This window comes from Ischnura elegans, chromosome 5 (genome assembly GCF_921293095.1).
Source record: "Ischnura elegans chromosome 5, ioIscEleg1.1, whole genome shotgun sequence".
NCBI lineage: Eukaryota > Metazoa > Arthropoda > Insecta > Odonata > Coenagrionidae > Ischnura > Ischnura elegans.
This window is the reverse complement of record NC_060250.1, coordinates 103,801,918-103,868,161: the sequence shown is the minus strand read 5'-3', so window position 1 is coordinate 103,868,161 and position 66,244 is coordinate 103,801,918. Positions and strand designations below refer to the sequence as shown.

The window sequence follows — 66,244 nt, the reverse complement described above, 5'->3', positions numbered from 1 at the left end:
AAAACGTCAGCTTTTATGACAGAATCAACCTGGTTGAGAACCCGAGAAGAATTTGTCAAACATTCTGACATTAGAAATAATACCAATAGAGTGAAACTACATTTCTACCAATTGATGTGAATTGAAAAAGGGGTGCAAACACAAGGCCCCTCATAAACAATGTGCTAGTTAACTTACTCAGTAATATACCGTCATGATGGTGCAAGAGAGGAGGGAGCGGATGTTAACGGAGGGTATTCACCACAGCAAAGGATAGAAAATCATGTCTAACAGTCATTTCAAGAAAGAACAGTGTCTAGAGGACTATCTTCCCACACCCATCCTACCTAGAACCACCGAGAATGTGTAAATTGTTGCACCATAAAGGCAATTTGGTCATTCAGCCATGATCTTGGTTCTGTTCATAAGGATAGGGAATATTGACCTTTTTAAATATTGACAAGGGTTATCCGAAATATCACCTATCTCTTACTCACTTTTCCCTGACAAAAATCTTCATATCCCATGATTTTTCTCTCTCTCTCCTTCCGATCAATAAATGACATTAAAAAAAAAGAATAAATCCGAATGAGAAACAAAATTCTTTTAAAAATACATTTGAATAATAAAAAAATGTATTTTTCTTTACTACGTGCACTTATAATCAGTGACTTAAAAACTTAACTTCAGCCAAAAAAAGTTGAAATTGGTAGCTCTAGCGGGTTTCTCGGGGATAGTGTTAACATTTTCTTCAAGAGAAACATGTCAAACCTGGGTGCTGAGTTGAGGAATTTGGTGCTTGAATTGTTGGAGGTAGGAGAACCTAAATTTCTGAAAACAACTAGCAGAAAGGTTTCATATCAAATTAATGCATCTCTAAAGGTAAATATTCCATGTTTTTCTGTGCAGGAGACTAAACTTAAGGCATCCCATTGCAAGGTGGTTCTTATGTTTGCTGTGTCATGACATAATTTTCCCAAATACCATGATCTGAATTCCTTGACCTTTCCCTTATTTCCCTGACGTAATGCAAATCTCCTGACCTGTGAAATTACCATGGGATACCAGAATGAGATTGAAATAATCAAAGTATTTCCACTAGGAAGGTCAGTCTTGAAGGTAATCGATACAAGGTGGGGAGGGTAAATTTCTATAGCTCCCAAAATTACAATCAATGAATTGACCCTGTGATAATTCTCTCTATACAGGAAGTAATACAAAGCTATTTGAAAATACCAAAATTGAATCTCAGATGATTAAGAATTTTTTTTAGCACAATCTGTAAATTCTGTATTTTCTACCTTCCCCTGGGATTAAACACCTCCAAGCTGTGTCTGGTTTCATCCCTACTCCTCAATTGTGAGTTAACAGTCATTTCATACTTCATTCAACATACTCAGTGGCGCTGACTCCATGGGGTCTGAGGAGGCCCGAGCCCCCTGAAAAATTCGTTATGGGTGTGAGGAAAAAATGTGTCAGGGGCCATTTCATCTCAAATCAGGCAGATAGTGCAAAATCATGTCAGGTGACCATCACCGATTTCTCTGAAATTTATATATGTGAAAGCTGTATCCTTATGATGAATAATGATGCCTTTATCTCAGCTCAGAACTGAACCGTCATAAAGTTACCGTCCTTTGAACATTGCAGTGTCAGGCCTCAGAGTAAAAAATGAAAAATCACATAAATGCTGATTACTAAGGAACCATGGCCTGTAATGCAGTGGTTATTGTTTCATTTTGAAGAGAATTCATTTATGCACATTATGGCATAACTTGAAAGTCATTTGAAGCAATAATAAACAAATAGGACTTGTTTAAACAATAAAAATTAGTCATTTATTTATTTATTTAGTCCAAAAACAGCACGAGGCCAATTACAGAGGACTACAATAACAGGGGAAATAATTACATAACATTAAGCAACGTAACCAACAAAAACAAAAAATATTCAACAGTATTTACAAATAATAACAAAGAATAGTCATCGGGTGGTGCGAGGAATAGGGGGAAATTACGATAGTGATGGTGCAAGTTGGGTGTGGGATGAAAAAAAGGATCAAAATTTGGAACACATTTGGCGTATGAGTTAATGGAAGAAGGAAGTCTGAATAGAAAAGAACGTTTAGAAAAAGAAAGGCGGGGGGTGAAACAATGAAATAGGTCACTCAACCTCGTCGTGCGCGAAGGAACACGAAGCGGAAAAAAAGAAAGAAGGTCTGATGATCTGTATTTGCCATTAATGATATTTAAAATGAGTCTCCGGTCATTGAGGATACGGCGATCAGCTGAAGTAGAAATGCAAAGAGAGGATTTAATCTAATTGAGGGAGAAGTTACGAAAAGGCAAGTGGCGGTAGCGGACAACAGAAAGGAAAAAATTCAATGGACGTCCCAGGAGCTTTAATGAAGAAGGTGGGGCCAAAGACCAGATTTGGCTGCAGTATTCTAGGACCGGAGAGACACAGGAAAGGAAGAAGGTGCGTAGAGCAATTAAATCCAACACCTCACTATGGCGATACATCATACCCACCAAAGACATAGCGCGGGTGGAAATGGATTTAATATGCTCACGAAAGAGCAGCTTAGAGTCAAAAATAACCCCTAAATCCTTCTGAGAGGTGACCGAAGAAGGAATATGATGTCCAGATAATTGGTAATTTATACTCAGGATAGACTTGCGTAGGGTGAATGGTAGAATGGTAGACTTGGCTGGATTACCGTATAAGCTTGTGTAAGAGGCGCACACGTGTAAGAGGCGCACCCCTATTTTGAGGATCGAAGCTATAAAGAAAAAACATTTTGCGACATTTTTTTAATCCTATCGTGCGGTGTTGCAGACGTATGTCTGGAATTTCGACAGTTATCGAAATGTCCTCTTTCAGTACTATTTGAAAGAGGAAATTTTGATAACTGCGGCGGCATAAGAGGGAGTAGAAAGAGTTCCGATCCTCTCTTTGCATACGCCATCACTCTACGTTGCTTGTCCTACTCACGAACAATTTTGTTTAAAAGCTCTCGCAGGAGTATTGCAATAGAATTGCAGCCGTGGAAAATTTTAAGGCAAAACACGATAGGCAAATGGCATGAGCTTTCCCAAGAGATTGAACAACAATCGGGGCAATCTCAGCGTCGTAGGATAATAACCACGTCGTAGATTTAAGGCCCCTTGCACACGCACCGATTTTGGACGGCCGGTAAAATATCGGCCGTCCACATTCCAATAGTGAACAATGGGAGAGCATTGGAGCTTGCACACGTACCGACCACACGCCGGCACCGGCAAAATGCCGGTTAGCTGCCGGCTATTGTCACTGTGGATCGCCGACGCCGGCTCAAAAACTTAGCAACGTATCGTTTGACCGGTAAAAATCAAGCGTGTGTGCAAGCATCGCTTCGCCGGTAAAATATCGGCCAATATTTTACCGGCCGTCCAAAATCGGTGTGTGTGCAAGGGGCCTAACGGAACTACACTCGGCTCTCCATCAGCTAATGCCTCTGCCGTTTTTTTCCTTTCCGAGACTCCAAAGGAAAATATCAAGTTACAGGGGAACAATGGAAACATGTTTCATCCCTACCCCATTCCACCAACTGACCTTTTTCGGTCTACCAGGTTCAATTCCCCGAGTTTCTGGAGGTCAAATGCTACGTGAGTCACCTTCTGAGCTCGAAGATATCTCGATATCTTTCAGCAATTGTATGACACGCACGAGGTTCTAAAAAGAATTAGACCTATCGCGACGTATATCTTACAGCATTTAAGTTTTTTGAGCTCTAATTGATTGACACAAAGATTTATAGCTAAAATAAGGCTACTAATATTCAACATAGTCCAAACAGCACAATTTCGGAAGAAACAAGCGTAGCATAAGCGCATTCAAACAAGACGAGACGGACTGGAAACTCAGGCAACGCAACCTGCGTATATCACATTGCTGCGCCTTCGCCCCTTCGCTTTAAAGGCAACGACGTCACATGCAAGATCGGACGTGTTCTTCCCTTGCTCCTTCGCTCGTAGCTTTAAATACGGAGGTGAGGGAGCCCTCTTCCCCTCGACCTCTCCTTCAGCGCTCTTCACTTATAAGCATTTCCGATTTCTTCTATCCACCATTAAGTCCAACAATGAGCACACTCGTTCGAATTTTTTCAACCGCAGGTTTTGACACCAATATTACTATATGCAGTATAAATGCCGCGGGATGCCCACTCGTGGCAATAAATTTAGCGCGCGCTCCGGAGCGAATCACCCCGCGCGATCTTTTCAATGTTCACCTCTGGGGTACCGACGTGACGGCGCGATGCTTGCAAGAAATTCAAACAGGAGCATTTTAAAAATACGTCACTAAGGGAGAAACTCCCCTGCCTGCCGCTTGATTTTGACCCAGGGTTTCAGATGACTGACTCACGCTGAAAACCAAGGCCACTCAGTTCCCCTTGAACTTGCAACCGGTGAAGGGGAGGGGGGGAAGATAAGAAGTTGGTGTAAGAGGCGCACCCCCATTTTCGGTTGCAATATCTGGGGAAAAAGGTGCGCCTCTTACACGCGCTTATACGGTAATTTTCAGACTCCAAATCTCAGACCATTGGTCTATGGCATCAAGAGCCTTCTGCAGAGCAAGGCAGTCATTCGGGGAATCAATCTGTTTAAAAATTTTGCAGTCATCTGCGTATAATAATATTTTGCAATTGGTGGAGGAGATAATGTCAACTAGATCATCTATGTATAATGCAAACAGTAAAGGCCCGAGGACACTCCCTTGTGGAACTCCAGATGTAACCGGTGCCATCAAAGAACGCAACCCATTTACTATTGTGTGTTGTTGCCGGTTCTGAAGGAAAGATGATAAGATAGAAAGAAAATTACCATGGACATTATACCGATTCTCTAATTTGAAGAGCAGTAATTGATGGTTAATTTTGTCAAAAGCTTTGGCAAAATCAATGTAGCATACATCCAGCTGTGATGAAGTCTCGAAAGCGTCAATGCAATATTTGCGCAAAATGGACATATTTGTTACTGTAGATGATCCGGGAAGGAAACCATGCTGTTCGTCAGATATTAAGGGAAGAGTGAAAGACAACAGACGTTGATGAATGATGCGCTCAAAAATAGTCGATATAATTGGCAAAATTGAGATGGGACGGTATGATTCTACAGAAGATTTCTTTCCGGATTTGAAGAGTGGGAAAATGCTGCCAATTTTCCACACTGACGGAAAATATCCCGTTGAAAAACATCTATTAAAAATGATGGATAGGGGTAAAGCCAAGGAAGGGGCTGCATTTTTTAGGAACATCGTGGCCAGCTGATCTGAACCAGTTGCACGGTTAGTTTTAAGGGATGACAACAATTTTAGACATTCATCGGGAGAAGTGGAAAGTGAGGAGAGAGAGTGGGAACTAACACATTTAATATCAAGAACAGAGGTATCCAAAAGTTGATTAGAGGTGAAGGTGGATGAAAAGAACTTGGAAAAAAGGTCAGCACGCCCAGGACCAACAGCAGTTACATCTCCAAAAGACATTTCCATAGGCGTGGAAGCAGAGTTACGCCTGGAGTTGATCATAGACCAGAACCGTTTTGGGTTGGAAACACATTCGGAGGAAATTGAGGCTATATAGTTGGTAAAGTCTAACTTAGTCAGATAATTGGCATGACGCCGAAGGTTCTTGAAAGTTTTTAATGTGTAGGGGTTAGGAAAAAGTTTGTACAGGCGCCAAGCACTTAGCTTATTTTTTAAAACAAAAACTGTCTCACTGGTCATCCAAAGTGGGAACTTTCTAGAACGGGGTTTCCGTTGCGGAATGCAGTCCTTCAGGACACCTGCCAACCAGTCATAAAACATATCAAGGGCTTCGTCCACAGAGCCTTCTTCCAAGAGGCACCATGGGAGGCAGTTGAGGGTGTCATTAACATGAGCCCAATCCGTTCTTTTCCAGATGGGGGTGGGAGGATTTAACAATTGGAAAAACTATAGAACTATAGGGAAAACTATAGCTCTCTCTGTAATCCACACAATCAAAGAGGCTGTGACACTAACAAAATCAAATATAAAGACATGCAGTACTCAAAATCTCACCATGAATGACTTCATCGTGTGCTTCCGAAAAACCTGGTGAATTTCTAAAAACAATGCAGTGTGTTTAGAAGAGAATGACATTAGTGTCTCGTTTATACATCCGCAAGGTCCATCGAATTGTTCCACATGGCCCGTAGTAGAAGACTTATGTAAAGTGCCATTGAAAAATACTCTGTGCAAATTGCGACTCATTCACCGTTTCCAGCCAGTAGCAGTGGGTGTTTGCACACATTGGATGCCATGGAAGTAAACAAGATTGAACTTGCTTTCACTCAATAGATGTAACCAATCATTCAGATATGAACTTTTCACTGTTATGAATGCTAAGTAGAATGAAACTTCATTTTTTATCCCCTTGAAGGTATGCAATCTTGGTGTAAAAGAGTCGAAAACATGCCTAACTTTGACATGCCTTAAAACAAAAAGTATAAAAGTACTACCTTTTTTATTTTTTTTATTGAAAGCAGAACATTTAAACTACCCCCTGACAAATTTTAAAGAAAATAAAAGGTGGCCTTTTTTAGCAATTAATTGTTAAATAATGACTAATTTTTATTGTTTAAACAAGTCCTATTTGTTTATTATTGCTTCAAATGACTTTCAAGTTATGCCATAATGTGCATAAATGAATTCTCTTCAAAATGAAATAATAACCACTGCATTACAGGCCATGGTTCCTTAGTAATCAGCAATTATGTGATTTTTCATTTTTTACTCTGAGGCCTGACACTGCAATGTTCAAAGGACGGTAACTTTATGACGGTTCAGTTCTGAGCTGAGATAAAGGCATCATTATTCATCATAAGGATACAGCTTTCACATATATAAATTTCAGAGAAATCGGTGATGGTCACCTGACACCCCTCTGCCTGATTTGAGATGAAATCCCCCTCAGGCCTGTCAATTTTCCCTGGAGTATCCAGATATCGAGTTATCAGGGTTCTAATGTGTATTATATGACCCTTCTAAAATGCTTAAAAAACTTAAATCTCACTACTTATAAAATTTCCTGGGGCAAAATTCCCGGTTTAGGCCCCGCCAATATTTTTTGTAAGTCGGCATCCCTGATCATACTCTAATCTTAAAAGAATGCATGAAAACTCACAGCCCCCTAACATAGCTATGGGTGTAAACCCAGTCCTTGTTAGGTTCATAAAGCATCAATATTATCATTCAACATCTAACAACACCATATGCAAGTTAAACAAGATGCACAAATGCTACCAGCTAATTAATTTATAGACCAAATAGTTTTCAGGACAGCAACATTCACAATCCATGAAGTCTTCTACTCAAAGGTTCTATTTTGGCACAATATATAGTAATATCCAACTTAAAAAAATATTTAAAAGTGGGTCAACATATTAAAAGATATCAATCAACAAGGTAAATAGTTTTATTCCATAAATATATATCATTTAAATGTTTAGAATGTTAAACTAAAGCTTCAACAGAGGCATAGATATAAACATTTCTTTAGTTTGAGCCATCTTCGGATTCAATGCCAAGGAGACAATTATAGTCTTCAGGGACACGAAAATAATGTTCCAAAAGAATCACTTTTTTGGACTGAATAGAAAACTGATTCTCTTTCCAAGGTAAGAAGCCAAAGGGATTCAACTTTTTAATCTCCCGTTTATGAAATGGTAACTTAGTAGGATATCCAAAACCATTGGAGAGTACCGCAATATACTGATCATTGGCGGGGTTGTGATACATCCTTAAGGGTAATTTAGACAGAGCTGAATTCAAAGAGAGTGCCAAAAATGCCATCGATAAGAAAAATGTAAAAAAGGCAGAGTCTGAACTGAAACTTACAATGCTATCATTCAGTTGAATATTTTCTTGGACGATATCGGGAACCGAAGACGATGGAAACCATAAGTAGTATGCCTTCGCGATTCCGGCACCGAGCAAAAGTAAATTGCAAGGGATCGCAAATCTTCTACCGAATGTAATATAGTGGTCTATTGCGGCTTTATATACAAGACAAAATTCTTCTGGAACTTCATCAATTCGTTTGAAATACTGTTCTCTTTTAGATGCCTTTGGGTAGGAAGAAGAAGAAAACTTGGCCGTTGAAAACTTCACGAAGCAGTTCTCCACATTTAGCACTGGCGAAGAGATAGCTCTGCTCCCCAAAAAATGCCAACAATCTTCATTTAGCGCTGCAGCAGAAAATCCATACTGCCTCAGTGATAGTATCTTTTTCTTGTAATAAGCACTTGAATACCGCCCAAAGTTATGCTTCAAAACGTTTTTTAAAAGCATGATTTACCTGTAATTCAATATGGAAAGTTTGAAATAGAGCGAAGAAGCACAGATTCTTATCCTCATAATTTAAGTTTCACGAAGGTTAGCAATACGGTAAAAACAAGCTGTAATACAGAGGCTAAGCTTAATTAAAAGTTCATTGCCGTGAACGTATTAAACATTAAGTGAAATCAGTACGGGCGTCACATATTCATTCAACCAAGGGGTATCCATAGAAGGCATAAAAATTATGCGAGTACCGCAACTCTTGACAGAAATTGTAACGTACCTATGTGCCGTTTTTCTGATTATCCTGGTTTTCGCGTCCGACTGCTTGTTTTTCGCGTTCTTCGTGCTTTTCGAATTTTAGGTAATCGAAATATGACTCTCGTTTGTTTTCGAGCATGGAGCAAGGCATGGTAGAAAAAGTGGTAGTTATAATTACTGGTCGCTAGGTGCCGATACCTTATATCAGGCTGAGTTTAGGATTCCAGAGTGGTCATGGAAGGGCTTGCGAATCGCAACATTCAGAATGTTTCTCTGTTTAGTGCCATATTTTTTTATCGGAATGGAGGTTCAGTTTGAGAGGGATTGAGTTTCAGGCGGAGGAATCGAGGAGCAATAATCCAAAGTATGAAACCAACAATTTATGGAAAACTCTTGATTAGCCCACAAGTACCCTTGCGACGCTGACCATGGCCAGCACCAAGGTGCGTATTTATGGTCCTTATGCTGATAAGGACCATAGTCTAAACATACTGACTGCATTCACTCGCGTTTGTCTCTTTGTTTTTTTCTATTGATATATTTGTGGTTCACCCGAATCATAATGATACATCGAATCACGTATGAGGACCATATGGTTCGCATATTCAAGGATAGACACCATGACCTAACTTGGTCCTGCACCAGTTTGCCGGGTACCCAAAACACGAAGATACGGAAGAACATAGCCGAGAAGGGGTAAGCCAATTCCTTCTTAACATGAGCGTACCCAGGGGGACAACTGCAACTGCCCCCCTGGGTATGCCCATGAAATTATTTTGGTATAAGACGTGGAACTAAAATGAAAATCATTATTTTTTCAAGCAAGTAATAAAAAAAACTCATAAATTGCTGTCATAATTTCCTTAAAAATTTGGTTTCATAGACCTTTTCTGTTCAAAAAAGTTACAACTTGAACGACCACGTACAGCTAGTTTCCCCCCCAGTTTTGATTCTGCGAACGCCCATGGTTGCGAAAGCGAATGCACAATGCCAAAGCACATTGTCAGGTTATAAAGTAATGGATGAATGCTATCTCCTCTTATGCATACATTTTCATATGATATCATTGTTCCTTATCAGCTACTTTATATACGTCAAAGCGATGCATCTTTTCTACGTTTACAATAGTTCTAGAAATTTTCATTTCTTTCATATGTGATTATTCTCCTTTAATGAAAGGAGAAAATAATAAGCGTAGGAAAATGAAAAATGTTTCCCATCAGTGTTGAAAATCTTCCGAAATTCATGAAATATATCGTATAAGATAATCATTAAACTGAATTTATTATTAAAAAGTAATAATGACATTAATCCAAAGAATTAATGAATATTTTATGAAAATGCTATGTTGTACTTCATTTTGAACCGTCACGTAAGTAACTGCTAGGGCTCTCTGTTGACCAAAACATGAACGGCAAGTTTTTCAGTCCACTACCCTCGCCGTGCCGCTACCTGTCCCACCTTGTATCCCGCCTTGTCATGGCGCATGGGCGCATGCGGGCATGCGGCGCATGGCAGTGGAGTTGTAGAGTCCTGGGAGGATAAGTGTTGCAAATTTTTTGTTTAACTGGATATTTAGTTAAAAATTCGATATATTTTGAGGCCCAAGTGTCTGTCCTTACTATCTACAATGAGTTGATATTCGCTGTGATTGCGATTCCTTTATATCATTCGTACTTTTTTTGTAATAATACTTGGTAAGAACTGAAGTATTGTCTAGTCCCGAATCAGCAATGCAAGGATTCCGTAAAGCTGTTCTTGGAGTTATAAATGTATTTCATCGAAGTTACTCAGTAGGTAAGACGTCTTCCAACTGTTTTTGGTGAATTTTTGTCATCGGCCGCATATTGTGTCATTTATTTGAAACTTTTTCCGCACCGTACACCTTTCCAGTCAGGCACTGTTCTAAAGTTGCCAGCCTTCAGGAACCTACTTGGGATTTATTCGGTGCCATTGTTGTTGAGCGGAAGCCGGTAATAACGAAGGAATTGGAGGACGTGGAGAAAAGATTTTCTTCCCTTTTGCAGCAATTGGAATTTGAAAAGAGTTTGAAGTCGGATCATGAAGTCACAGATGAGCGGGAAAAGTAAGTTGTTATTTTATCGAAGAGAATATTTGCTTATTTTAAATCACAGTACACTTAATAACTGATTCAAAATAGTGGACTTAATAATTCAAGTGAGCGGATCTTGACTCGTTCATCGTAAGAATAAAGATTAAATAATGTGGAATATTAATTACGTTATAGAAATGAAGAAGTTAACAAAAGATGAATTATGATAAATGAATTAATTAAAGTTCAGAATAAATAAGACATAAACTATGAAATATAGGCAAAGTAAATAGTTTTAAGTTTACAAAAATATGACTGAATAATGGAATGACATACATGAACAAAAAATTTATCTGGCATTATTATTACATAAATAACAATGAAAGGGTAGTTAAATGCGTAGCAATTAAATTCATGATACAAACAAATGTTAATTATTGCACTGACATCATCTATCCAAGCAATGAGTTTAGGTGGACATCAGTCACAGGCGTCTGAAGAGTTGTCGGAATATAGGTACTCCAAGAGAGGTCGATGAGGATGAGCATGAAGCTTCAGACATTGTAACACTCTGTGGCATTATCATAAGCAACGCCTCGTGGCTTAAGCATTGCAATATCTTTTTTGGCAATGGCCTTTGGCTACTTATTAACGGATCTTTAAAAACCAACAGCCTGGAAAAAACATCTTGCATATTTTTTCGGCGTGAACATTTCCGTGCAAAATCTTCATGAAACGTCTTAAAATATTTATTGCACTTATCTTGGGCTTCTTCTGACATCTGCCCAAGGGGAAATAAGGATTTTCTAATTAATTCCTCTCCATGTACAAGTAGTTAATGCACCTTTGTTGGCATGTTGAACCAGGGATATAAGCGCATGAATAAACAGGCAGTTTCAATTGAATTCTCCTCAAATATGTCTACATCTATTTGATGGCCGCAGGATATGACTTGCAAAATGGTATGCATACGATTAATCAAATTTAAGTCCAAGCCAGTAATGGACGCAGAAACGCTGCTTTTTTCAAAGAAACGACGAACTGTGTTTCCGTCATTGCTACTCCCAAAACTTGGCTTTGGACTGTCAACAATGAGGCCTAGGTGAGACCTGAATCCCTCCTGAATAGATTTCTTCCTAATCTCCATTGTTGCTTTTAAACCAGGCTCTCGGACTTGCCAACTTTTTATGTTCAGTCTGTTGGACAGATGTATAAAGCATTCAAAGCATCGAATCCTACTATACGTACTAGTAATATGGCATGTGCATTAGGGTGTTGCTTATTTTTTATTTTTTCCCGGATTTTTGATTTCTACCTCTTAAAATATGCTATGGGGTGCAGAATGGATATCCTAAAAATTTCAGCTCAATTTTTTAACATTTTGAGGTCGCTCAAAGAGCATAAATGCAATAACATTAAATTTTTCCAATTTTTTAAAGTAACACCATTTTCAGGGGTAACGCACGATTTTAAGGTCCTTTAAGACCAAAATTCACTCCGTTTTTACGTCCGCTTAATAGTTTTCCAGTAATACAATACTTTAATGCGAGCTACAGCCGCGCGTTACATCCCTGACGGCAAGCTGGTCGCTCGCGGGCCGCATTCACGGTTCACATTGTGCATATATCCCCCGATCCGCCTCACGGTTGACAGCATTAAATACAATAGAAAGATACAATATGTCATTTGTACAGTGAAGGAAGAAACATTGTAAATCACGGACATGAGCCCACAAACAAGTTGGGAGAAGGGTGCATGCATGGTGCACCCTCCCCGTCCCAGCATACCATCAACCGACTCCTTCCCCGTAAACCAAACAGCCGATTCACCGCGCTGAAAACCAATTAGACTCTTCCCCCAATCGTCTCCAAACCAAGCCCACATTCCTCCTAAAAAATATGAAACTACAAATTGTACTTTTCATCGGAAGATTATCGGAATCGTCGAAATATATAGATCGAGAGTATTGAAATCACAAGTGAAATTTATAACGTCTTTCGATGCCTCTTTGAAAATTTTAATAGTTAATAAAAAAACGTATAAACAATTTTTGAAACTTGAAAATAAATGCTCTTAGTTGAATTTCATAACTAAACACATTCGCATAAAAATATTCATGTTTTTAACGGAAGCATAATGAGCGTGTAGAGTACCGACTCTGGAACCCGGTGCGTGGCCATGTGATTATATTAATTAAATGGCTTAAACTTCGCGAGGGGCAGTTTGGGGCAGCAAATTTTTGTTACATAACAAATATGAAATGTATAAGATTGATGATATGTTTGTTAGTACGCAGAATACGACAGAATACTAAACTTATGACTTAATTTTTAAATAATTTTTCGAATAATATTGTATTAATTTTAGTCAAAAAAAAACTTTAATATTGCCAATTTATTAACCTATAGCAATTTTTTAAAAATGTATTTAGATTGCACTTATATTGCTTGTCTAAATCCATTTTACAGAACGAAAATCGCCCAATTACACCAGCACTAGCGTTATTATGAAGTACAAGTACTTATTCTTGCGCTGCTCAGTGGCCGTTCTTACTCACGTGGAGATCACTTTCACAGTGGTTTATCAACGCGTAAACACATTTACCAGCCTTTAAAATTGTATTTTCGGCACTTCCATTCTTCCTTTAGCCAATACAAAGTTTGAACAACTTTATATACTAAGTTCATATTTTCCTATTTTGGCCACCTTTTTGGGTATTTCGCTCACTGTGCGGCGAGGTGAAAGCCTTGCATGCTAGTGTGTAGGTCACGGGTTGAAGTCCTGCCTGGGGTAGGTCACCTAGGGCGCATGCAGTAGTGATAATTCATCATAAGTGTTGTGAACCGTGATGAGAAGGCCGGTAAGTGCTGTTGTCGAGGAATATAGAAATCAGTTAATCATTATGGACCCTCGGCCATGGTGTGGCTTTGAGCTTGCTTGAAGCACGGTTGGTCTCTCTAAGTATCTAAATTTGTTGTAATTTTATTTTTAATAAACATTGTTCGTACGAAGTAATTGCTATTTGAACGTAAAACAAGTTTTTAAAAGGTTAATGCCAAAAGAGAATCTTTCCGCTTCAGAGCTACTGCACTTTCCCCCTCCTCCCCACTCTATTGCTTTAACCTTCTTTGATGACTTTGGTACCCTACTATATAGGTTAATTTGTCCTGTATTGGAAATTCCAAGTTTAACTACCCTGCCCTGCCTCGAACACGGCCTCTCCTAACACTGACTGTGTATCTCCAATAAAAAACTATCTTGTCGGTCACCGTCCTGGGGCCGTATTCTGTATTTCGTCGGTACCGCACCGGTCGGTTTCCCTTCCCAGCCCACCGACAGCACATCATTCCGTACCGACGACGGTTTCCATACCGACGACGGCTAATTCAGCGATTCAGTATGGTCGTCGGTATCAAACCAGTCGGTACGGTTCCCCCTCCTTCTCAAACAGGGAAAATCCGAATATATCCGAAGTTAGAAGTCATCTAACGTGTCTCCACCAATGAAAGAAGGGTAAAAACAAGTGAAGACTCATTGGCACAGTTTGTTGTTGTCATTCTCAATCTTTTTATTTGCGGATATTACGACTTATTGCTAGATTAAGATAAACGATATTGGATAAGTTGTTAACAATGCTTATATAATGTGTGGTAGTAATGCTGTACATACAGAATCGAAGGAAACAATATTACAACATCACAATAAAGTTTGTATGTGATGGAGATTGTTGTTGCTGGAATGAATTATTGAAACTATCCTTGAGATCGTAGTTTCTTTTTTTAAATATTGGTTCCGTATATTGCTATTTATTCATGATTTGGTAATATAGTTGTCATTAAGTAAGTTCCGTCTAAATGTTATCAACGGAAGGTTATGCCATTGGCACCGTAGCAGACGAAAATAACATACCATGGAACGTGAACGTAGGATTCAAAAGCAAATGTAAATGTCATATTAGAGGAACAAGTTAGGAAATTGTTATAAAAATATGGAACTGGGTGTAATTAAAAGAAGTGTAATGACGAGGAAGTAAAGAAATTGTGATTGGGTGAAATACATATGTTTAAGTTACGCATTCCAAGTGAGAGAAAATGATAATATTGCGGTAAACCTCATACTTATTAACAAATATCTTCTTTCATCGTCAAGGGAATCAATGGCTGACGATAAAATGAAATATAGTTGCCTGTTACAGATGAAAGAAACTGATACCGTTGTGGCAAACTTCATACTTAAATAAAAAGATCTTATTTCTATGCCGAGAGAAACGCCAAATGATGATTGAGTGAAATAATAGTTGCCTATTCAGAGTGAGATAAAGTGATAACATTGCGGCAAAACTCATATTTAATCAAAAATATCTTTTTTATGTCAAAGGAGCAAATAAATGATGATAGAGTGAAAGAAATCCTATTACAAGCGAGTGAAAGTGGTAACATAAATGAGAGAAAGTCATTATATAGTGGCAAACCTAATGTTTATTAACCAATATCTTATATTTATGTCAAGGTAATCAATATAGATGTTGACACAGTGAATTATAGAGGCCTATTCGAAGGGGCAGAAAAAGATAACATTGCAGCAAACCTCATTATTTACTCGGTGATGAGATAAAAACAAAATAAAACGTACAATGCGCACCGGGGAGTTGATGAAACCCACTAGTCGGTGGCCGTACCGACACCTTTTTGCTGTCGGCAAGGCTACCGACGATCTCTCGCCCTCACGTCGGTGCCGCACCGATCGGGTTCGTACAGAATCGCACGACTTCTTACCGGGAGTCGGTGTGACGTCGCACCCGACGAATCGGTGCCGCACCGATCGGTTTGGAGTTACAGAATACGGCCCCTGATCCTCCTCGTCTGAATAGGTCTTTTGTGAAAACTTATGGAATACCAGCATTGTGGGTGTTGCCCCTTCCACAATTCCTTGCAGCAAATATTTATCTAGTTAAATTTTATATCCCTGTTGTTTTGTTTGAGTTCACAATTTTCAATTTGTCCACAAAAAGTGTAAAAGAGGTTACAGATGCTTTAAGTCTCACCCTGAGCACCCACTTGTCCTCCAAGGATCAGATTGTTTTAGCAGATTTTTCTTTTGGCTTGGCTCTACCACTATAGCAATACATAATTGCAACTACATTATTTTATTCTCATATTTTGCTTTAGTTGTGTGGACCATATGGCCACTTCCATGTGTGTACTATGGTAAGATTGTTTCCTATTTCCCTTTTTATTTCATGGTATTGATTATAACTTCACTTATTATGCAGGAGGGAAGCTGATCTCATTAAGAAAGGAAAGATTAAAGACATAGATTTGGATGCTGTTACTAAACAGACTGCTCAAGACTTCAAGGACTTGTGCAAAGAAGAACTTGCTAGGTTCAAATTTGCACCACGACTCACAGGTAGGTGTTACAAGTATGTACTTTTAATGGGGAACTGCATGGCATTTTATGGAAACACCTTTTTTTTTTGAGGTGTTTCCATAGACCATGGACACCAATATACATACTAAAATCGTATTTTCTGCAGTTTTTATTTTAATGAACTAATGTTTAATAATAAATTGATAAAATTCCTCACATTATTTAATGCCTCTTGAAACTGTAAATTAAAGTAAAAAAAAACAAGAATTCTGTTGCGTGTACCAATTTAAACTTCCTGTCGGTGTTTAAGTTGACATTCCACTTACCATGTCTATTATAAATAAAAAGACTTATAAAGAAGCATAACAAAATGCAATTGTTGAACCCTCACTCTTGATACCTTTTAATTTTTACTCCTAGTTTTCCTCGGCGGATGACATCGATTGTCACAGTGTATCTCGTGATTGCGTGTATTTTGCAAGTTATTCAAGATAGACAAAAGACATACAGAATTTGGATATTTTGTGGAATATTGTTGCTGAAGGTTTAAATGTCATACATGAATTAAACAGAAATCAAACAGAAAAACTATTGGAAAGAAGCACTTTTATTTATTAAATTCATTGAAAGCTGTGTAATGGCATCTAGTCAACTTTTTTGAAAAATCTCTCCAATGAAGGCTGAACTACAGCTTTCTTCTTATCTTGATAAAGGAGCCTATAGCAAGCTGTGTCTATCTCAAAAAATCACCTTGATTAAAGTCAGCACTGCGATCATATTGTCTGCATGTGCTGCTATATGAAGCAGTTGAATGTTGGGATGTGCAGTAAACATCGCGGGAATTAAAAAAAATTACAGACAAACATTCGAATTCATATCCACTGCAACTCATATTGGACGTGTGGCGAAAGTTCGACTTTAGCGTATGAAAGTAAAGTAAAAGGTGTCAATTTGGAATGTATAAATGTATGAATTGCACGAAAGTGGAGAATCGCCTATACCCTCTGTCAAATTTATCTTCAATCTCCCATACTATATATTAAAGTACTTATACTTGCTCTGCGGAATAGCTGCAGAGTATGACATGCACAATTAAATTATGTAGAAATACAGTAAATCTTTGGCATAACAACCAGATGCGTTCCGAGATCTTGTTTGCAAGTTGATAAACCTGTGCAAGGGATTGAACGTGAACATTCAAATTTGAAGTTAAATATTCCTTTTATTACACATGCAGATGAGATATTCGTGAAAGAATACACCAAAACTTTGTTGATAGCAGCGAAAGACGAGGAATGGCATTGACATAAGAAATACAGATTGGAAAGCAGATAATTGAGCAATTCTTTCGTGATTGTTCCTCCACAGACGATGCTGAAAAATCAAATATTAGTTAGACTAACGAAGAAAGACATAGTTCAAAGAATAAATAATGGTTTTATGATACTTGATTTTCAAAATTTTACACCTAAGCAATTTAAAGAAAACAAAATCTTATTCCGTAGTGAAATATGTAGCTCTAATATTAAAGAAACACATTGAGTAGAGAAGGGTTTGGAAATAAGGGGCTTAATCCATCACCAATGGATGCAGCCAGTGTCTGATATAGCAAGCAATGTTCAGGGTATTATGAGCAATTGTTAAACTCAGGTTATACTGCAGTTATTTCAGATAAAGTCCGGTGATGGACCCATGTTTCTTCTTACCTTGAATCTTCAAATTTCAGGCCTCTCCCAATTCCTTATTTATTTGAAGCATTGCTGTAGTTCGCTAATGAGTGAGAAATTTTTAAATTCTTTATCATTTTCTTTGGTCAATTAGAGCAAAGAATGATGGTTATTTTGCTGGTTATTAGCCATGTATTCTCTCTTCTTTCTTTGCGCTGTGTCAACCCTTCAATCATGATGCTCCTGTTGAAATTGGTTAATATTTTTTTAATTCCAGAAGAAGATAAAAAAAAGGACCTGAAATCCCTCAACAGGCTGTTAGATGGCCACCTATTACTCTTCATTGAGCACCAACTTGGAAACAATTTCAATTGGATTGTTCCACAGGCAAAACATGTGGAGGGGGAAGCATTGCATGAGGTAGGGTGTCGGATTTGTATTTCCTATGCTTATTGTTTGTATCTTCTTTTAATATACTTTTCATATTGTCTTTCAATTAAGAGACGGATTTAAGATTTTATGAGGGGAAAGAAGAGAAAGTCACTTAAGCATGTTACCAGACAAGCTGGGAAAAGTCTGAGAAATGAAATACAGTGGAATTGGATGGGGAAAAGATGAGGAAATGTCTGGAATCTAGGAATTTTTTCATAATTTGGAAATTAATAATTAGTTAGCACCATATACTGTGCATCACAGTGTGCTATTAAAGCTCTCCTATGTTCTTATGTTCCCCTTTCTCACTACTGAAAAGAAGTGATGTATGTCGGTACATCAACCCCATGTGCTATTCTTTCTGATTGAATGACTGGATGAAATTGATGCCATAAGAACCATATCCCAAGTGGAGCACTTATGCACCCAACTGCCATGATTCTTGTAAAGCAGGCACACTCAAAGAATTTTGATTTTTGCTGTTAAACGTTCCTCTGACACTTCCTCATCACCCAGATCGTAGTTGATGTCATATCATAGCTGAAATACTATAGAATCATCTTAAAAGTGGACGTTTCACCCAGTCAGACCATGCTGGTAACTAATTCAAAAGGTTTGTATCTCTGGTGGATGAAGTACAGCTCACAGGTTTTAATTGGGATACAGATAGACTGGACTCATTCTTTGTGAGCCAGCTTAATTTTCAAGAGTATTTTCAGGAGGTATGGGCAGCTGTTTAAATTGTCCTGCTATACTCACACTGTAACACCTTTGCCGACACTGGGGGCTATGTAAACAGAGACATGTTAGTTAAGAATCTATGAAGACTCATTGCTCTGACAAGAGTTAGAGATGGGATTTTTCATGTGCGAGGCAAGGCATTTGTAGCAGTTCATCAGAAGATAATAATAAATGTAACAATGTGAGGGAAATTTTGGCTTAAATAAATTTCAATGGCATAAAAATATTTGTTTTAATGTTTTCAGCTAATGTAAATTTTGACTCTTACTAAATTTTACTGCACTTGAAGGTATTTTTATTATGTCCTGAAAACTTGCATGTATAATCTCGTGATAGATCAGATTTATATTTTTGGATATTAACCCATTAGCTTACCTTTTCCCTGGCACGGTACTCCGTCAGAAATACTATTTATTTTTAGAAAACGTTCTAATGATGAAGAGCTTATAAATTTTTTAGTTTATTATTGATCGAATTGAAAGTTTTCACATGGTTAGGTTAACCTTTTTTTTTAAATGCTTTTAGTTGCAATTGGTCCATAACATTTTTTTTGAACATTTTTTTTAAAACATTTATAAAAAAATGTGAAAATTATAAGCAAATATTTTTATGCACAATTTTAATAATAATGAAACTTTTTTATTGTATTGTCATTAAGGACGGTGTCTTATGCAATTATTGAAATTCTTGTAGAAATCCACCCATTTTTTCTGGAGATATCCATTGTTGTATGTGGCACAAATCTGAAAAAAGTTGCTTTTTTATCTCCTTGCCATTCATGCCAAACGAAGATTTTCTTTCGCTTTTTTCATTTTTCTTATATTTCACTTGACGTCTATTATTATTATTATTATTATTATTATTCTAAAATATATGACAATATATTATAGTTGCAAATAATTTATGAAAAAATAGTAAAATTTAACTTTACGCTGATTTCGTATGATGGAGTTTGAAACAGTCCGGTAGGTGAAGGGCGACACGGCATTCTTCACACTCCCACCTGGTTTCGCTTTTTATTCCTTTTGATTTGCACCATACACATTTACGTGATGGATTTTTCTTTACTGCATTTGGCGGGATATGAATCGGGAAATGACCCCAGTTTGCTGCCTGGAATCGCATGGGTGAGGGGCCTGATGCTGGTCGCCCGCGTCTTTTATAGTCCGGCATACTCACCGCTTCTAGGATTTTCTCGGCTACGTTCTCTCTAAAGTCATCGAATAAAACCTTCTTGCCTGTTTGTTTCTTATACAATACATACGCATTGAATAAAGCCATATCCATGACATAAAAAAATATTTTTTGTAGCCTTTCGCATAACGGCGCATTACTGGAAACGAAGCTAATTGCTGATCTTGCCTGTCAACACCATTCATTTGTAAATTGTAATCAAGAATTACTTTTGGTTTTCTCACGGCTTCTTTAGTTTTTACTGATTTCTTTCCTGTATCAGTCATTTCCAAGTCCTTATGGTATGTTGTCAGTGCATGCACGTCTTTTTTGTCCTTCCATTTCACTGCAGCAATTCCATTGCTATACACCATCTTTGCCTCCCCTTTCCTCAACTTTACATTTTTGAACTCTGCTGGCATATTTCTTCGATTTACCCTAACTGTGCCTAAGGCATTAGTTTTCTCATCAATCAATTTCAGAAAAAGATCAGGTGATGTGTACCAATTATCTAATGCTACAGTGTAACCCTTGCGAAAGTAGGGATGCAAAAGTTCTAACACTATCGCTGCACTAGAAGGTATTCCTTGTGCGCCTGGCGGTTTTATTCCAGTTTAAATTGAATACTGTAGGCAGTATCCCGACGAGCTTTCACATATCTTGTAAAATTTTATTCCAAATCGAGCACGTTTACTTGGATTATATTGCACATAGGAGAACCTGCCACGAAATTTCATGAGACTTTCATCCACGGCAATATTCCTCTCAGGGATGTACAATTCACTAAATTTTTTATTTATGTAGTTGATCACTGGAGATATCTTTTTTAGCCGATCATTTTCATTCGCAATGGAGTTGTCAACGAAATGTAAGAATTTCGACAGCAACAAAAAACGTTTATAAAACTTCTAAAAAAAGGTGTTTCCGTAACTTGTCGCGGACTCCAGTATTTCTGAAGCTTATTTTTTTTCACTTGTGCCATTAGCACACACAATGAAAAGTAGGCCTGAATCTCATCGACAGTTGTATCAAACCACCCTTTCGTAATCTCACTTTTTCTTTTATCAGATTTCAAAAAGGCATCTGCGTATTTGTTAGTTTCTGTTACTATGACTTCCCAAAAATCGTTTTCAAGAAACTGATAGAAGAAGTCTCTTTCACTAGGATTGTTTCCTAAACTCAAGAGAACACTTTAATTTATTCCAGGATTACCTGAGAATCTAAATTCTGTCACACTGTTGTTTTTTGAGCACCAATCCCACCTGTTTTCCACCTTCGCCTTTTTTGGAACTGACGGACGGCTTTCATCCTCACTAGAAAATTCTTCACTATCTTCACTGCTCCCACTTCCTGAGTATTCAGTATTATCGATGTCACTCTCTTCACTTATATCACAATCACTCACGTCACTATCAAATAGATACTTTTGCAAATCATCGTCCGTCAAAATCTTGCCCTTTTTGCCGGCCATTGCTACGGGGGGAGCGCGTGTATACAAGGTCTTGAGCGCGAGCGTCTCTGTCTGCGACGGAAGGACAGCTGTGAACTAATGCGTACTATCGAAAGGCTAGGGCTTCAACCTGCAATTCATCGACTTTGTTGATATTGCAGTACATATCAAAAGGAGGATAAAGAGTAGTTTTTGATGGGCTGTGAAAAACATTGTAGTATGTTTTTCATAGTAGCAATTTCAACCAAGACGAAGATAAGGAGTATGCTACGTTCGGCGGATGGCAAATATCATGTATACAAAGTAAGACATTTATTTACTCATCTAACAATGACTATAAATTGGTGACCCATCAATACTTTATCAAATAGGATGTTGGGAGAAAAGTGAAATAAGGCGTGCCGTTGCTGAATGTGTATTAGATTCACGACAAACGAAGACGGCGCGATGAAAATACCTACTAAACCACTGAGTATATACAAGGATAAAATTAAGAAAACAATATCATAAGAGCATAGACGTATGCATTAGAAGAACATAAAAGCAATAGGGAATATAAATAATGAATATAATTGACAATTATGGACTAAACAAAGGTGGGAAAAATAGTATTATTCGAGGCCGGCGAATCGCCGTCTTTGTAACCAAGGGCCTATTTCGAGCGGACGGCGAATCGCCGTCTTTGTAAGCGAATGGGTTAATTGAAGGGAACTACGTAATAAATTTTCAGACAGCACTGAATGTGTGTTACCTTCTCTCTTGCGAGTCTACATGAAAATAAGCCAATTTATGCTTTATTCATCCTTTTTGATGCTGAAAGATGATCTTATACTACATAATTCAATTCAAAACTTTTACTGTACATGATATGTGGTGTGAAAAGTACCTTTGTGTGAGGCAATTGGAGTAAAAGTGTACCAAAAACAATTGAGACGGATTTAAGATGTGGTTGATTAGTGTGCACCAGCATTCAATTCAAGAGGTTGTACAAAATAAGAACAATTTTTGAGTTTTGAGCAGGTGGAAGGTTAATGTCCCAACATTTCAAATTGTGGTCTGTTGATGCTGGAACTTGTATTTCTGTCTAATGGCACTTGGTATAAAATAGAGAAGGAAGATTGTTTTTGATCAGTGTCTGCCAGTCAGCATATGAAAATTTATCAATTATGTGTATTTCAGACAGCATTAAGGGCTCTGGAGGAGAACTGTGGTCAGCAGTTGAAGGTGAGGATGCTGGGACGAGCTCCATGGGGATTCTACAAATACAAATATCCTAAAGAAATTAGGGCTCGAGGATCTACAGGGGCTAAGGTAAATTGCCCCATTGGTATTTGCAATTGTGTTCTGTTTGTATGCACTCACTCAGTCATTCAGCCCCAAAGTTGGTTTGGATTAGTTTGGCCAGAGCTTGCTCAAGATTAAGCCACAGGTGCTTGATATCCAATATCAATTATGCCAATCACTGTTAAATTGTATATTGATTCCTGACTGTCTTTCTGTCCTCTGACTCAACATTGCATCTTCTAGGTAAATTTTCCACTACTTACACATTCTCTAGTGTTGCAATTAATGAAGTAAGTTAAAGCCATTCTTCTTCTTTACCCCAATATCTGTTTTAATTGCACCGAATTTAATAAAAACAGTGATGTTATTATAAACAACAATCATTGCCTTCGGTTGAAATGAAACACTCATCTGTTAGTGCATTATTGATCTGTGGGATCTGCTTAAAAATTACCACATTAATACATTTAAGCATGAGAGGTCGTAATATATATGATGAATTCAACATGAGACTTGTCTGGTGGTTGAATTACTCTCATCATGCCTACGATGAACCATACTTTGCTATGGTGAAAACATCTTTCATTTGGGAACTATTTCCATGATTTTATATTTTTTGTATGAAGGGAGCTGAATTATCTACTTTGGTGAATTTTGAAGTCTTACTCACTTCATTGATTTTTTTCTAAATGTGGGATAATGGGGTATAGTTTTTCTATTATTTATGTGCAAATACCAATGAATTGTGATTTTTTCTTTCATTTAGGTGTTTTTCTTCAAGGCCACGTATTTATCTGGCAATGTACAGCTTGTTCCTGAACGCAATAAGGATTTTAAATGGATGGACAGCAATAGTGTATTTGATATCAAGCCATTGGAATATAGTGACAGCATTTCGCAGTTCTTGTTGAATCATAGAAATTAATTATTTATGTTGAGTGTAGTTATTAAAGTTTTTTGCTTATTTTCCAATGTATGGTCTTTCATGTGATCCCTACCATGATTTTTTTCTCACCCACTCTCCTGCACGATAAATTTTTGCCTAGGAATTGCTCATAATGGTATTTGGTGTTATGTATTCATTTATGATCCTTGAGAATGATTGGCCAACTCCGATGTTTATTTTTTGTGAAGGTCAAATATGCCATAATGCATCATTTCAGAATGCTCATAATATGGCTTATAGATGATTATTCATCATTAATCATGGTAATTATCAAAGCCTTAACTTTTATTCTAAAAGTCAAGCATAATTCTGCTAAAAATTGATATTGATTGCCCTTTGAGGGGAGGTTCTGTTTGCAAATTCTGGTGAAAAATTGAATGTGCGTATCAACTTCACATGAATTTTAGGCTTCCATTGTCTATGTTATGAGTGTTTGCTTGTGCAATTTTTGACTAAGGTTTTGAGAATTTGATTTTCACGTGAAACTCAGTCAGTGTAAATGCTTCATCATTTGATTTGGTATGACTGCCAATCCTGGTGAGCGGGCCTGATTGGTGGTTAGCCACTGTTAGAGAGGGTGGAGACTTCCTGACTCATTGATCTGCCTTGGCTGATGGCAAGCCTCATTCTGGAAATAATGGAACTATATTCCTGATAATTATTTGATGCAAGCATTGGAAAAGCAGCTTGCTCTCAACTCTTGGAGAAAGTCCTACTAAGAGTGTTTTGCTGTTAGGGTGTGGTTAATAAAATTATTTTCATTGGAATCTCCTCAAATACTTCGAAGAGGTGGAGCATTTGAGAGACCACTTTGGTAACTGGGAATGCTTGATTTTAAAAAAGCCCCTGCAGGATGGGGATAGAATATTCCTGCAGTATCCCTGCTTGTCGTAAGAGGCGACTAAAAGGGTCTATCATTAAAGAAAAAATAGAACCTTCTGCTACTAGATGCCCAGAAAAGATTTTGCTTGCTTACAATATTGAGGAAATGTTGCAACATGGCTGTTTGATACCCAGCAAGCATCTATGAGATTAATGAATTCAGAAATACCATGGAAGGAGGTCCGTACAGGGGGAAGAGTGTGATGGCTTCCTTTGGGGAGCAGCACCCCAGCGGACCCGAGCCCACCGAGCAGACAACCTCGTTAAAAAACCCCATGATACGACTAGGGTAGTGTCCGGACAGTCTTGTGGGCCTGAATGTCTGTGAGAGGCGATACCATCTTGCATTAGCCCACCTGCGTGTTTGCCATGCGTGGCGACCCATGTCACAGGGTATGGGGATCATGGTGGTTGAGGGGACCTCTGTGGGAGGAGAGAATTCCCAACATTCCACTTTGTCCCCTGACTCTCCTGGATGGGTGGCCGGGAAAAACATAACAGGCAAAAAAGCTAAGGACAATTGTAAAAAGCACAAAACTGCTCAATAGCCACCTGAGCTATGAGATAGCAAATCTCCTTCACTACCTCATGATGCTTAGCACACGTCAAAAAATAAAAACTGGCAGCCTCGGCTACAATGGGGATGCACAATTCATATTATTGCTGCATTATATATATGAGCCAACGTCTTCAATTGCCCTCCAACACCGTTCACTCCCTCATCGATGGCATGGAGAAGACTGGGGGAAAAATCCGCACTAGTATCAACAGCAAAGCTGGAAAAGAAGATGTTGGCATAGGATTGAGGGTATGTAGAGAAGTCTGACAGGCAGTGACTACACTTATGTTTTGCCAGGATATGAGCGCAATATGTGGAATGTTCCGCAAACGACTTTTTTATCTTCAAGTCATAGAACTGGGTGGTGGAATGATCCTCTGGGGTACTGCCTTCATAGACAAAATTTGACAGGTCAGTCATCATACTACACCCATCAGGAGCTGTATTGCTGTTGCTCTTGCTGGAGAGGAGACCATTGGTCACATCTGTTTTCAAAGCGGAAGCAAACTGCCCTGCATTGGGGCAGTGGTTGCTTCCACAGTTCTGCCTCACCACATTAAATAAATTTTCTAATGGGTCCTGGTTAAGGTTCTGTGTTGAAAGTTGTACATTTTTCGCCTTCAATCCTTCCCACAGCAACCTAGTGGCCCTAATTGTAGCCATCCACCCCTTTTCTGATGGAGGCTTAATAATTTTTCCCCCTTGAGGAACTTCCATTTCCGTAATTTAGGCAAGACTGATTCACAGTATAAGAGGTGAAGGTTTCCCTCTTTTAATGGCTGCTTCAACACCTTCTTACTCCCCGAGTAGGTGGTGTCACCATTCAGGCTGTCAAAGAGCCTGTCAACTTCAAAAATGAATTCTGAAGTTGCCAGACCTTCAACCCCCAGGGTCTCTGAAATTTTAAGCACATTTACACAGCAATTTAACCATAGATGAAAGTCCTGGGCAACAGCATAAGATGGCAAAAATACATACTTTTGGCAACCATTGTTTCAATGCCGGCTCCCACAGTATGGCTGAATACTTCTGCAGCATAACACACCCTCATCTGCTGGAAGCCATATGGGTTGAGGTGTCTTTGGGTAAGCCTGGATACACTGAAATGAAGATTTTTGTTCTAAGACAAGCAGTAGTTGAGCTGAGTTTTCTTACAATAAAATACTGGAATTGTCATGCTGAAACAGAAAAAAAATTATCAGCCATCATGAAACTGAAAAAGGCTTTCTCAGTTCCGTAATGAGTGATAACTTTTTTGTATTCACAATACTTGGTTTTAATTCCCACAGTTTTTTGCAGAATGCAGAATTAAATTGCAGAATGGTAAAATGCATGGTTAAAGCAAAGGCTTGCATTAAAAAATAATTTAACTGAACATGAAAATTAAGTGCTTTTATAAGAAGATAATGAATCCACAAACTATTATTTTTTAGTTAAATAACAAAGTAAAAAAATTGAATTTTTAAACAAAATACTGTACTCAGCATAAATAAGCAAAGAAATACCTAGCTAAGCAAGCAAAGAAATGCCATGATAGAAACAAGAAACACCATTCAATTAATTAAGGAATGATAAAACCAACACTTAATTCTATCTGAATATTATATTAAATACTTACGGGTCAAAAGGGCTCCTAACAGAAGACACTTTTGCTAAAGCTTGAGCCCATGAGCCCTGCAGTGTTACCACTTCTCCTCTAAAGGAACCATCAACGGCAACGTTGTACTTCAGAAATGAATTTCTGAAGCACTTCAGTAGGTGGGGGACATCAAAAAGGGTGAAAATATGCTCACCGCATACTTCAAAATAAGGCTCCCTGTAGGTAGCCCCTAAATACCTCAGGGCTGCCAAGTTATTCTGCCCCATGTCACACACAGTAGCTGCATTTTTCTCAAGGCTTCCGCAACCTCCTGAATACAAGTTGCCAGGTTAACCCTTCCGCACTCGCGTCAAATTTTGGGACAAATATGCTCGCGTGGCGTCTGCTAGACGCCAATAGTGTACATTATAATATAATAGTTAATATTAAAATTAAATGCAACACACTACTTTTATGTTATTTATTTGCTCCTTTACAAGTTATAACATTGTAAATACAATAGTTTTTAACTTATTTAAGACATTTTAACCATCTTTTAGTAACTAAGCACATTTTTGATACATTGCTCTCAATTAAACCACATCACAGCAACAATTACATATTTTTATCCTTGCAAACAATACAAACGTATTCAGAATGCTCTAAACATATATAATGATCACAGGAAATGCACCTATATTTTGTCATTCGATTTTTTTTTCTGTCGCAAATGTAACATCTCTTTCTAGAATTCTCTTTTTTCTCCTTCGTTTTTTCCTCCGATTTCCTACGAATACTTTTGGAACTGCAAGTACTTGACTCATTATGTTCAGTTTCTTTGTCTTTCTCACTAATGGCTAAAGTTCTTTTTCTCAATTCCCTCGGTAAATTTACCACGTGACTACGTTTTTGCAGGTGCTCTTTAGTTAGTTCTTGCGCAAGGACTTTGATAAAATGCCTTCTTTTCAAAATTGCATGAGAACTCTCTTTGTTGTTTACAAGGTAAATAACCTGAGCATTTATTGCTGCCACATTGAGCATGGTATAAAATATAGTCATCGGCCACCTTTTGGTGTTTCTTGCTACTGAGTAAGTCGCGCATAATTTATCAACTACATCAACGCCAGATTTAGTTGCATTGTAAAATGTCACGATCTCTGGCTTATTCGAATTCCCTGTTGTTTCATCGATTGTGGAATCATGATGCATTGAAGATATTAAAATTACATTTTTTCGTGGCTTTGGTATGTATGATACCAATGTGCAATGCCTATCAAATCCAAAACGAGTTGTAAATGGTTCTCGACCGACAGGGGATGTAAAACTGGGTGGAAGCTGCCGTTTATTCTTCCTTACTGTTCCTACATACGTAAGGTTAGCTTTGAGTAGGTCTAAAACTAGCTCATAACTGGTAAACCAATTATCGGCGGTTATATTGCGACCACTGTGAGCAATCGGTCTAACCAACCTTTTTACAACATCATTGGCACTGTTACTAACGTAAAATGGGCCTTCCGGCTGCTTCCCAACGTATACTTCTAAGTTCCCTGTGTAAAATGTTTTAGAATCTGCTAGAGAAAATATCTTAATTCCATATTTTCCTGGTTTACTCGGGATGTATTGCCTAAATGCACATCTTCCTCTGAATTTTGATAGCATTTCATCAATAGTTACGTATTCTCCCAAAGAATAACTTTCACGGCAATTTTGAACAAATATATCAAAAACCTCTCTAACAGGTGCAAGCTTATCTAATAGCTTCCTATCGCTTCTAGTTGCTTTGTCATCAAACCGAAGGCTTTGTAAAATAAAGTGGAAGCGCTTACGAGACATCACCAATCGAAAAAATTCAACACCAGTTCCATCTGTAGACCACAAATCACTTGTATTTAGCTTACTATTTCTAAGGAAACCTGCCATATACAGTAATCCAAAGAAAGCTTTCAGTTCACTCAAATCGGTAAATTTACAATCTCTTTCCCTATCGTAACGATCTTTTTGGGATTCAATGAATTTATTAGTGTTTTCCAAAATAATAGCAAGCAGACTGTCGGTAAAAAAACATCTCCAACACTCGAGTACAGTCTTAGCGGTTGTAGCACTTTCTTTCACACGTGAATTCAGGTTTACAATATTATGACGACGAGTCCTTACAGTCACCACTGGTATTTGCAAAGCCCACTTCGTAGTTTTGTCTTTCCCAAAAACAAATTCTTTACCTGATTCTTCATCCTCTCGGTCACTTTCTTCCTCACTAGTAATTTCTTGCTCCGTATCCGTGTTTTGCAATTGTTCCTTCAAGGAATCTTCTTCACCTTCGCTCTCATCATCTACTGCAGACAATTCTGAATCTGATGATTCCATCAGAAGACGCTGCAGATAGCTACGATCTTCCTCACGCATTAGGTTTAGCTGTTTTTTTCTCTCCATCTAAGGGACGTAAGTAAATCCAGAAGAGATACATCATAATAGGGAACAACCATCTACAGCGTGATTAATTTCATAAATGTATATGCATAAATATAAAGGAATATAAAACTTACACTTTCGAACAATGAAACACTATGAAGTGTAGCTTGTTCCACTGCACCACTCTGGAATTACTCGCACGTTTTACTGATAAAATTCAGGGGCTCCTTGCAGTCACAAGTTCCTTTCTGACGCACCAATACACCAACGGACAAAGAATGAGTGGTCGATAGCGGGATACTTGGGTATTTATACGGAGGAACTACAAGAGTTGCACATTTGTATATCCAAAAGAAAACAAGTTAGTAAATTAGCGCAATATGTGGGGACCCGACGTGGCATCTCTGCGGCTGCGAGAAATAGATAAGAAAAAGATAACTTGTCATAGATATGTTGGAGAGTTTCTCTAAGGTTGCAGATTGAAAAGAAAACAAAGTCGTCACCGAAATGGTTTTAGAGGCGGCGTCTATCACACTGTGCTGAATAGACATTGATAAGATACGTTAAAATTGAGACTCGACGAAAAGGCAAGCGTTGGACCTACGCAGATAGAAAACAAATTAGCAGGGCATATGCCGAATTCAAAAGAAAGCAAAGTCGTCACCGATATGGTTTCGCGACGCGGCGCCTATCCACAGTGCTGAATAGACTAGGGTAAGATACGTTATAATTGAGACTCGACGAAAAGACAAGCGTTGGACCTACGCGGATAGAAAAAAAAGCAGCTGGGCATATGCCGAAACAGCAGGCCGTGGCGTGCCGCTCCCCAGATTGCAATCAATTGCTGTGCAATTAAGTTGCACACAAAAAACCCACAATGGATGGGTGGCTGAAATACGACCTTCGAATGATTGTCTCCGGTGAAATCGAGAGCAGTAATTCCTTGATATATTCCCGCAGTAAACAAAAACGCGAGCTTAAACCACATAAATAAATAAGAGAAAAAAATTGCATTTTTATTTACAACAAATTAAAGATAATCATAATTAATAATAGCATTAAATAACAATTATAAAATATAAGAAATGAGCATTGATTGAAAATAAAATATTTATTAAATTGTAACGAATCTAGTCGCGTGGCGTCTGACAGACTCAAATACATTTCAAAAACCCTTGCCTGGCACCCTGCTATAAATTTATCTGATATGATTTAACTGAATGGCAGACAATTCGAAAAGAGTAAGGTACCTAGAAGGAGAAACTATTATACGCACACTTTGGCCGAAGAAAAACAAAAACATATTGGTTGGCGTCCAGCAGACGCCACGCGAGTAGCGGAGGGTTAATGGAGTTAGTGGAAGCTTCGCTGAAAAAGTATGCCACTGGTTGCTTCCAGGACCCCCCAATATTTCGTACAAGAGCCTGTCCGGCAACAATGTAGAGGCGACCATGATTTTCTCTATCAACAAAACCACTTACAATGTCATCCTGTACATTGTACTGTAACTGTGGCTTAGTAACCATCTCATCCAGCATGAGGATGCAAATCTTCTCTGTCTTGAACGAGGAAACACTATCTGCCACATGTTATAAAATATAGGTACTCATTTAACCCTGTGTTGAACGGCACAGAGTTCAACAAAGAAATTAGAATGCTTCGAGAAGGCAGGGGATATAGGGAGCGAAGGTGCCGGTAGGCTTTAGGCCCTTTCTTAAGGAGGGACAGAGCAACCAATTTTAATGGCACCGACCATCGTCTACCTTTTGGCTGCTTCTTTGACTTGGGTACCACTGAACAAATCAGAGCAAAAACAGCGGGAGGCATTGCTTTCTGCATGTCTCTAAGCAGATGCTGCTGGGCCAAATCCTTCTCCTGTCTTGTTTTATGTTTCGTTTGTACCACCTTTTTCTTAAATCTGTACAGCTGCTTCTTCTTTTTCAGGAACTTTCTGTATAAACGCTTCTTCCGAGGAGTCAAATCGAAGGGAGTTATCCCAAGGTCCTTCAAAATTCCCTGCGACACAACTTTGGCTGTACTGGCAGCAATGTTTGATGTGGGCATGTTGGTGGCAGTGGGAGAAATAGGGGAACCTTGAATAATTTCTCCAAGAGATGTAGGAGGAGACATCTCACCTGGTGAATCGTCAGCTACACCATGCGAAGTAGAGGCACCAACATTAACCTCAGCAGACACCGATTCTGAAAGAGTGCCAGAGGCATGGGGCAAGAAGAGGGTTGGGATGGCATTCACATTTAAACGATTTAATCCTCTTGCACATTGTCCTCCCCACCCTCGGTCTGCAAGAGGAAATTGTGCCGCACGCAGAAAGTAGCCATTCCTGCAAAGCATCCCCGTGTTTTTCACGTTGAAATGTTTGAGGCGCTAAAGTTTCCCTTTTAAAAGGCCAAAGACACGCTCAACCACGCTCGGAATGGAGCTGATTCTAGTGTTGAACACAACCTGGGCCTGAGACAAATGTCCAGTGTTTCTGAAAGGTGTGATAAGGCACCCCAACAGGGGATAAGCAGCATCCTCAACCAGGTCCAAGAGCTCTCTCAACAACCAGCTTATGATGGAGACGACTATTCTGAAATCCCCGGGCATCGTGCATCCTTCCAGGCATGCCCACAGCAATATCAATGAACCGCATGCGCTCATCACTTACACCTTGCAAGATTATTGAATGGAAACCCTTTCTGTTGTAAAAGTCAATGGGGTTTCTAGAAGGTTGCTGGATGGGAATGTGGCACCCATCGATAGCACCCACCACTCTAGGGATACCCCTCGATCTCAGTTGGAAGACCTAAATAGCAAAGAGAAATAATATAAATAATCGCTAAGTCCTAAACAACATTCAACACTACAATACGCTTAACAACAGTTTACAAACTCTACACTGCTAAGAGCTCTGCCCGAAATTAATTTAAAGCCGACCAAAGGAATTCAGCAAGTATTTATAACAGCTGCGAAACTAATAACAGATTTTTCTGTAGTACTTAGCGATTATATCAACAACTTCAAGCGACTTGCTGGTGAAGGTATAATGCTTTGAATATGGGAAGGGAAGGACAGCATGAGAAACAAAGAATGACAACATTTGTGAACGATAACACTAGGGGTCTAACATTAAAAATTTAACATAACTAGTTACTTTAGTATGCTTTAGTCACTTGGTTCACACAGCTACCTATTCACAAGCCTTCCAAATACAAATATTAACATGAAAGTTTCTGTGACTTACGGGAGTTCTGGATAGGGGACGGAAGCCCGGATGGCTGCGGCTTGGCATCAGACTCGTGTCATTACCGGAGCCACCCAAGGCTTCTCCGCAAATAGGCCATCCATTAACCGAGATAAAGAAACATTTAGATAATCATATAATAATAGAAATAGATAATCATGTGAATGCAAAGTGGCCATGAATAGACAAAGAACTTCTCCAAGACTTACATCAAAATAGGTCCACGTCCGCCTCCCACATCCACTGCGGCCGTTTGCATCTTTTATACTGTTGTAGGTCTCTTTCATTCCGTTCACTTTGCTCTTGCACTGAGCCCCTGACACGTTGATGGCCCGGGCCTGCATCACTGATGCTATCCTGTCCCACATTTTCTTGGCGGAAACCTTCTTGCTCTGACATAATTTTTCCTCTTCGCGGAAAGTCTCCACCAAGAGGAGGATAGCATCATGGCCCCAGCGGAAGCCATCTTAAAAGAAATAAAGTCATTACGGACTATGCCATCCCCCCTCAGACCATGCCATCCCCCCCAGACCATATTCCTGGTTACGCCACTGACTGAACCTGTTTCAGGACACAAAGTATATCCCCAATGTAAATGTATGTACGTACCATCGTCCAGGGGCTCCGGAGCAGCTTCAAAAATACTAATTAAGAAACGGCATGCTTCGAAAGCAAAGTTTACTCACCACCTGCTCTTAAATTAGAAGTCATATTTTATCTCCACATCTCGCAGTCTCAAGCTTAAATAAGTAATATTAAATCATTACAACAACAAATTCAATAAAATACCTTGCACTTGCCGCGCGATTTCTTCATCGAGGAGTCTCGTGGCGAACATCGGATCTGAAACGTAAAACCATGTTTGATTCTTCGACGTAATTTCTCCCGAATAATCCTGTGAAAATAATAACCATACAATTTTTAAATCACTTACCATTCATGGCTTTATTTGCTACATCTTCCGTCACCTCAAGTTGTGTTGCTTTTCATGAACAGCATCGAAAAAGGATATTAAGACCATTGCGTTTGCCAATTTTTTCACTTGAATGCCGAGACATAACCATACTTATAATGTACAATGAAGACGAGTTCATGTACCACCAAACGTCATGTTACTTACTGTGGAATACTCTGCAATTTAACCATCGCCTTAGTTCTGCTTAATGGACTGCTGATGTAGGTGAGATATTGGATGCAAAATTACAATAAATGATATACAAATCTCATTATCATTCTTTATTTAAAAGTTCACCAAGTTTAGTGGATATATCCTTGTTTGCCATCATCAGCTCCTTCATCTGCGACAACCATCTCTCGTCGCTTTTTTTGAAATATTCTAATAGCACCTTAGTGCCTTCCTCCCTGCTCCTCTTCCTCCGATTGGGGTCTCCCCATACCCCAGACCTCCATTGCTGGAGGAGGGAGTTGGAGTGAGGGAGGAGCTGCTGCTGGCTGCTAGCTGGCTGCTGCTGCTGGCTGCTGCTGGCTGCTATCTGGCTGCTGCTGGCTGCTAGCTCCTGGTGAGCCTCATGGCCTGAGTCCAAAATAAGGAGCAGCTTCAAAAATGCTAATTAAGAAACGGCACGCTTCGAAAGCAAACTATACTCACCACCTGCTCTTAAATTAGAAGTCATATTTTATATCCACATCTCGCATTCTCAAGCTTAAATAAGTAACATGAAATCATTACAACAACAAATTCAATAAAATACCTTGCACTTGCCGCGCGATTTCTTCATCGAGGAGTCTCGTGGCGAACATCGGATCTGAAACGTAAAACCATGTTTGATTCTTCGACGTAATTTCTCCCGAATAATCCTGTGAAAATAATAACCATACAATTTTTAAAACACTTACAATTCATGGCTTTATTTGCTACTTCTTCCGCCACCTCTAGTTGTATTGCTTTTCATGCACCACATCGAGTAATGTTATAAGGACCATTGCGTCTGCCAACCTTTTCACTTGAATGTCGCGCTGAATACTGACTCGCTACAGCTCACCCACCTATTTCTCGGACAGAGTTCGAAAAAGTCAGGAATAAGGGAAGGAAAAGTCGCTTGAAGCGATGATTCCACAGATTTCCGGGCTAATGCTGCTCCAAGTTTCAATATTTACATCTTTTTTTCTGTTTTTATCTTTCACCCTTTTTAAACCTTTTTATGGCTTTTATATTACAATGGAATTGTAATGGATTTTATCGGCATAAGGAGGAGCTGGCTGTTTTAATAAATGATTTTAACCCTCCATGTATATGTCTACAAGAAACGCATTTTAAATCGACAGACAAGGGAATTTTAAAGGGATATAGTGTGACTAGGTTGGATGACTTTAGTGGGCGAAGAGCCCAAGGTGGTGTAGCAATAGCGGTCCGGGATACCCTACACACCTCCCGTGTGCGGCTAACCACCCCATTCCAGGCTGTGGCCGTCACCGTCCATGCACCCGTGGAGGTAACGCTGTGCAACGTTTACCTCCCGGAAGATGCTCCGGTAAATGACAATAACCTTCAAGCCCTCATACGTCAATTGCCGCGACCCTATATTTTATTGGGTGACTTTAACGCTCATTATCCTCTGTGGGGCGGCCCTTCTGCCCAACGCAACAGAAGGGGACGGATTTTAAGCAGCTTTTTCCGAGATTTTAACCTCTTTTTATTGAACAATGGCGAGAGGACACGCTTTAACTCCTTTAACGGAGAATATTCCTCCATTGATATGTGCTTATGCACGAGCAGCATTTTTACAAGACTGAAACTGTCTCCATACGGATCTCTGTGGTAGTGACCACTTCCCGATTCTAATCAAATCTGACCAGCCTAACGATACGAATTTTATCCGCGAGGGCAACTGGATTGTCCACAAATCCGACTGGTCTGTTTTTCAAAATTCTTTTAATTTCACGTACGATGCTCTTCGGGGCGGAACAAAGAACGTCGAGGTGCTAACCGCTAGCATAGTGGACGCAGCGAAACTTAGTGTCTCCTTATCTAAGGGCGTAATCCGTCGACCAGCGGTACCATGGTGGAATGAGGAATGCGCCGAAGCTATTAAGAAACGGAAACGTGCCCTCCGTATTTTTAATAAGTTTCCAACTGCCTCATTTCGACGACTCAGAGCAAAAGCTCGACTAATTATAAAGGAGTCGAAGAAGTCCTCCTGGATAAATTATGTATCCTCCATCAACAACAGGATTATTAATCGGGACTGTTGGGGGCACTTTCACTTTCCCCTCCCCCCTCCCCCGCCTCCCCCACCTCCTCCCCAACCCCCTCCCCACGGGACTTTTGGGGGCACTTTAACCTTCCCCTCCCCCCTTCCCCGCTCCCTCCCCTCCCACGGGACTGTTTGGGGCACTTCCCCTTCCCCACCCCCCTGAACGGGACTGTCCAGGGCACTTCCCCTCCCTCAGGACAGTTGAGGACGCTTCCCCTTCCTCAGGGGCTCATTCTCCCCCCTAATTTTGGCACCCCATGCCACTACGTCACTCTCGGGGTGATAATCAGCCCGATGTTGAGGCAGATGTTATCTTGTCAGTAGTAGGGGGCGCTCGACGGAAGGTTCGTATGCCGGGCGTGCAATTATCCTTGCTCACTGCATAATTTCGGGGTAATTTAAAACTATCTCGCGGTAGACGTTGTTTACACAATTATCACACACAACACATTCATCACATGTGGAGGTCGGGAGACCAATGTATGTGCATCTCTCTTTCACGTTTGGATTGAAAATGTTTTTCAAAGTTTCGCACATAATTTTATTGGAGCACTTACTACACAGTTCGCAGGTACAATAGCCGCTGGAAACGGGAATTGATAGCTGCGACGAGATCAGGAGACTTGCTCGACTGTCGGCACTTATATCCACTATCCCGTCGTAGCTATCGCCCGTGTCGACTATTACAGTGTCAGCAGAGATGTCTGCAGACTCGTGTGAGGCAGGGGACCAGAAGCCGTCAGGAAAATCCCTTCCTGAGCTAGTAGGCGTAGAGCAACGCCTATCGTCGGAAGACACACAATCGGAGTCGGAGAAATTTGAGTCCCAATCGTACAGTTGAACGGCGCGTATCTGAAATAAGGCGTCATTAATTACTTATTCCGTAGTTTAAGAGGAATTGTGCATATGAAAAGAACGCATGAAATGAAAGCGTACGTACCTCACGTTCGATTTCATCGTCCGTATAATTCTGCTTGGCCATTTCAGCGGCTGAGGACTAACTCGTGTCGTGTCGTACCTGCCTGCTTGTCGAATAAACTGACGCTGAATGAGAATTTTTGAAATATTCTCTGTCTGTAAGCGTGTGGAGCAGCAGAAACAGAGGTGGTTGGGGGGGGGGGAGTGGCATCGCATAGGGTGAAGGGGACATCGTTAAGGTTCGCAGAGAAATGTAGCCTAAATGGTATCTTAATTACACGACTGATACAATCACAAATGAAAGTATTGAGGAAACACCCTGGTACCTTCGAGGACACGGACGTGGGATATCCTTCCAGGCATGCCCACATCAATATCAATGAACCTCATGCGCTCATCACTTACACCTTGCAAGATTATTGAATGGAAACCCTTTCTGTTGTAAAAGTCAATGGGGTTTCCAGAAGGTTGCTGGATGGGTATGTGGCACCCATCGATAGCACCCACCACTCTAGGGATACCCCTAGATCTCAGTTGGGAGACCTAAAAAGCAAAGAGGAATAATATAAATTATCGCTAAGTCCTAAACAACATTCTACACTACAATTCGCTAAACAACAGTTTACAAATTCTACTCTGCCTAGGGTTCTGCCCGACATGAATTTAAAGGCAACCAAAGGAATTCAGCAAGTATTTATAACAGCTGCACAACTAATTACAGATTTTTCTGTATTTCTTGATTGAAGCTTTCGCGGCTCATGATGATTAAAAGTAAGTCACATACGGGTGTATGCCGCGTGTCGTGATGGAGATAGCCCCGACGTTTCGCGACCGACTGCTGGTCACTTTTTCAAGGGAATAATGTTAGGATTGGGTTTTTGCTGCCTTTTTATATTTCAGGTGGGAGGGGTGGGCGGAGGGTGTGGGGAGTTAGGACTGGAGGGGGAAGATAGCGAAATGTTGCGGATGACTGGGTTCCAAGTATTGCTGATTCTTAATCCGGTATCTCTATTGTAGTTGTTCTTGTTTTTCTTTATTTCTATGGCCTCGCGGATGAGTCTGGTTTTAAAATGTTTAATCCTCGCGATGACTTGATTTTTCGATGTCGATCGAAAAAGTGACCAGCAGTCGGTCGCGAAACGTCGGGGCTGTCTCCATCACGACACGCGGCATACACCCGTATGTGACTTACTTTTAATCAGATTTTTCTGTAGTATTTAGCGAATATATCAACAACTTCATGCGACTTGGTGGTGACGATACAATGCATGTTATATGGGAAGGAAAGGACTATCAGCATGAGAAACAAAGAATGACAACATTTGTGAACGATAACACTAGGGATCTAACATTAAAAATATAACATAACTAGTTACTTTAGTATGCTTTAGTCACTTGGTTCACAAAGCTACCTATTCACAAGCCTTTCAAATACAAATATTAACATGAAAGTTTCTGTGACTTACGGGAGTTCTGGATAGGGGACGGAAGCCCGGATGGCTGCGGCTTGGCATCAGACTCCAGTGTCATTACCGGAGCCACCCAAGGCTTCTCCGCAAATAGGCCATCCATTAACCGAGATAAAGAAACATTTAGATAATCATATAATAATAGAAATAGATAATCATGTGAATGCAAAGTGGCCATGAATAGACATAGAACTTCTCCAAGACTTACATCAAAATGGGTCCACGTCCGCCTCCCACATCCACTGCGGCCGTTTTCATCTTTTATACTGTTGTAGGTCTCTTTCATTCCGTTCACTTTGCTCTTGCACTGAGCCCCTGACACGTTGATGGCCCGGGCCTGCATCACTGATGCTATCCTGTCCCACATTTTCTTGGCGGAAACCTTCTTGCTCTGACATAATTTTTCCTCTTCGCGGAAAGTCTCCACCAAGAGGAGGATAGCATCATGGCCCCAGCGAAAGCCATCTTAAAAGAAATAAAGTCATTACGGACTTGATCCACACAAATCCCCTCGAGCCATAATAGGGAGTTATGAAAAATATTACCTGTGCCCCCCCCCTCCCTGACAGGGGGTCGCCACCCAAGCCTATGCCATCCCCCCCCAGACCATGCCATCCCCCCCCAGACCATGCCATCCCCCCCAGACCATATTCCTGGTTACGCCACTGACTGAACCTGTTTCAGGACACAAAGTATATCCCCAATGTAAATGTATGTACGTACCATCGTCCAGGGGCTCCGGAGCAGCTTCAAAAATACTAATTAAGAAACGGCATGCTTCGAAAGCAAAGTTTACTCACCACCTGCTCTGAAATTAGAAGTCATATTTTATCTCCACATCTCGCATTCTCAAGCTTAAATAAGTAATATTAAATAATTACAGCAACAAATTCAATAAAATACCTTGCACTTGCCGCGCGATTTTTTCATCGAAGAGTCTCGTGGCGAACATCGGATCTGAAACGTAAAACCATGTTTGATTCTTCGACGTAATTTCTCCCGAATAATCCTGTGAAAATAATAACCATACAATTTGTAAAACACCATTCATGGCTTTATTTGCTACATCTTCCGTCACCTCAAGTTGTGTTGCTTTTCATGAACAGCATCGAAAAAGGATATTAGGACCATTGTGTTTGCCAACCTTTTCACTTGAATGCCGAGACATAACCATACTTATAATGTACAATGAAGACGAGTTCATGTACCACCAAACGTCATGTTACTTACTGTGGAATACTCTGCAATTTAACCATCGCCATAGTTCTGCTTAATGGACTGCTGATGTAGGTGAGATATTGGATGCAAAATTACAATAAATGATATACAAATCTCATTATCATTCTTTATTTAAAAGTTCACCAAGTTTAGTGGATATATCCTTGTTTGCCATCATCAGCTCCTTCATCTGCGACAACCATATCTCGTCGTTTTTTTTGAAATATTCTAATAGCACCGCAGTGCCTTCCTCCCTGCTCCTCTTCCTCCGATTGGGGTCTCCCCAAACCCCAGACCTCCATTGCTGGAGGAGGGAGTTGGAGTGAGGGAGGAGCTGCTGCTGGCTGCTAGTTGGCTGCTGCTGCTGGCTGCTGCTGCTGGCTGCTGCTATCTGGCTGCTGCTGGCTGCTATCTGGCTGCTGCTGGCTGCTATCTGGCTGCTGCTGGCTGCTATCTGGCTGCTGCTGGCTGCTATCTGGCTGCTGCTGGCTGCTATCTGGCTGCTGCTGGCTGCTAGCTCCTGGTGAGCCTCATGGCCTGAGTCCAAAATAAGGACCGGGGACACGTTGTGGCGGCTACCCAAGACTTCGTCCATAGGGACGTAAAATTTCCAGGACAGAGGGCCCTTGTCCCTGCTGCTGCTGGCTGCTGCTGCTGCTGGCTGCTGCTGCTGCTGGCTGCTGCTGCTGCTGGCTGCTGCTGCTGCTGGCTGCTGCTGCTGGCTGCTGCTGCTGCTGGCTGCTGCTGCTGCTGGCTGCTGCTGCTGCTGGCTGCTGCTGCTGCTGGCTGCTGCTGCTGCTGGCTGCTGCTGCTGCTGGCTGCTGCTGCTGCTGGCTGCTGCTGCTGCTGGCTGCTGCTGCTGCTGGCTGCTGCTGGCTGCTGCTGCTGCTGGCTGCTGGCTGCTGCTGGCTGCTGCTGGCTGCTGCTGCTGCTGGCTGCTGCTGCTGCTGGCTGCTGCTGCTGCTGGCTGCTACTGCTGCTGGATGCTGCTGCTGCTGGCTGCTAGCTGGCTACTGCTGCTAGCTGCTATCTGGCTGCTGCTGGCTGCTAGCTCCTGGTGAGCCTCGTGGCCTGAGTCCAAAATAAGGACCGGGGACACGTTGTGGCAGCTACCCAAGACTTCGTCCATAGGGACGTAAAATTTCCAGGACAGAGGGCCCTTGTCCCCGCCCTCAGTCCCTAACCCACTGCGTGGGTATTTGCATTTCTGTAATGGAGAGAGTACAGTTGTGAGCACCAAGCAAATTCCACAAACGAATGACAAAACAAAACTGTTACCCACAGTTGACTATATTGAGACACACTCCTAATTATCTTCACGTTTTGGAAATGCTCTTAAATAAATACGATCACAATAAAATGAATGATTTTAGGATGATCACCATACAATGAATGATTGTGATCGTATTGAGTCACGTAATGGAAAATTTTGAATGGGATAATGGATGAATATAAAAGGAAAACTGAAATTGATGCTTTAGCATATGGGATTACATTGCCCAAAAAAAGAACAAGGTAACCTTGTAGCAAAGAATAATGATGAAGTTCATGCTGCTGTGACAGGAAAACTTATTGACAATACTACTTCCTTGAGAAAATTGAGCTGTCCCTCAGATGCAGTCATTACGGAAGGAAGCTATATTTCGCTTTATATGTAGACCTTTCCTGATATTTCCTATTCCTGGTTACGCCACTGACTGAACCTGTTTCAGGACACAAAGTATATCCCCAATGTAATGTATGTACGTACCATCGTCCAGGGGCTCCGGAGCAGCTTCAAAAATACTAATTAAGAAACGGCACGCTTCGAAAGCAAAGTTTACTCACCACCTGCTCTTAAATTAGAAGTCATATTTTATCTCCACATCTCGCATTCTCAAGCTTAAATAAGTAATATTAAATAATTACAGCAACAAATTCAATAAAATACCTTGCACTTGCCGCGCGATTTTTTCATCGAAGAGTCTCGTGGCGAACATCGGATCTGAAACGTAAAACCATGTTTGATTCTTCGACGTAATATCTCCCGAATAATCCTGTGAAAATAATAACCGTACAATTTTTAAAACACTTACCATTCATGGCTTTATTTGCTACATCTTCCGTCACCTCAAGTTGTGTTGCTTTTCATGAACAGTATCGAAAAAGGATATTAGGACCATTGTGTTTGCCAACCTTTTCACTTGAATGCCGAGACATAACCATACTTATAATGTACAATGAAGACGAGTTCATGTACCACCAAACGTCATGTTACTTACTGTGGAATACTCTGCAATTTAACCATCGCCATAGTTCTGCTTAATGGACTGCTGATGTAGGTGAGATATTGGATGCAAAATTACAATAAATGATATACAAATCTCATTATCATTCTTTATTTAAAAGTTCACCAAGTTTAGTGGATATATCCTTGTTTGCCATCATCAGCTCCTTCATCTGCGACAACCATATCTCGTCGTTTTTTTTTGAAATACTCTAATAGCACCGCAGTGCTTTCCTCCCTGCTCCTCTTCCTCCGATTGGGGTCTCCCCAAACCCCAGACCTCCATTGCTGGAGGAGGGAGTTGGAGTGAGGGAGGAGCTGCTGCTGGCTGCTGCTGCTGGCTGCTGCTGGCTGCTGCTGGCTGCTATCTGGCTGCTGCTGGCTGCTATCTGGCTGCTGCTGGCTGCTATCTGGCTGCATCTGGCTGCTATCTGGCTGCTGCTGGCTGCTGCTGGCTGCTATCTGGCTGCTGCTGGCTGCTATCTGGCTGCTGCTGGCTGCTATCTGGCTGCTGCTGGCTGCTAGCTCCTGGTGAGCCTCATGGCCTGAGTCCAAAATAAGGACCGGGGACACGTTGTGGCGGCTACCCAAGACTTCGTTCATAGGGACGTAAAATTTCCAGGACAGAGGACCCTTTTCCCTGCTGCTGCTGGCTGCTGCTGGCTGCTGCTGCTGCTGGCTGCTGCTGCTGCTGGCTGCTGCTGCTGCTGGCTGCTGCTGCTGCTGGCTGCTGCTGCTGCTGGCTGCTGCTGCTGGCTGCTGCTGCTGGCTGCTGCTGCTGCTGGCTGCTAGCTGGCTACTGCTGCTGGCTGCTGCTGCTGGCTGCTAGCTGGCTACTGCTGCTGGCTGCTATCTGGCTGCTGCTGGCTGCTATCTGGCTGCTGCTGGCTGCTAGCTCCTGGTGAGCCTCATGGCCTGAGTCCAAAATAAGGACCGGGGACACGTTGTGGCGGCTACCCAAGACTTCGTCCATAGGGACGTAAAATTTCCAGGACAGAGGGCCCTTGTCCCCGCCCTCAGTCCCTAACCCACTGCGTGGGTACTTGCCTTTCTGTAATGGAGAGAGTACAGTTGTGAGCACCAAGCAAATTCCACAAACGAATGACAAAACAAAACTGTTACCCACAGTTGACTATATTGAGACACACTCCTAATTATCTTCACGTTTTGGAAATGCTCTTAAATAAATACGATCACAATAAAATGATTGATTTTAGGATGATCACAATACAATGAATGATTGTGATCGTATTGAGGCACGTAATGGAAAATTTTGAATGGGATAATGGATGAATATAAAAGGAAAACTGAAATTGATGCTTTAGCATATGGGATTACATTGCCCAAAAAAAGAACAAGGTAACCTTGTAGCAAAGAATAATGATGAAGTTCATGCTGCTGTGAGAGGAAAACTTATTGACAATACTACTTCCTTGAGAAAATTGAGCTGTCCCCCAGATGCAGTCATTACGGAAGGAAGCTATATTTCGCTTTATATGTAGACCTTTCCTGATATGATTTAGTCACTAGGTGGGGGCAAAGCCCCCGCGGACCCTCCTCCACCCCCTAGGTTACAAGTTTAGAACTTTTTTCCTAGGGGCCGCTTTTTCAGCCTTTCATTTACTTTACATGCCGACTGTTCGTCTGCGCTTGGCGCTTGTTATCGTTTGCCCCGGCTTTCGCCGGGCTAGTGTCCCCCTCACCTCCCGCAACTGCGGTAGGATCATTGGGATCGGAATTAGGCTGTTAACTTGTATTGACTGGTGCATCTTGTAGATTTTGACTGGCTTTTATTTTACGAATTTTAATCATTGTTTCTCTTGTTGTATTGAAAATGTCTGGTGGTAGTATTGATTGTCTGTTAAGGTGTAGATTATGCTCCTTCAATTTCTCAGTAAGAGGTCCCCTTGTGGTTGTTAATTCTATACATTCTACTAGCAAGTGCCAGGCCGTTTCTTCTTTCTTCTTGCATAAGGTGCATTTACCTGATTCAGTTAGATTAAAAGATTTTAGTTTGTAATTAAAGTCACCGTGCCCCGTGAAGAATTGGACAGTCGAATGGTTTTAATCTTTTGCTTTTCTGCGTATTCTGCTGCGCACGTCATTAAAGTAAAAGTAAGTTTCTCTCCCTTTTTCTGAGAGTTCCCACTGGGTTTGCCATTTTTTCATGGTCTCCTCCCTATGCATTTTCCTTCTCATTCCGCTATCCGCGTTCGTCTTTTTGTCGTTAAAAATTCTGATTCTTTCTTCTATCAAAAGATCGATGGGGATGCATCCCACTAGCACACACAGACTTTCACTTGACACGGTTCTATACGCTTTGGTGGCAATTAGTAGTGCAAATCTTTGAGCTCTTAACAGTTTTTCTTTACTTTTCCTCCGTAGTTTTATCTCATTTCCCCAGGCTTCACAGGCATACAAAATTATGGGCTCAGCAACACCGGTGTATAGTTTTTTCAGGGATTCGCAGTAGCCTTGATTTTCTTTAGCCAGTCTTCTTAGTGGTATGAATACTTCTTTGATTCTTTTTATTATGTTGTCGCAATGATCGTTAAATTTTAGGCCTTCTGTAATAGTTACCCCAAGATATTTTATTGTATTTTATTGTTACTCCGTTCATTTTTATTATTGGTTTTCTAGCTAGTTTTCCTTTCAAGAGAGTGCACTCAGTCTTGGCCAGGGAGAAAGTTAACTTTTTCGACGTGCCCTATTTGCTTATTGTTATTAGTGAATTGTTCGCTTTTCTTTCAATTTCTTGCCTGCTTTCACCTTTGATTATTATCAACGCATCATCCGCATATGCCAGAATTTCGGAACTTTCTGGTAATTCGATGTTTAAAAAATAATTAAATAAAGTATTCCAATACAAAGGGCCCAGCACAGACCCCTGTGGGCATCCTTTGGTTAGATTTTTGGTTTTGGAGATTCCGTTGATTTCTAGTTTGGTGTGATTATTGAAGTAATCCCTCGTCAGGTTAAAAATGCTCTTCGATATTTTCTGCGTCAATAGTTCGTTTAAAATGTTTGGCCACCACGCGTTATCAAACGCACCAGCAATGCCCAAGAAAATGCCCAAAACATGTTTATGCGGTGATTCTTCGGTTATTGTAATAACTTTTTGGATGGCGTCTATGGTGCCTTTCCCTGGCATAAATCCATATTGGTTCTGATTAAAATAATTTTTCTGATTGAGCTCATAATTTAGTACTTTCGCAATTAATTTCTCATAGATTTTACCAAGCACTGGTAGGAGGGTAATTGGTCGGTACGCCTTTGGTTCTTCTAGGTCTTTGTTCGGTTTTGGGAAAATTTTCAATACTCCTTGTTTCCATTCCGTGGGGAAGATTTCACGTTTTAATAATTGGTGATAGATTTCTAACATTTCGTTCATAATCAGGGGATAGGCGTGCTTTATTATTTCAACTTTTAATCCGTCGTGCCCCGGGGCTATTTTATTTTTCAGGCCATTTATTATTTCTGTTAGGTCACTTAACTTGAAAGGCGTTGCACTATCACCAGTAGTTCGTTTGTCTTTGGTTTTTGCACGTATGAGATTTTGCTCGTTTGTTTCATTTGCTTCACAGTCAGAGGGTAGGAGCGTGTTTAGTAGCAGCGTTATAGTTTTATTCAGTATTAGTTGTGAATTCACCGTTGCCCTTTTTCAATGTATTAATTGTTATTGATTTATTTTTATTTCTAAGAATTTTGTAAGCACTACCCCAAGGATCTTCGTTGCCGGCACTGATAATTTTTTCCCAACTTATTTTTTTAGCCATTTTTATTTCATGGGAGTATTTGTTTCTTACGTATACATATTCATTTCGCCATATTTCTAAGTTATGAGCCTCAATCAGTGGTTTTTGCCTGTATTTCTTTTTCATTTTTCGACACTGTTTCCTTAAATTAGATAATTTAGTATTCCACCACGGTATTCTTCTTTCCTTTGGTTTGATTTTTGGGATTGAACTTACACTGGCTTCGATTAGGATTTTCGTTAGAGTATTCACTTCGAGATTTGATTTTAGTTCACTTTTCCTTGCTTCTATTTCTTCTTTGAACTTTTCCCAATTTGCTTTTGACAGGTTGAATGTATTATTGCAAGCAGGAGGAGGTAGGTCGATTTGTTTTTCATAGTACACTTCAAAGGTTATTGGGCGATGATCACTTAGAGTTTCTACTTAATGCACTTTCCAGTTTCTCACTCTGTCTGTGAGACCTTAAGACAAGGTCACATCAATGTTCGTGGTAAAACCGTTCGGGCTTTCATACGTCGTCAATTGGTTAAAAACATTTTCAATCGTCAGATCATAAAATAAAATAAAACCTTCAAGCTTTACCCCGCGATCGTCAGAGTATTCATTGTACCACATCGTAGATTTGGCATTTGCGTCACAAGATAAAATCATACTCCGGCGTGGGAAAGTCGTTAAGAAATTGCCAATTTCAGTTAGATAAATTTCGATGGAGTCCGAGAACTGGAAGTAGCTGTTTATTAATATGATTTCTGGGGTATTTATTGACACTGTCACGGTATTCTTGTTAGTCTGCTGGGTAATTACCGTGGCGTTCACTTGGGGATTTGTTATTATGGTGCTGGCCCAAACATGCTTCTCATTGGGTTTCATTAACACTTTGCCTGTAGAAAATGGGACTTTGGAGCTCTCTCTCGTTCAGCGGTAATTTTGAATCTTCTAAAACACCCAGTACCACGCATACCAAAGGTCACTTACCACCTTACTTAAAACCATCTAAATAAGAAAATTATTGAAATCAAGGAATTATTGTAGCGTCCGCCCCGTGCTCTTTTGTGCGACGGGGATCGAACTCGGCTTCGCCGTGTGGGTCCTTGCCTTTGGGTGCCATAAGCAATGAATTGATTCAAGCTGTAGTTTTTATAGATAGGAAAAGGCACTTTACCTTTGGGTCTCCCGAGAAGCGTACGGGCTTGAACAGGCGAAGGTCGCGAAGAGGCGGATAGACGTCGGGCGTTCGGCAAGGCTGAGACTCTCGCTTTTCCCTTGGATGTTCGCGGGATGCCGGGAAAGTACTGGTTACCGACAGGGTATCTCAATATGGCACGGAGTAGACGGGCGATGTCTGCTGCACCAAGTGACGACCCCTCGTGATACACACCCCGGTTGTCACTCCCCCAACACCAACTGCCTTCCTTCAGATTTTGAGAGTTTTTATATTCAAAATCTTGGCCCCCTAGGTCATATCCCCCCCCCCCAGTTGACCTATAGGACTATATGGGGCTCTAGGAAGTGGAGTGTTTGTTACGACAACTCCATGGTGTTGCATCTTCCCGTCCTCTCCAAGAGTATTTTTGTGTGCCGTATTTCGCCTTTCACTTTCTTAGCCTCGAGTCATCCTCCCCTTCCGCCTCACTTCGCGCGCATAGTCACCTGCTAGCGAGGGAGTAAACACTTTCGTAACCGAATTTGCCGCAAATATCTTGCGCTCAAATTCCGGTCATCACACCACTCCCCGCTGTCTCTAAATTGAGCCGTCTCTATCACGAGACTGCTCACATTTTAAACCATTTTTTTTTTTTTTTGTATGCTTCTCGTGAGTGTCCCACCCTCCAGTTAACCGCCATTTCCTCTTTATTCTTATAATACAATGCTTGTAAAGTTTTTGTACAAAAATTTCTCTTTTTTTTTTTTTTTTTTACTGTGGAGTTCGTAGCATCTCCATCTCCTCCGGTGCCGATGGTGTAGGCGGGGGTTGAATCGACCGCTTCCGGAACCGGCGGAAGATCGCGACCCCCGTTGCGCATATGGCGGCTCCTGCCGTAAGGATCAGGCCAAGGTAGGAGATGGTGTGCACAGATGGTACCCATGACGGTTCTTCTAGGGCCTCTGCTTCCTGGAGCATCTCGTGGACCTGCTCCACCGGAATACCTCCCTGGCTCCCGAAGATGCGACGAGACTGGTGGACGAGGTTCTCCAGTCTCTGTTGTTTCTCTGCCGATGGGTTGTTGATATAGTGATGTAGTGGGCCTTGCAAGATGTCCTTCATCTCCGGCATGTAGATATCCCTCCGTCGGGTGGTGAGGGCTGAGCTCCGGTGGAAGAAAGGGGTCAGCACCTGTCCCTCGCTGTAGCCGGAACATCCGGGTCGCAGCTCCACCACCCCGGTGCCGCTGAGAAAGTCTTCTGTGACGTTCAAGGCTTCCTCTCTCCCGGGGCATCTCTGTAGGAAGTGGCTCCTCCGCGGGACGCTGTATACCCACCGATTGGTGGACTTGGTTCTGTAAAACAATGCTCTGGGGTGGGGGATTAGTCTTGTGTCACATCGTATGTCTTCGTCAGCTCCCATAAAAATGGCGTATAAGCAGTTAGTATATGGGAACTCCGTCACTTGCCTTCTCGGCGGGCAGATCGTCATCGGCCCGGAGGTGCAACTGTTAATGTCGCGTTCATCTAATAACATATGCCGGAGGTGATTTTCGGAAACTGCCAAGAAAGGGGTTTCGGGAATGATAGTTAGGGATGCGTTTATATTAGGTATTTTAACCGGTAAAGCCACCACTCGATATAATTTGAAAAGCTGATTTCCTGATTGTAGCGGGATCTCAGCAACTACTCTTATCTTTTGATTGAGGACGGCGTACGTGACTCGAGCCGTCGCATAGTACGAATAAATGTCCGCAGGCGTGAGGGGAAAAGGAAAGCGAATGCCTGGGGACAACCTAGTTTGAACTTGTTTTAACGCTTCTAGTAATTGAAAGGGGGGAATGAAGTATGGGCTCAGGCGATTGTGTATTGTCCCTTCCCATGCTTGCGCAAAAGAGTTTATTTCCGTTTTCAATTCCATTAGTACGGTCTCTAATCGCCGTAGTCCTGCGGAAATGGATAGGGTGACGGATATCCTATGGGATAATACACGGAGGCCTTCGCCTAATTCTAAATTCATTAGGGCTAGTTCGGCCGCCAACCGTGAAGTAACGTTGCTAATCCTCGCGATGACTAGTTCGTTCCTTCTAGCCAGAGTATAAGTTGAATTGATAACAGTCGCCTGCAACTTTATCAGGTGTATACTCTTTTGGGTGGCGGTCCTTACTGTTACTAATTCTTTTTCTATTGAGTTCAGGTCCTCTTCCGTGAGGGTCCCAAACAGGAATTTCAATGCTTCACCTCCGACATTGATTAGTCCCCTCTTTTCCCTCTGCAGAGTCTTTTCAAAACCCCACAGACTCATCAGAATGGTGGAGACTTCCATCTCGAGTTGCTTTCCCTTCGTTTCGATGATTTTCTGTATTATTTGCTGAAAATCTTCCGTCAGCGCGGTCCGATTACCACCGCTTGGTCTATCCACTTTTTGTCCCTCGTTTAAGACGTGCTGTACTTCCGTCATCAAGTGGTTCGTCGTCTGTAAATATTGTTCGATGTCCACATCGAACGCAAAGGCCCAGCATTCCCCCGCTAACAGGAAGCTGCCCTCCTCAAGGAACGCTACCCCTCTTCCCACGAATTCCGTCGTGTTCCTATTTTCCCCGTTAGACGTGTGCCAGAGCATTGTCATCAGAAACCACCACAGAGCCATCCTTCTTGTCCTTTGGCGTGTTGAAATTGTCTTTTAAAAGAAACACATAAATTAGCAGGGCATATGTCAATATATGGTGGGACAGAGAAGCGAATGCTTGGGGCCCTAAACCCGCTGAGATTTCTCAATAGAAACTGGGAGGCAGGTTATTGTTATGGGAAAACGGAACTTTTCCACCATTTCTATGCATCGGGCGTCCTCATTTCAATTTAAACGGAATGAGGGCGTACTCCTCTAGGTCATCGGGAGTAGGGGTGAAGCCCTCAGGGATCAAAATTTACACCTATAAATTCAATGAAGTTGGTATCAGGGGATGTGTTCGGTACACTGCTGTGTGGCCGGTTGTGGGAGCAAGATCGTCTGAGTGCCCCGCCGTCAACTTGTCCCCATCCCGAACGCCGTGCGAGCGTGACACTCCTCCGCAAGCTGCCCCGTTCTACAACTTTCCTGTGATGCTGCGGAGCGCCTGGGTTCGGGTGGAAGCGGTGGCCACGGATTTTTCGATCGAAGAATGGCTGTCCCACCTAGAGGTTATTGGGCCATTGGTAGAGGTACACCTGAGCAGGGATCCCAAGACATGGAAGGTGTATGGGTACCTGCGTTTTACCAACATGGAGGATGCTATGATATCCCTCATATATAATACCCTACCGGACGACCCCGACCTGAAGGTCCGACTGCGGCCCTGCAGCCCTTCGGAAGTACAGCGGCTGCCCTTCTACCTCGATCACCCCACCCTGGATGAGCGGCGGGAGCCAGCACCTTTTTAGAAACCAATTAATATTGTCCCAATTTATCTGTCTCTTGTATGCATAATTGGGAGGAGGGAAAAAATGTATATATATATATATATTGTGACGGAACAGGCCTGTTTCCCTGCCAGCCCGTCGACCCGTCTCAGCCCTCACGCCCCCGAGTGTTACCCCCTCCTTCTTTCCTTCCCCGACAGCTCGCCACTCCGAAATCTGGTTTCGGTAGAATGTGATTTTGGGAAAAATATTGCAGAAGAATACGATCTTAGATCGTTTATTAGGGCGCCACCCAAAACCGCGGCCCACGAACTAGCTTTGCCGGTAGAAGCAAGGACGTTCCAAACTCCCAGGATTAAATAATTGTTAATACGGGTGGACAATATGACAATGCGGACACTGGTTGTTTGACTCACGCACGGACAAGGGTTTGAGGATCCGACGAATGAACACTGACCTTTTTCATTATGCACAAAAATCACCATTTATTGTTGAGACTTTGGCGAAAACAACGAAAAACCATCAACGCACTGATGAAAAATCACCCTTGAACAATACTAAGCCTAATCTACAAACTAATGATGGATGAATGAACACAAGCAAAAAGATGAAATACCCTTGATGACACAAAGAAATAAGAATTGAAAAGCCATTACATGTTCCTCGTCTGCCTCCTGGAAAGACGGGAAATTATGATACATTAAATTGCCCTTATTTACGGGCGTAAGACGTGCAATCAATAGTCCTTTTCTGTTCAAATAACTATTTAAAAACTCGGTGCAGTTATTGACTTTTTGCAGTCTCGCATGAACTCTTGCGAAAGTGACTTGATTGGTCTTAACATGAATCATCGGTATTTGGATGAAGTAGACGGACTTTAGAGTGGTAATCTTTACCCTCTTGGTACAGCTTGAAGCACTTGGGAATGTGATAATACGGGAATAATTACTGGAGATTGATACTTATGGGCATGGCAGTCTGTGGTTCCCGACGACTCCGTCGCCAGCGATTCGGGGAGCTTTTTGGCTGCTCCGGATGAAAACGGCCCACAAGCGCAGCGACGGCCTCACTTTCGGCACAGATGTCGCCTTCTCAAACGCCTGGGCCAGCACCTTTATCCGTGCTCCGGAATCAGAAACTGCTCCACTTCCCCCGGTCGCTCTCCGTCACACACCTCTGCAATCACAGCCGTTGCCTTTCTTGGGTCTCCTTCCCTCTCACAGCTGAGCATTGACTGCCAGCTCCCAATTATGTGCTCTCTCTCTGCTGGTACCTCGAGACAGGCTTGTCTCCCTCTCCACCAACAGACCAGTACCGTGTCCGTTCACCAACTGCCTTCATCCCCACTTCTCCTCCTACCACGTAACCTCGCTATTCCCGATTTTTCCGTTACGGAAAGCTGACACACGTCACTCACTTTGAATTTTAGCCAATCACGTCACTGCACAAGTGGCGTGATCGCCTTACATCCTATGGGTACAATTGAATGGGAACTAAAACCATGGTATTTTACCGTCTTATACTACATGAAGGTCAGAGTCACTTCGCCCGATCCACGTAATCTTCCACGGGGAAGATCGTAGCCGCGTGAGGCGCGCTGACATGGGACGAAAAGAAAAAATATCGTGACCACTCGTCACAATATATATATATGTATATATCCAATAAAAAAAAAAGAATGAATTGGAGTTGCCCACGACTTATTATCCACCTGAAAACCGTTTAAATCCCACACTAAGAGATAAGGCAACCGAAAATCTTTCACCATTAGTTCCGCGCGGCCATCCCGCGTTTCGTCACCCCTCTTTGTTTACACTTCCCTCGTCAGCTCGACCGGTCCTCGGCTGCGGAGGGGGGTACCGATGTGGCGGGGGAGAGAGGGTGGGTAGTGAGGGAGGGGGAGGTCTTGAAGGGGGACCCGTGTCCCACTCGACACCTGGGACGACACAATATGGCGGGAGGGGAGGGGAGGGCTCTTGCCTCCTCCGTCGTCGTCCTTTCACTTTTTCTTCGGCTGGTAGGGGAGGGGAGGCGGGGGCACGAGGGGCATCACTTAGTTTGCACTGTTTTAAACGATTCACATGCACTATTTGAGCGCCTTTATGCCCTTGTACACTTTTAATTCTATAGTTCACCGGACTGGTTTGCTCTAAGATTTCATATGGCCCTTCCCAATGTTTATCTAACTTTCTAGTTGTCCCTGGCCGTGTAGCGTCTTTTCGCACGAACACCCAGTCCCCCTGTTGGAACGATACTTCCGTAGCACGTTTATTATACTCTTTTGCCTGGGTCTTTTGTCCGGCTCGTATTCTTTCTGCGACGGCTTGAAAAGAGAGTTTCAACCGCGCTTGGAGTTCGGCTGCGTAATTACTGTCCGTAGCGTAATTAATGGAGGCTGGCGAAGTAATATCGTCGAACGGTAATTCAATATGCCGTCCGTGCATGAGGAAGTAGGGGGTCTCTCGGGTAACGGAGTGGGAAGAGCTCCTATAGGCCAGCATGGCGAACTGTACCCAATCATCCCAGCTTCGTTGATATTTGTCCACAAAGTGTGACAAAATGTTCATCAACGTCCTATGGCTTCGCTCGATCAGCCCGTTTCCGGAGGGATGGTAAGCTGTTGTTTGTAACTTCTTTATCCCTAAGAGCTTACATACTTCTCTCATGAGCTGGGAGGTGAAGTTTGCCCCGCGGTCCGTCAACAATTGTCGCGGGACGCCGTGACGAGTAATGATCGACTCCACAAATACCTTAGCTACCGTTTCCGCTTTCTGATCGGGAATGGCTATCGCTTCCGGGTACTTGGTAAAGGCGTCCTGGAAGGTAAGGATGTATCGGTTCCCTCTATCTGTCCTTGGTAGTGGTCCCACGATGTCCATTGCTGCCCTCTGCAGGGGGCCAGTCACTTCCGGTAAAGACTGTAATGGCGCCCTGTTTTGTTTCTGCGGGTCTTTGCGCAATTGACACGAATGGCAATGCGTGCAATGGGTGATCACATCACTTATCATCTTTGGCCACCAAAATTTGGCCCCAATGGTCCCCAGGGTGCGTTTTATTCCCATATGGCCCGCCCACGGCGAGTCATGAAACGCTCTAAGCACCCTCTCCCGCATGCTCTTGGGAGCAACCAACTGCTCTTCGCCCTTTTTCCCCTTCCGATACAAGATCCCCTCTTGATCGGTATAGAAATCACTTTTTCCCCCGGATTTCTCCATTTGTTCCATCACCTTCCCACACCATTGATCCCTTGCCTGCTCGTCTCGTATTAATTGCCTATCCCACACAGGCTCGAAAGGTGTTTGAATAACCGCCACCGGGTTACGAGACAAAACGTCGGCATTTTGGTGTATTTTCCCGGGCCGATGTTGTATTTCAAAATCATATTCGCTTAGGAGAAGAGACCACCGAGTCAACCGTGACGATGAATCTTTTAGCGAAAATAACCATTTCAAAGGCCTATGATCCGTAAAAACTGTAAAGGCCCTCCCGTACACGTAACACCTCATATACCTTACCGCCCATACTACCCCCAGGCATTCCCTCTCTGTAGCGCTGTAATTACGCTCCGCTTTATTTAATTGCCGGCTAGCGTAAGCGACTACGTACTCCCCACTGGCATCCTTCTGGGCTAAGACGGCCCCCAAGGCTTCCCCGGAAGCATCCGTGTATAGTATGAAAGGTTTCTTGAAATCTGGGTACCGAAGTACCGGCTCATTACATAAAAAGTCTCTCAATGTTGCGAAAGAGGCAACGGCTTTCTGAGTCCATTCAAATTTCACACCCTTCTTAGTGAGTTCCGTCAGAGGTTTAGCTATTTGGGCGAACTTCGGAATAAATCGGCGGTAATATCCAACTAAGCCCAAAAATCCTCTGAGTGTCCGTAGGTTATGTGGAGGGGGAAAATTACTGATTGCCCTAATTTTATTGGGATCTGGCTCCACTCCCTTCGATGAAATAATATGCCCCAAATATTTCACCGAATTTTCCAAAAATTTGCATTTGGCGGGCTGTAATGCCAGACCCGAGGCCCGCAATCGCTCAAACACTTCCCTTAGGTTAGCCAAATGCTCCCCTGTGTCTCGACCATGAACAATTATATCATCAAGGTATACGAGACACTTGCTTCCTTTAAGCCCTGATAAGACGGAATCCATCAGTCTTTGGAAGGTGCTTGGACTATTGGCCAGCCCGAAGGGCATCCTGAGATATTCATAATGCCCCTCGGGGGTCGAGAAAGCAGTTTTTTCCCTATCTCTTGGCTCAACTTCTATTTGCCAATAACCACTGGCCATATCTAGCGTGGAAAAATATTTCGCTCCTCCTAGTTGGTCCAGCGTCTCTTGAATATTTGGCAAGGGGTATTCGTCTCTCCGGGTAATCTGATTGAGTGCGCGAAAGTCTGTGCAAAAACGGAGTTTCTCCTCACCGTTCTCCGATTTTTTCGCGACCAGCACCACCGGCGCACTCCAGGGGGATGTAGAATCCTGAATAATTCCTTGTGCGAGCATGTCTGTGATGTGGGTGCGCATGGTCTCCCGCTGCGCCTGTGGAACCCGATACGGTCGTCGAAATATGGGGGCATGGTTTCCGGTGTGGATTTCGTGGCGTACTCGCGACGTTTTACCCAGCGGCTTCCCTTCCCTGTGAAAAATGTCGCTATACTCCAATAACACTTCCCTTAACCTCTTTCCTTCCTCCCCCGGCAATTGCAAACACTTAGTTTCTAATTCCTCGGGAAGGCTATTCTCCCTCCGAATAAACTCCTTATGAGTGGCCTCCGGAAGTTTAAATTCCCGCGTAATGTTTCCCACCACCATATTTACGGGAATTTCCAATTCCTCATTCGAGACATTAATTAATTTCACCGGGATTTGATTTCCCTCCAATCGGCGCACAATTCCTCTTCCGACCATGATCCCATGGATAGGAACTTCGACCGGTTCCATTAATAATGTCTGCTCGCCCTGCCCTCCGTTCTTCCCGAGGATCCCCATAGTGACCACCTCACTGCGCGGGGAAATCCGCGTGCGCTCTTTTAGTCTAACCATCTGAGGATTTTCCCCTTTCTCTCGTCTCCCTCTCTCTTCCTCCCGCGCTACAACCCCCGTGTCCTGGCCAAAGACAACCGCTTCCAAAGGGAAGTCTTCATTACCCACTCTCAACACTTCTGTTTTTAGATTTAGACTCGCTTCCATTGTCCGAAGGAGATCCAATCCTAAAATGCCGTCGGCGGGTAATCTCAAGTCCGACCCCACTACCTGAAATTCATGGAAAAACGTGCCTTTTCCTAACCTCACAGGGAGAGTCACCGTCCCCGTTATTGCTAGGTGATGGCCAGTGACTCCGCATAGTTGTGTCAAGGGGGGGTGAAGGGGGTGGTTGGGGCGGGGGACTTCTTCTCTGATGAGGGACAGCGTGGCTCCCGTGTCGATGAGAAGGGTCGCGCGGCTGCCTCCCACCTCGACGGACACGGCATAACCCGTTGTGTCTGCTCGGCGGGTTGACGGCGCCAATCTCTCCCGCTTTCCTTTCACCATCGCCGAGTCCCCTCCGCGCGGCGGGACTGGTGCCCGGAGGGAAGTCCGTTTGGGTGGGTGGGGCGTCGTCCTCCCGCTGTCGGAGCGCTGCTTCGTGGGTTGAACGCCTTCTTCGTCCCTCCCGTATGGTTAGCATTGGGGGGAGGGGCTCGCGATCGGACGGGGGGAGGAGGGCGTTCCGCCCGAGGCGGTGCGTAGTTCCGAGTGGAAAATCTATTTGCTCGACACTCGCGCCGCACATGCCCCATCTCGTTGCAATTAAAGCAGCGCATGGGGTTTATTACGCAATCCCTTGCGAAGTGCCCGTATTGTCGACACTGGTAGCACATTGGCCGTGATGGCACGGGTGATGGGGGGTGATTATCGCGGTCACCCGATGGCGTGGTGGGACCGGCCACTAAACATAGTCTATTTCTGCCTTGCTCGTCATTTTGTTCCTCCATTTTCGCGAGGCGCACTGCCTCTTGAAAAGTGGACGGCTCCCGGATTAACACGAATCTCCGGATCCCTTCCCTCAGCCCCTGTAAAAATTGTTGTAACATCGTCTCCTCCCGCACTTTGGCCCGCCATCGGCGTTCCTCCGGGTCGGTCACTGAATCTTGCGGAGCTTCGCCCAGAGCTCGGATTCGCTCCGCGTATTCTCTCACCGTTTCGCGACCCTGTCGGCAATCTAATAATTTCCTCAACCTAGCCCCTGCGTTTTCCCGTGCGGAGAATCTTTCCCTTGGCGCGTTTTTCAAGGCCTCCCAAGTACTTCCTACTTCGGGCGCGAGCGTATTCACAAATAGCCTTGCCTTGCCCTTGATACGTAATTTCAATACCATTACTCTATGGTTAGGACTCCATTGGCCCAAAGTGGCCGCGGTTTCAAGAGTCGACAAAAACTCCTCGACGGCTATCTCGTCGTCTTCCCCTGAAAATACTTCTACCGCGTATAAAAACCCGGATACATTGGCAGGAGCCATTGTGGGCGGAACGGTGGGAGGATCCGGCATTTTTAAATGGATTGTGAGGCACGGCTTACTTTTAAATGACTTCCCGCGGGGTCACAATTCTTCGTGATGCCACCGTAGCGACCACACAGCAAAATTTTGACAAAGAGCCACGAAACTACCTGGCTAAGGTATATTTACAAATCGGAAAACACAACTTTTTACACGAAGAAGGAAAACATGGGGACACGAAACGAGAGACCCGAAAGTACAGCTTGTATGCAAATCACGCTTCTGGCTCCTGTAAGTGAAACCATTCAGGTCTTACAGTGCCCTGGAATTTGAGAGAAATCTTCTCACTCGGAGGCGAAATATCAATCCCGGAATGGGAATGACCGAACAACATATTTCCTGAGTAAAAATTTTGATTGCCTCAAAGAGCGAAAAAAAATTTTAATTCCTCAATCTCTCAAAAAAATGAATTCGCCCCATGCGGGCATTTCAATTATCGACACCGCTGCCACCATTTGTAGCGTCCGCCCCGTGCTCTTTTGTGCGACGGGGATCGAACTCGGCTTCGCCGTGTGGGTCCTTGCCTTTGGGTGCCGTAAGCAATGAATTGATTCAAGCTGTAGTTTTTATAGATAGGAAAAGGCACTTTACCTTTGGGTCTCCCGAGAAGCGTACGGGCTTGAACAGGCGAAGGTCGCGAAGAGGCGGATAGACGTCGGGCGTTCGGCAAGGCTGAGACTCTCGCTTTTCCCTTGGATGTTCGCGGGATGCCGGGAAAGTACTGGTTACCGACAGGGTATCTCAATATGGCACGGAGTAGACGGGCGATGTCTGCTGCACCAAGTGACGACCCCTCGTGATACACACCCCGGTTGTCACTCCCCCAACACCAACTGCCTTCCTTCAGATTTTGAGAGTTTTTATATTCAAAATCTTGGCCCCCTAGGTCATATCCCCCCCCCCAGTTGACCTATAGGACTATATGGGGCTCTAGGAAGTGGAGTGTTTGTTACGACAACTCCATGGTGTTGCATCTTCCCGTCCTCTCCAAGAGTATTTTTGTGTGCCGTATTTCGCCTTTCACTTTCTTAGCCTCGAGTCATCCTCCCCTTCCGCCTCGCTTCGCGCGCATAGTCACCTGCTAGCGAGGGAGTAAACACTTTCGTAACCGAATTTGCCGCAAATATCTTGCGCTCAAATTCCGGTCATCACATTATTTCACGAACAAGGAGGCAATTGAGAAACATCAAGGGTTAAGAAATGCGAGGATAAAAAAGGAAAAAAATACATACACAATAATGCCTCAAAAAAGTTTTAAGAAACACAGGATTTATTAAATTGTCGCAGTTTTTTGTTAAAAAAAAACAATTTAAATATACACAATACAGACATCGAAAAAAGAACATCTCCCTCCATAACATTTTTATGCACAGGGCACTTAAGGAAATTAAAATCAAACCTCCCTTTGCTCTGGAGTGCAAAGCCACTCACTGACTTTTGTTTGATGGCTGTCCGTTTGCAGCAGCTCCATCATATGAGTGAGCACCTGTCCTATGACTGCACAAAGTTCCTCACTTGGTGTGATGCTCCCCACACACCTCGACTCCAGCACCATGAGGACATCAGGAGTATCACTGGAGGACACAATGTCTGCCCGGCAAGATGGGCAGTCTTTGCCCCTCAGGACATCCTCAGCTACTACAGCAGCCAGGTATCCCATGGACCTCCACTGCTTTCCGGATATTTTCCAGGCCCTGGATACCTGGCTGCGATGCCCATTTGGTGAGGCGTCGTCCGGACTGATTGCACCACTCACAATCTCATTCAGGCTTGTGAGAATGGTGCAATCATCCACCTCACAATTTCCTCTGGCGGAGGAACTTAGAAGCCCATTAATAATGGCAGTTTTTTGTGCCCCGACAAATAACTGGGCATTTGGGTGGCGGTTGCACCCGCAGTTCTGCCTCACCACACCGAAAAGATTTTCGATGGGATCTTGGTTGAAACTGCGGGTGCTGATGCTGGGTGCCACATGCCCGAAATCCTCCAAAAGGAGCTGAATGGCCTTGATGGTGGCTATCCATCCGTTCATTGATGGCGCATTGACTCACCGACCTCCATTCTTCATATCGATGAACTTCCACTTTTCAATTTTAATGGTCATCTCCCTGAAAATCTGATGGTGGTGGCTCCTCTGGGTCATCGGCACCTTCAACTTCCGCCTCTCGTCCACCTTGCTCCCCGAATCACCATTCAGGGAATCAATAAGGTCGTTCAATGACAGGAACATTTCCGCGGTCCCCAACGCGTCATTCCCAAGGAGTCCTGAAAATATGAAGCGATAATGTAACTGATTAAAGACCAAATAAGCTTTTGAATACCATACATATTTACTATTAAAATGATACTTTTTTGCTTCCATGCACAATGATCTCTTTGAAGTCAAGACTCATTTTTGCACAATTCCTCTAGCAGTACTATATAAATATCTGAAATTATTGTAGTTATTTTGTTGTTTGGATACAATTTCTAAAGAAACTTTGTACAAAGATCATTAAGAAAACACTTTTGAACACTTCGCTATTGTGTTTGTAAACTAATCTGCTAGCAATTGCTGACTATTGGTAATGAATGATCATGCGAATGAAATCATTTGCAGTATGTAGCGGCCTTTAAATGTACTAAGTTAAACAATAAAAATTAGAAACTTCGTTTAAAAATCTGCATGTAAATGCCTTAGTCTACTTCCCTGGTGTAGTTTGTTTAATGTTATTAAAAGCATTACAGCAGCTCTTGATTAATTAATGGTGTAACTAAACGGTTCAGTAGGCCGGCCCTTATTTTTCATAATTGCGATAAGTTATGTTTTCCTGGTCTCAAAATGATCCAAATGAGGTTTATATTCACGTGTTAAAATTTGGTAACTTTAAAATAACGGCAACCCGTGCCCCAAGGGCCCTAAGTACTAAGGACCCTTAATTGAGGTTTTTGGGGTCGAAAATGTGCTATTCCTATGTAAAACGTAAAAGTAAAGCCCTTCCGGACCAATTTTCTGTTTGTTTTGACCTATCTCTAAGCGTTTAGGGGATATCGTCCGTCGTAATGCAGTCCCCCCCAGGGCGCCTCCCCGCACCGCGGCGCCGCTGAGGTACGGCCCGCACCACTTACTACAGACTTCCCCTCAACCCTCTCCCCTCCCTCGGCAAAGACTTTGCTCGTGATGAAAAGATTTACATGCTAGTGGTGCAGTATTGGATAGGTTGTTCCTCTTGTGTAATGATTAATGCTGTTAAGGCCTATAATGTCAATTTTAGCCCTTCAACGCCGTCCTATGCACTGGGTACCGACCCCTTAAACCTTGATTTTTGCCGCCATACGGCCGCGAATGCATTCCAATAGGCTTTGTTCCAAAGTCCTCTTTATGTACAAAATATTATAAGCATGTGATGCAATTGTGTCTATGAATTATAAAGGAATGAAGGCAATCAGCAGGGCTTACAGGGCTACAACAGTAGATAGAAATATTCAAGGGAGAAGAAACGAGGGAGTTAGTTCGGGGACAGTGGATAGATAGTTCTTGTGTATAGTGTGCAAAGGATAGAAGGTGCTAAGTTTTTTAGGATGTAAGGAGAAAAGTGGTGAAATAAATAATTTATCATGAAATTGACGTTCATTGCCTGGTTACACGGTGCATTAACCCGTACGGGTTGATGTATGAATGGACGTTCGCGTGAACGAGAAGCATGAATGAGCGGTTACACGGTATATGCGTTCGCACAAGTTTTCACACATTTTCTCGTAACGCGAGGCGTTTAGTTTTTGTTTATTCCCTTTACAGTGCGCAAATTTTAAATGAGTAAACAGTATCATTAGGTAGGAAGCTGACGATACCTACCAGAAAATATTTCCCTTCTCGTTGTTTCCTGTAGGACCAGGAAATTTCACACACTGGTAATATATTTGCACTGCCGTGTAAACAGTGGTGTTCATTTTAGTTGCCGAAGTTGTTTCATTTCGTGCCAGTAATATTTATTTATATTTAATATTTATCGTTATCGCGCGCTTAATGTTATCTCAATATAATTTTATGAATTTATAGACCAACAAGGAAAGACATGTAATCAAGACTAAATCCAGGCATTGAACTGGTTGGAAAAAAGTGAAGAAATACTCGGCTCAAATTTACCTAAAGTGAGAGAAGTACTGTGTGTTTTCTTTATCACCTAATGGGTTCGAAATTTGTTAGACTTAGTGCGAGAAAAACCGTGAGAAATGCGTCTCATCCATGGTACAAAACTAGAATTCCTGTTATTACGGAAAATAAGGCAATTGAAAAGTGAGAAAAATGACGCAAAGAATGGATGAACATGCAACGACATAAAGAAAGCACGAACTACATTGGAGATGAAGAGAAGAGAATCTTTCTTAACAAAAATTGATGATTTGTTTGAAATTGCAAGGAGCGGTACCATTGAATTTTTGACGCACGAGGAGGAAAGTGCAGTTAATCTCACGGATAAATGTGCTTGGGCTAAAGAAGTAAAATTCTTACGCAATGAAAGAGGAGCACGAAATGCAGTTATTAGTGGAATAGATTTCAATATGTTAAAGATGAAAGGAAAAGATGTGGTTCTCCGCTCCTTGTGGTGCATCTGCTCCCAACAGTGACCCGCAGTTACTTACAAGATTTGTTAATTACGAAAATGTTAGCCTGGACATAGCGAAAGCAGCACAAAAGAGGTTTTCAAACCACTTGTGGTACATGAGTGAGGAGTTGGTAGGGCTGTCATTCTTTGACGGATCCATTTCTAGGTGTGAAAAGAAAAGCGTGATACGCCGTATGTGGTCATGTGAAGGAAAATATGATCCTCTGAAGAAGGCATTCTATAAACATAAAGACATGACTAAGTTATCTATACCAAATGTTGTCACTACTAACTCGAGAAAGCTATTTAATGCATTGTAAATATGCATGGAATTCTTTGATGTGCACATGCGAGAATTGGATGAACATACTAGGACGATTAGCAAATTATTCCGGGGTCATCAAGTGGGAAATGATAGTGCAGCGAGAGGGGTGAAACTAATTCAAGATTTTTAGGCAGTCACGTTGAAGGGAGAGGGCTTTCAAAATGTATTACTAGGTGTGACTCTTCATCGCAATACAACCCTTACGTGCGGAAAGGCACATTAATTGCCTAACATGGGATGTCAGTGAAAAATTAGAAATACAATGAAAATGTATTTTATTTTGGTTAATGTACCGAAATTCATGGACAGAGTGAAAATAAATTGATCTCTTGGATTGGAAGTATTGTTATGGCAATAAAATTCTTTCTAAGGTATGCACATTTCTTCAGAGGCTAGATCTTGACATCAGGAGCAAAGTCTTTGCCGAGGGAGGGGAGGGGAGGGGGTTTAGGGGAAGTCTGTAGTAAGTGGTGCGGGCCGTACCTCAGCGGCGCTGAAGATTTTATGAATGTTTAAATGTTTTTTTTTTTAATGCATCTTTTAAAATTTTTGTTTTTATAGATTGTCTGTGGTGCAAATGACCTTAGTTGTCGAGGAACCCTAAACACAAATGCTACTACTCGGTCCACCTCCTTCCTTTGGGTTTTTTCCACCAACCCTTAAGATCGCCGCCAAGAAGGTTTTAGCAGTGGGAGATAAGGTCTTCTCAAGATCCTGCAACAACTTGCCTTCCGACTTTGTAGGTCCGACCTGAATCTTTTGGCAAGATTCTTCCACCGGTTTATCTTGCGGCGATCATTTAGCAGTTCATTGTACATGACCCTCTTCCTAGGTGTCATCTGCCCCACTCTTGTCATTCCAATATCCCTCAGGATTGATCTCCTAACTCCTTCACCCGAAAGAGACTTGGCTATTGAATCACCCATACTATCTGTTACAGTTGGGGAAGAAGATAGAGCAGAAAAATTCAGGAGAAAAGAAGTTTGTTGAGGTAGAATTTCGGGAGAGTCAGAAAGGAATCACCAATAACATAGCCTGGTATTGTTATGGCTATTTCTTTCATCCAATGTTCACTTACACAGATAAATTCAGGTTTCTCCATCTCTGCTAGTACTTCTAATTCAATTAGCTTACTCTAAGGCACTCAATTTTTAAAACAATTTTTTTAAACTCTTAACGTCACTTTGAATGATTCGAGTCAATAGACCCTAGGTTGTGGAATAGTCAAGATTCATAAGTATCAATGGTTGCATCACTATTTCCTACAAAATTTGACTTATTAACCACATTACCAAAGACCATCTCTCTAAACCTGTACCATCAGCCCATAAGGTTACATCATACAATTTATCTAAGATCCACCTCAGTTTTAAAAGAAGCAAACATATATTAACATTGGTCATCGTGGGTCTATTTTAGAATGAAATTTTAATTATCTGACATAGGATCTCATTCATTGTATTAGGATGAATATGGGCCACAGAAGAATTTGCATGAATATGATGATATAATATAGGCAAAATAGCCACTTCACTCCCCCATAAATATTTACATTTTACCACCATTATCAAACCAATGATTTCCAAACTTGGTGTCCTCATAATTTCACATTAGATATCCTCTGAATTGATGGAATAGGCAACCACAAATATTTAAATAATAATTAATTGGAAAAAATGTGATATAAGAAAATAAATCAGGTATAGAATTCTCCTAACAGAAATATGAATTTGTGCTTCAGCAAGCTCCTCACTCTTCTCGAATTTCTCTTGCTGCTGATTCCAATGTACTTGCTTTTGCACATAAAAATTCTGGGTTGTCATTTCATCCAGTGAAAAGTTTCTCTTCTCGGTATATCGCTAATCACTTGGTAGCAGCGTGTGCTTTCATCACCGAATCCAGTGATCCAATCACAGTGATTTCGATTATTAAATCACCGACAGTGATACATAGCTACTTTTCAGTAACGGTGATTTCCTGGCACTTTGTCTAATTCCAATGAATGTTGCTCTCCGCAAAAGGAACGAATAAACTTATTGAACATTGGAAGATACGGCAAAATATTTTTTGAGGGAATTGTTCTGATTCTGAGTTTATATTACGATAATTGAGTAAATTTGTTAAGCAATTAGGGTTAACAGTTTCGTGAAATACTAGGAAATATATATTAACACTAGGAGGACGGCAATTTCGCTTAACCTTGGTGGCCGGAGGGGTCAAATTTGACCCCCTTATTTTTTTCTGACTCATCCATTTATTTCATGGGATTTATGCTATGCTATTCATTAGGGATTACATAATACTTGTAAATAACGACTTTATTCTCCAATCAGATGTATTATTATAACATTTTCTCTTTTTTAAACTATTCTTGTGAGAACCTAATTCTCATGAATGCCAGCAGGTCCTCATTTTAATTTTTTTTTCAGTTATTTGTCAAGACTATTAACCGCTTTTTAGACTACAAGTACAGAAAAACATATTTTATATTGGTTAACTGAGTATTATTTCAAATGACAATAAAAATCATACTTTTTTACAATTTTTTATTTTTATAAGCCATGATTACATTCAAGGGGAACCATACATCACGGAACTAAATTCAGCTGCTGTGCATCCTTAGAAGAGAATCAATTACTTTGACAGCCCACACATGTAACAACCTTTCGCTCTAAAAAAATACATTTGTTGCACACATGTTTCCTACAAGTTTTACAAATTAGGAATCCCTTAGCATCCTTTTTACATTTCAAACGCACTTGACATTTCTTGCGCTTCGCGCTTGCTTCACACAGATTATCATCGTCCTCGATCTGCGATGGCCCCTGACGTGCGAGGGTGTTAGCAGCTGTTAGCTCCTCTACGAGAGTAAGAAGGAACTTACGGCGAGAGATCTTACAATTGTTTACCTCTCTAAAGAGAATCCAAGCATTTATCCCAGCGAGATCCAGAATGTTGCTAAAAGTGTGAAGAGGCCAACGTCGAGCTGCAGGCTTTACTGAATAAAGCCTCGACATTTGGTCTACTATATCTACGCCGTATTTGTTTTCATTATAAAATAAAACTGTCTCTGGTTTATGTTTAGAACCTAAATTAACGGTCACATTTGGGTGCATAGTACTTACTATAAGAACATTTTTATTTTTCTTGCCTTGATATACGGTGAGTGTGACATTATCCTTTTTCAGAACTCTAGTTTCGTGCAGCTGCATGCGACAGGTTTTGATTTCAGAAGGGATCTCCCTTCGAGATCTGTTGATAGTTCCAACTACACTAGTGTTCTTACTCCTCAGAGTCTCTGCGAGGTAAAGAGAAGTAAAGAAACTATCACAAGTTATATTCCTTCCTTTTCCTAACTAGGGGGAAATCAACTGTAGCACCACGTGATCTCCGAGACGCATATCATTTGGCCTGGAATCATCTTTTCCTAGATAGGGAAAAGCATTTATGATATACTTTTTATCCTTATCCACAGCTAGCCAAAATTTCTGCCCGTACTTATCCGGCTTACTTGACATAAATTGCAAAAATGGACAACGGGCTTTTGTGGGGAATAGTTGTTCATCTATTGTTACGTAGGGCCCTGGAATGTAGCATGCCTGACTATTTTCAATGAAATTGCTCCACACCTCGGATATAAGCGCAAATTTGTCTGTAGCCAGTCTACTTGGCCTTGTTGATTTTATGTCAAATCTAAGAAAACGCAAAATTTCTTGAAAACGGTCTCTAGACATTGCGGCTTTGCATAAGGGCAAACCCCACTTCACTGACCATAATGATTTTATGGGAAGAGATTTGGCCCCGAGGACTCCTCTCAAATAGAAAATTCCTAAAAAAGCATCTAGCTCCTCTAATGTCACAGACCAATTTTGATCTCCAAGCTTCATTCGAGCTTCTGTTTCGGTACAATTTTTTATTATCCTGAGAACTTTTTCGTCTATAATCAGCCTCCAGGCGCTCGAGCAAGTTTCATTTATAAAGCGCTTGGCATGCGCTGTGGGTCCTGCCCTATCCACGAACACATTTTGTCTCGCAAGCCTCCCAGGAAGACCTTCATTTGGGGGCACTACTCTCCACTCACTACCATCTGCGGCATATAGAATAGTACCTATGCCATTTTCTCCCTCCGATTCTTTACCTCTTGGGAGACACATTTGCGAATCCGTGGTATCTAAAGCTGTCGTCATGACATAACCTCCACGACTCCCACGACTTTTTAGATGTCCTCGTAGGCTCGTTGCTCTCCGAACAGCTCCGATCCCTCGGCGGCCCCTACTTCCTCGAACCGCACGGCCCCTGCTTCCTTCTAAAAGCTTCCTTTTCTCTGAAAAATAATTTCAAGGAAAGAAATAAATATCTACCAGTACTATTTTTAGTACATCACATTCTCATGTTATTTCAAATTACTTACCATGCTCAATAGTATTTTTCCTTAGATCTTGCTGAGGGGGTGCACTGCTGTCTTCCAACCTTGTATCGGGGACATCTGAATCCGATTCGGAAGATGGGATGGAATGGTTTGTCAGCAAAAAAGGTTCTTCGTCGCTACTCGAATCACTATCTTCCCCTAAACCACAATCAGAACCCGATTCATTTCCACTTATGTCCTGTAAGGCTGCGAGAAGCTCCTCGTGGGATAATCCTTTCCGAGCCATAGCTAAGAACACGGACAACGAGTGAAGTTCGCTGTCGACAAGTCCACCTTCCAACAGTGCTCGTCTTCGACTGGCTTTTGAAACAAACACTGAATGGTAGGTAGTAGAAATATGAGAACAAATGATGTGAGAAAATGTAATCACCATCACCACGCAGAGACAAAGTTTCAAATCGACGCTCACTAAGCATCAAAAAACTTCGCCAGTCAACACTCCGCCTGCCAAGTAAAAAACTATCAGATTTCAAAATCAACGACGCGGACTTGTGAATGAGTAAGCTTCAAATTGAAGGAATAGACACATTGAAAGTATGAACACACTCAACGAATATCAAGTTTCAATTCAAACACCACGGTGACTGATATTTCAAGTAAACATCAGAGAGGAA

General features: G+C 41.8%; 2 protein-coding genes and 1 long non-coding RNA gene across 3 annotated transcripts in view; 1 reads left to right on the top strand and 2 right to left on the bottom strand.

Annotated features, from left to right (window-relative positions):
* Positions 1 to 7,593: 7,593 nt before the first annotated feature.
* Positions 7,594 to 9,362, bottom strand: LOC124159357. Its single transcript, XR_006864950.1, has 2 exons — positions 8,600 to 9,362; positions 7,594 to 8,335 (listed from the first exon to the last, which is right to left on the bottom strand). It is a non-coding gene; the product is annotated as an uncharacterized LOC124159357 (long non-coding RNA).
* A 726-nt stretch (positions 9,363 to 10,088) lies between these two features.
* Positions 10,089 to 23,719, top strand: LOC124159356 (39S ribosomal protein L46, mitochondrial). Its single transcript, XM_046535121.1, has 6 exons — positions 10,089 to 10,374; positions 10,471 to 10,663; positions 15,903 to 16,039; positions 17,945 to 18,087; positions 22,643 to 22,774; positions 23,514 to 23,719. The coding sequence occupies exons 1-6, from the start codon at positions 10,311 to 10,313 to the stop codon at positions 23,670 to 23,672; spliced, it is 828 nt and encodes a 275-aa protein (XP_046391077.1). The 5' UTR covers positions 10,089 to 10,310; the 3' UTR covers positions 23,673 to 23,719.
* A 34,618-nt stretch (positions 23,720 to 58,337) lies between these two features.
* Positions 58,338 to 66,244, bottom strand: part of LOC124159759 — an 8,072-nt gene continuing 165 nt past the window's right edge. Inside the window, exons 1-4 of the mRNA XM_046535671.1 lie at positions 65,613 to 66,244; positions 64,959 to 65,525; positions 61,930 to 62,132; positions 58,338 to 58,580 (exon numbers count right to left, since the gene is read on the bottom strand). The exon at positions 65,613 to 66,244 is cut by the window's right edge and continues 165 nt beyond it. Of these exons, the coding sequence (XP_046391627.1) occupies positions 58,338 to 58,580; positions 61,930 to 62,132; positions 64,959 to 65,525; positions 65,613 to 66,003 (1,404 nt within the window). The 5' untranslated portion in view covers positions 66,004 to 66,244. The remainder of the gene's footprint in view (positions 58,581 to 61,929; positions 62,133 to 64,958; positions 65,526 to 65,612) is intronic.

Coding starts and splice junctions, on each gene's coding strand:
- LOC124159356 (XM_046535121.1), top strand. CDS start 10,311: ATGCAAGGATTCCGTAAAGCTGTTCTTGGAGTTATAAATGTATTTCAT. Junction 10,375..10,470: donor TCATCGAAGTTACTCAGTAG/GTAAGACGTCTT, acceptor ACACCTTTCCAG/TCAGGCACTGTTCTAAAGTT. Junction 16,040..17,944: donor ATTTGCACCACGACTCACAG/GTAGGTGTTACA, acceptor TTTTAATTCCAG/AAGAAGATAAAAAAAAGGAC.